Raw genomic sequence first — 72,089 nt, 5'->3', positions numbered from 1 at the left:
AAAATCCGCTGGTAAAAATACCCCTCCAGATGAAGTTTGGGGTAAGTCACAGGGCAATGCAAGCTCAATACGATTGGCTGATTGGATCAGCCAATCGGATTGAACTTCAATCTGATTGGCTGATTGCATCAGCCAATCAGATTTTTTCTACCTTAATTCCGATTGGCTGATAGAATCCAATCAGCCAATCGGAATTGAAGGGATGCCATCTTGGATGACGTCCCTTAAAGGAACCTTCATTTGTCGGGAAGTCGTCGGTTGAAAAGGATGGCTCCGCGTCAGCTCCTTTGAAGATGGCTCCGCTCCGCTCCGGATGGATGAAGATTGAAGATGCCGCCTGGATGAACACTTCTACCAGATGGAGGACCTCTTCTTGTCCCGCTTGGATGAAGACTTCTACAGGATGAAGGACCTCCTCTGCACACCTTGGATGAAGAATTCGGCTCGGCTGGGTGAAGACAACTCAAGGTAGGATGATCCTCAGGGGGTTAGCGATAGGTTTTTTTAAGGGGGGTTTGGGTGGGTTAGAGTAGGGGTATGTGGGTGGTGGGTTGTAATGTTGGGGGGGGTATTGTATTTTTATTTTCAGGTAAAAGAGCTGATTACTTTGGGGCAATGCCCCGCAAAAAGCCCTTTTAAGGGCTGGTAAAAGAGCTGATTACTTTGGTAGTTTAGAATAGGGTAGGGCATTTTTTATTTTTGGGGGATTTTTTATTTTATTAGGGGGCTTAGATTAGGTGTAATTAGTTTAAACATCTTGTAATTCTTTTTTATTTTTTGTAATTTAGTGTTTGTTTGTTTTTTGTATTATAGAATAGTTTATTTTATTGTATGTTAAGTTAGCTAATTGTAGTTAATTTATTTAATTAATTTAATGATAGTGTAGTGTTAGGTGTATTTGTAACTTAGGTTAGGATTTATTTTACAGGTAATTTTGTACTTATTTTAACTAGGTAGCTATTAAATAGTTATTAACTGTTTAATAGCTATTGTACCTAGTTAAAATAAATACAAAGTTGCCTGTAAAATAAATATAAATCCTAAAATAGCTACAATGTACAGTAAATATTAATTATATTGTAGCTATATTAGGGTTTATTTTCTAGGTAAGTATTTAGTTTTAAATAGGATTATTTTAGTTAATTTTAGGAATATTATTTCGTTTAATTTAAATTATATTTATGTTAGGGGGTGTTAGGGTTAGGGTTAGAGTTAGGTTTAGGGGTTAATAATTTTATTAGAGTAGCGGCGATGTTGCGGGCGGGAGATTAGGGGTTAATAATTGTAGGTAGGTGGCGGCGATGTTAGGGAGGACAGATTAGGGGTTAATACTATTTATTCTAGTGTTTGCGAGGCGGGAGTACGGCGGTTTAGGGGTTAATACATTTATTATAGTGGCGGCGAGGTCCGGTCGGCAGATTAGGGGTTAATAAGTGTAGGTAAGGTGGCGGCGACGTTGGGGGGCAGATTACGGGTTAATAAATATAATATAGCGGTCGGCGATGTTAGGGACAGCAGATTAGGGGTTCATAGGGATAATGTAGGTTGCGGCAGTGTACGGAGCGGCAGATTAGGGGTTAATAATATACAGCAGGTGTCAGCGATAGCAGGGGCGGGAGATTAGGGGTTAATAAGTGTAAGGTTAGGGGTGTTTAGACTCGGGGTTCATGTTAGGGTGTTAGGTGCAGACTTAGAGAGTGTTTCCCCATAGGAAACAATGGGGTTGTGTTGGGAGCTGAACTCTGCTTTTTTGCAGGTGTTAGGTTTTTTTCAACCCAAACTGCCCCATTGTTTCCTATGGGGATATCGTGCACGAGCACGTTTTTCCAGCTTACCGCTACCATAAGCAACGCTTGTATTGAGGGTTGAAGTGGAGCTAAATTAGGCTCAACGCACCCTTTTCTGAGCCTAACGCAGCCCCTCAGACAACTCTAAATACCAGCGTTGGCTTAAGGATGTGCTGGGAAAAAAAGCAGCGCTAGCTACGTGGGTCTTTACTGACAAAACTCTAAATCTAGCCGATAGTAAATAATAGCTGACAAGAATTTTTGAAATCCTTAAACTGGCTCCTATCCCCATAAAACTTCTCTGGTAGGGAAACTACTGGCTCATTCAGAGAATCTATTGTGACTTGTTTGGGAGATGCTGTTTCTTTAATTATGTCACATAGGGTCTGGTTTTCCACTTGTAGCTCCCTTAACCCCTGTGAGAGTTGGTCTTAGGTCTACCCTTTGTAATAAATTCTATACATGGGTGGTTATATCTGCTTTATCCAATTTGTAGGCTTGTAAATATGTTATGACATGTCGAGTTTATTAAAATTTGTTGAATGGTGTTTGTTGCAGACTCCTCCGTACCGAGTTGCTGAGTGTTTGACCGCGAAGTTGCGATGTCTGGCAGGGGCGGTCCAAAGGCTGCTGTTAGACAGCTGATTCGATCAGGAATCCGAAGTTACACTCAAGTAACAAAACTAAGAACAGCGCTAGAGAGGCTAGAGGGCAAGGGAGGCTCTTTCGCCTATGCTCAGGGAAGTTCCAAATTTACAAGCAGGGAGCAATGGATAAGAGCGCTTTATAAAAGAATAGATCATCCCATAATTAAAGGGATAGTACCTCAATGTAGAAACAGATATGACAATAAGGAAACATGACATGTCCCCCACACAAGGACAATCTCCAGGTTGTCAGGGAGATGGGCGATCTGGATGACGTTGATGGTATAAGGATACCAAACGTGGTGCGGACAGGTTCGATGCTGGTTCCCACGAATCTTCCTCATGAGGGAATCCTTTCCAATGTATAAGATATTGGAGGTTCCCACAATGGAATCTGGAGTCAAGAACCTCGGATACCTCATATTCCACATCCGGTTGAAATTGAGTGGGAGGTACTGGAGTTTGAGTTGGTTACACTCCTATATGGTTTAATCAACGATACATGGAATGAAGAGTGTATACGGTAGTTATCAGGTAGTTGGAGAACTACTGCAATAGCGTTAATGATCTTAGTAATAGGGAAAGGCCCATTGAACAACTGGATAAACTTTCTAGTTGATGCTTGTATCTTTAAATTACGAGTAGATAGCCAAACTAAGTCGCCTATCTTGTACTTAGGCGCAGGTCTATGCCGGAGGTTATAATAGAATTGCTGCTTAGTTTGTGCTAATTTTATGTTATCCTGTAAGGATTTAAAGTTATGAGATATGGTGTTTATGAGATCGTTGACTATTGGGCAGGGGGCATGCATGTTGGGTAAAAACTGATAATCTCGATGGAAATCGTAATTAGAAAAGAAAGGTGTGTTTTGAGTGGTACTATTTTTGCTGTTATTGTAGGCAAACTCTGCAGTGGCCAAGTATTCGACCCATTTATCTTGCTGTTGGGAACAATAGATTCTTAGATATTGTTCTAGTGTTTGATTGGTCCTCTCGCATTGGCCGTTGGTTTGTGGATGGTAGGATGTTGTTAACCTTCTGTTGATGTTCAGTCTTTTGCATAATGATTCCCAAAACTTGGAGGTGAACTGACTTCCTCTGTCAGTGAGTATAGATGAAGGTAATCCATGAAGTTTGACTATGTTAGTAAGGAATAACTAGCAGTTTGGGAGGCAGTAGGTAGGGATTGAGTGGGTAGGAAATGAGCCATTTTTTTAAACAAATCTATTACTACTAGGATAGTTGTGAAAGACGAGGATTTTGGTAAGTCTACTATGAAATCCATTGCAATTTCTTTCCAGGGGCGACCTGGTATAGGTAAAGACATCAAGTAGCCAAAAGGTTTTCCATGATCCTTTTTAAGTTGTGTACAGGTAATGCAGGAATCTACATAAGTCTTAATCGAATCCAACATTTTCGGCCACCAATAAGATCTCTTTAATAGGTGGTATGTATTTTGGATTCCGGGATGCCCGTTAAGTAAGGAATCATGGGAGTTTTGTAAAACAGTTTCTTGTAATATTGGAGGTATATATATATATGTTTCCCATAATAGTATAGTCCATCAGGTTCTTGGGTTAAATTGTATTTATGAAGATTAGGGTCATTTTCTTGTGCCGTTTTAATGTCTTGAGTGAGAGATGAAGTACTGGATATGAAGTGTTCTGGTGATATCACAGTACTCGGATGTCTAGTGGAAAATGGTGGAGTAAGTTTTCTTGATAGTGCATCTGCTTTTCCATTGCGGGAACCAGGCCGATATTGTATGTGATAATTGAACCTAGAAAAATATAAGCTCCACCTTAGTTGTCTTGAGGAGAGCATACGATTGGTTTGTAGATATTCCAGATTCTTGTGATCTGTATAGATCAGTATTGGTATTTGAGTTCCTTCTAGAAAATGCCTCCAATGTTCCAGAGCTGCTTTAATTTATAGAAGCTCTTTTTCTCCTATGGGATAGTTGACCTTGGGATGTGTTAAAGAACAAGTGAAGAAGGCTATAGGATGTATTGGCTCACTCATACATCTGCGCTAAGAGAGAATGGCACCAACTGCATATTCGGAAGCATCAACTTCCAAGATGTATTGTAGAGATGGATTTGGGTAATGAAGAATAGGGGCTGTGGTGAATTTTAACTTCAGTAGATCAAAGGATTGTTGTGCTTCGGTTGTCCAGATAAATTGCTTAGTTTTCCTTGTGAGTCTTGTGAGGGGTTTCACGATTGCTGAGAAATTCTTTATGAATTTCCGGTAGAAATTTGAAAATCCAAGGAAACTTTGGAGTTCTTTTGTGTTCCTTGGTTTTGGCCAGTTGGTGATTGTAGAGATCTTGGTGTCTTCCATGTAAATTCCATGTGGAGTGATTCTGTAGCCAAGGAAGGATAGTTCTTGAGTATGAAATATACACTTTTCTAGCTTGGCATAGAGTTGATTCTCCCTTAGTCTGGATAGGACGCTGGTAACATCTCTTATTTGCTGATCATAGAAAATATAAGGATATCATCCAAGTAAATGATAACATTTATATCTAGTAGGTCTTGGAAAACTTCATTTATGAAGTTCTGGAATGTGGCGGGCGCATTACAGAGTCCGAATAGCATCACTGTGTATTCATAAAGTCCGTATCTGGTACGGAACGCAGTGAGCCATTCATCTCCTTTCCTAATGCGCATGAGGTTGTAAGCCCCCCTAAGGTTGAGTTTAGTGTATATGGTGGCCTTGCTTAATTGTTCGATTAATTCTGTAATAAGGGGTAGTGGGTATCGGTTTTTAATGGTTATTTTTTTGAGTTGTCTGTAATCGACTATTGGTCTCAGGGTATTGTCTTTGTTACACACAAAAAAAATCCCTGCAGCAGCTGGTGATGTGGACGGTCTGATAAAGCATTTTTCAGATTTTCATCTAGGCATTGTCTTAAGTGTAGTAACTCAGGTTGTGATAAGGGATATATATGGCCGTATGGAATAGGTGAGCCTGGTAAGAGATCAATGGGACAATCAAATGATCTATGTGGAGGTAGTGATTCTGCTTCTTTTTTATCAGACATCTTGAAATTGTGCATATTGAGGGGGTATTGAACTACAGGTATCATCTGTTATTGAAGAAATATGTGGAGTATATTTGCTTGAAAGACAGGAATCTCTACAATATTGTGATGTGAATTGTGTTTTGAAAGATTGCCAATGTATAGTTGGCTGATGTAATTGCAACCATTTTAATCCCAGAATAACGGGAAATAATGGTGAGGGAGTGACATCGAAACTAATGTATTCTCTATGACCCTACCCAGTTACTGCTAGAATAGGTGTTGTGTGTGTTGCTAGCTGTGTATCATCAAACACACGTAACACGTAGGGGTTTGGTTTTTTTATAATAGGTATTTTATTTTCACACACAATATTAGTATCAATGAAGTTACTAGATGCTCCTGAATCAATGAGTGCCTTCAAAGTAATCTCCTTTGTACCCCACTGTAGAGAAAGAAGCAGGTGACAATAAGTAGCAGCATGAGAAGTATTACAATATTGAGTTTGTACATTAATGGTCTTACCTTTTTTGTTTCTGGTAAGATTAGGGCAGTCTTTCACCTCATGTCCTTTTGCTGCACAGTAGAGACAGAGGTTGTTATCTCTTCTTCTCTGTTTCTCTTGTGGGTTCAGAGGACCCCTGATAACTCTTATCTCCATGGCTTCTTCTGTTTGTTTTGGGGTATGATAATTTGTGGTTGTTACTCTCTTAGGTATGGTGTCTGTTGTAAATTTTTCTATCAAGTCTATCAATATTTATAGACAGGGACATTAAATTGTCTAAACTTTCTGGTATATCTAACCTTGAGAGTTCATCCTTTAGTGCTTCTGATAGCCCCAATCTAAATTGGTTCCTGAGTGAAATATTGTTCCACTGGGAATCCTTTGATACTCTTTTAAATTCAGCTATATAGTCCTCTACAGGCCTTTTCCCTTGCTTTAATGCTCTCATCAATGTCTCTGAGGTAAGCTGTTTGCAGGGATCATCATAAAGTAAGGCCATGGCATGGAAAAATGCTTCTAAGGAATCTAATATTGGATAATTTTGTTCAAAATATGAATTTGCCCAGGTTCTGGGTTCTGCTCTTAGGAAGGATATAACTGTAAGGACTTTTTGTTTTTCTGTGTTATATGTCTTAGGTTTCATAGAAAATAATAGCTGACAGGAATTTTTGAAATCCCTAAACTGGATCCTGTCCCCACAAAACTTCTCTGGTAGGGAAACTACTGGCTCATTCAGAGAATCTATTGTGACTTGTTTGGGAGATGCTGTTTCTTTAATTATGTCATGTAGGGTCTGGTTTTCCACTTGTAGCTCCCTTAACCCCTGTGAGAGTTGGTCTACCCTTTGTGATAAATTATATACATGGGTGGTTATATTTGCTTTATCCATTTTGTAGGCTTGTAAATATGTTATGATATGTTGAGTTTATTAAAATTTGTTGAATGGTGTTTGTTGCAGACTCCTCCGTACCGAGTTGCTGAGTGTTTGACCGCGAAGTTGCGATGTCTGGCAGGGGCGGTCCAAAGGCTGCTGTTAGACAGCTGATTCGATCAGGAATCTAAAGTTATGCTCAAGTAACAAAACTAAGAACAACGCTAGAGAGGCTAGAGGGCAAGGGAGGTTCTTTCCGCTATGCTCAGGGAAGTTCCAAATTTACAAGCAGGGAGAAATGGATAAGAGCGCTTTATAAAGGAATAGATCATCCCATAATTAAATGGATAGTACCTCAATGTAGAAACAGATATGATAATAAGGAAATAAGGAAACATGACAATATCAGTTTTAAATAAGCAGTGACATATTATTTATCTTGTTTTTCTTTAGCCAATGTACAATTCTCATTGTGTAGAAAAGACCAGCATCTCCCTTGAATGCAATGTCCAAACAGGGAGTGATAAAATAACTTAAATAGGATAGAAATTTATTAAATGCATTTCTCATTTTGTCAATGGATTCTATAATTATCCATAAGGGATTCTGCTGCACTATTGATGGCTAATAATAATTTTTGTTTGTTTTGCTAGTTACAAGCATTTTATTAAAGGAACACACAGGAAAAGGTTATCACTTTGCTCCTACTTCATGAAAGATAAACTGACTCTGTCAGATATGCTCTTTGGTAAAGGTAATCCCGTTGAGGTACCAAAACAGTAAAGGAGGCAAAAAAAATGAGAAACAAAACTCACCGACAGTATGGTAATTAAAATTACAAGCTTTATTTAAAGATTATAAATGTTTACATTACAATTTGTTAACCAATGATGTTGCACAAAAAGTGTATACAAAAAGTCTACACTCATGATTCTCAAAATCAAGCTGTTAGCCTCACACTACTTTCTCGTCAATAAGTCTTTGCTTTGTTGTACGGATGTGACAACATATTGGCTTACTGACAACAACCTATATATTTTTTTTTTTATTTTCCCCCAAAAAATCTTAAAATGTAGAAGTGATCATTACCTGTAAAGTGCTAAATCTGGAAAGTATTTTAAATCATCCCTATAACTTTTTAATTAATTAAAATAAAACAACAGAGGATGCAGCACCTCAGTCATATCTAAGCATGGTACAATTTTAAGTACCTTGCAACATTCTACTTAGTGATTGCTTAGATTACAAAACAAGCTATTTTATGTCTTTACCTAATTAGACACAGGAAAAAAGATCAAGTATATAAATTCCACTAGGCTTTACAAAGGGCATATCCCTGAACTGCTCTTGAGTTATAAAACCTTGCAAACCATACTAATTAAACAACAGAAGGGGTATGTTCAAAACAATTAGGAAATGTTATCAAACAATTTATCTATATACATTTTCAGATATTAATGGTGAATTTTGTAGAAAAAAAAAGTCGGAAAAACTTGTAAAGAATGGGTAATCCCAGGATTTTTGTTATTGGATCGGAAAAGCTGCTAACTTTAATACCATATACTAATCCTTCATAAAACCTTTTTCAAATGTGTTTTTGTTGTTGTTGTTATTAATTATTGTTAGTAATTTTAATTTAATTAGTTTAATAAAAGGTTAATGTTTAAATCACACTTTTACATAATGTTTGTAACATGTTTGTATTTAAATTAAATATGATAATTACAATATTAATTTGTAATCAATTTAAAGTCAATTATAAAATTACCCATCATGAATTATTATTATTGGCTAATTAAAAAAGAAACCTGTCTACATTTGTTTTCTCAAAAGGTCTGTGAAAATCCATGTGAAAACGATATATTTGAAAAGCCCAGACACAACTGTGTTTTTATTTTTTTAAATGTATTTATTGATTTATTTTTTTCAGCTATAAATAATTCAGTCTATGAACAAGGTATACCTTTTGATGTTTGTTTTTATTAATGAATTTCAATAATTATATTTCAAAGTTCTCTTTTAAACTACCTTGATCAACTTAACCAAATTATTATTTTTCCATTCATTTATGTGTGTGTGTGTGTTCTTTATACATTTTATTATTGTTTTAATTTTTTTTCATTAATTCCAGCATAAATACTGATGGATTGAATTCAAAGCCATAATCATTATTTAAAAACGTGTTTGGCTAGACTTTAAAGGGACACTGAACCCAATTTTTTCCTTTTGTGATTCAGATAGAGCATGCAAGTTTAAGCAACTTTCTAATTTACTCCTATTATCAAATTTTCTTCATTCTCTTTGTATCTTTATTTGAAAAGCAAGAATATAAGTTTAGATGCTGTCCCATTTTTGGTGAACAACCTGGGTTGTTCTTGCTGATTGGATGATACATTCACCCACCAATAAACAAATGCTGTCCAGGGTCTGAACCAAAAAATAGCTTAGATACCTTCAACTTCAAATAAAGATAGCAAGAGAATGAAGAAAAAATGATAATATGAGTAAATTAGAAAGTTGCTTACAATTGCTTGCTCTGTCTGAATCACGAAAGAAAAAAATTGGGTTCACTGTCCCTTTAAAGGAATTGTTGTACCATATACTTTAATATCTTACTCCATATTCCTTATTCTTAAAATGTTTATGAATTTTTTTATATATATACATACAGAATTAAAAATGAAATATTTTTTGCATGAAAATAAATTATTAAACTATAAAGAGTTAAACATTAAATATTTTTTTTGCAAATCCAAGTCTATTATTTTAAATGAAAAAAAGTAATGCAACAGACTGTATGTAGAATAAATAGAATAGCTAAGTAACATCAATTATTGCCAGAGACTTAAAAGGTTAACATATATTATGTTTTGGGCTACTTAAATATGCACTTCTGCTTGTATGGTTATATTGTATGGTTATTAATCTATATGCATATTTTATATTATGCCAATTTAATGGGACCTTGGTAAGACCCTGTTGTATATAATTCTCTAAAGTATGTGTTTAAAAAGTTCAAGGATGAAACAGAAATATTTTAAATATCCGACCATGACATTGTAATCCGATTGATCAAAAAGATTACAGGAAGACGTCTTTAAAATGCAACTATACACATGAGGTTAATAGAATGGCAGGGCTAATGTTATAGTAGTAGTAGAAAAAAACCCTTTGTTTTATAAACACACATCAAGAGTACATATGAATGAAATTCACAATAGATTACGTTTCAGGTATGCTGTACTATAGTTATATATTTATATAAGCTACTATAATATTTGAAAATATTATCTTTTGAAAACCAAGTCATGCCACTATACCTAACGAAAAACAAAAAGAGAAAAAAATCTGCTTGCTGTAAGCTAATGCCAGATGTTTAGTACCCAAAAATAACTAAATATTATCTTTGCTCTCATTAAGGCAATAAAGAATTTGAATATTATTTTCCATGACAATCCAGTAGACACTCAATTAAATATTGAATCTGTCTTCTTCGTTCCACCATGTTTTTAATTAAGTTGCCAGTATTCATTTTAACCTGTCAAATATAATAATAGTAGATATAATTTAAAAAAATTAAATAACTGCATTTCTTTGTTAAAGTAACAAAACTACATAATTGGGTAAATATTTGAACTCTTAGATCATGACACAGTAGGCTGGATGCAACACAGAAGGAAAATGTTCAATTGTTTAATCACTTGACATTTACAACCTCACTTTGATACTACCGATATAAAGAAAACAAAAAGGTGTAACTAATTTATTTGAAATACTTACTGACTATTTCTGAAGATTCACAATGGTTTTTCAGAACTGTGTGGAATAGATGTTGAGCTAAAAGGAAAAGCAGTAATTATGATATATTGCATGTGTGCTTGCATGTTAACAATCTTCATTTATTTTTTGTTGAGACTTACAAAGTATTTATTCTTTAAGATTATAATAACAATCCTGATGTCCTTCAAAACTGAATGTAGGTATTTTGATTGAATTATCTAGTTCAAGGTAAATATTCCTAAGAATGAGTCATTGAAACCTGCTTTTATATATAATCGTGGCTTTCTGTTCATGCCGCATTTCTTTTAAACATGAGAATATGGTTTAATTCTATTTTTCTGAATTTAATTAGCTGTAGAACACTTACTGAACTTACCTCCACAAAAAAATGAATAAATACAATTGTAATTTAGTTTAACACTATGGGAAAACTGTTTTACTCAGACAGGGGACATTTACAAAGATCAGACAGGTGAGAGCAATTCCTTGGGCTATTAAAGGGACACTGTACCCATATTTTTTCTTTCATGATTCAGAGAGAGCATGCCATTTTAAGCATCTTTCTAATTTACTCCTATTGTCAAATTTTCCTTATTCACTTGGTATTTTCATTTGAAAAGCAAGAATTTAAGTTTAGATGCCGGCCCATTTTTGGTGAACAACCTGGGTTGTCCTTGCTGATTGGACAGCAGCAATAAACAAGTGCTGTCCATGGTTCTGAACCACAAATTGGCTGGCTCCTTAGCTTAGATGTCTTCTCTTTTAAATAAAGAAAGCAAGAGAACAAAGAAAAATTGATAAAAGGAGTAAATTAGAAAGTTGCTTAAAATTGCTTGCTCTATATGAATCACAAAAGAAAAAAATTGGGTTCAGTGTCCCTTTAACTAAAATCTGCTTTCTTTGGGAATAACTGTTACAAGCCTAGGCCATCTGGCAGTTTACAAACTATCTTTTTGTTTTGTGCTCTTCAAATTATGGCAGAACAATAATTTGCACCCAGTTTTCGTGGTGTCAATAACAGACGTTAGCAATGTCATATTCTATTGTTAATGAACATGAGTTTTTGGTTTCCTCTACTAGGTGTTAAAGGGACACTGAACCCAATTTTTTTATTTCATGATTCAGATACAGCATGCAATTTTAAGCAACTTTCTAATTTACTCCTATTATCAATTTTTCTTTGTTCTCTTGCTATCTTTATTTGAAAAAGAAGGCATCTAAGCTAAGACAGCCCATTTTTGGTTCAAAACTCTGGACAGCACTTGTTTATTGGTGGGTAAATTTATCCACCAATCAGCAAGAACAACCCAGGTTGTTCACCATCTAAACTTTCATTTTTGATTTTCAAATAAAGATACCAAGAGAATGAAAAACAATTGATAATTGGATTAAATTAGAAAGCTGCTTAAAATTGCATGCTCTATCCGAATCACTAAAGAAACATTTTGGGTTCAGTGTCCCTTTAAGGGGTCAGAATGTACTTTACATCTAGTGATACAAATTTTAAAGCATTTTTGAACATGTAAAATAAATTTATATTAAATAAAACCATATAAATGTTTAAGAATTAGGATATTTTGCTGTACCTTGTATAAGCGCTTGTTAATGTTATGAATTCTAGCTAAATAGTTCGATTTGCAGAGAGAGTTGCTGGTTACTAAAAATAAGTAATTTTTTCAAACACATGAATTTTACACACACAAATACAAGGAGTGCAGAATTATTAGGCAAGTTGTATTTTTGAGGATTAATTTTATTATTGAACAACAACCATGTTCTCAATGAACCCAAAAAACTCATTAATATCAAAGCTGAATAGTTTTGGAAGTAGTTTTTAGTTTGTTTTTAGTTATAGCTATTTTAGGGGGATATCTGTGTGTGCAGGTGACTATTACTGTGCATAATTATTAGGCAACTTAACAAAAAAACATAATTTATGTAAGAACTTACCTGATAAATTCATTTCTTTCATATTAGCAAGAGTCCATGAGCTAGTGACGTATGGGATATACATTCCTACCAGGAGGGGCAAAGTTTCCCAAACCTCAAAATGCCTATAAATACACCCCTCACCACACCCACAAATCAGTTTAACGAATAGCCAAGAAGTGGGGTGATAAGAAAAAAGTGCGAAGCATAAATATAAGGAATTGGAATAATTGTGCTTTATACAAAAAAATCATACCCACCACAAAAAAGGGTGGGCCTCATGGACTCTTGCTAATATGAAAGAAATGAATTTATCAGGTAAGTTCTTACATAAATTATGTTTTCTTTCATGTAATTAGCAAGAGTCCATGAGCTAGTGACGTATGGGATAATGACTACCCAAGATGTGGATCTTCCACGCAAGAGTCACTAGAGAGGGAGGGATAAAATAAAGACAGCCAATTCCGCTGAAAATAATCCACACCCAAACAAAGTTTAAAACTTATAATGAAAAAAACTGAAATTATAAGCAGAAGAAACAAACTGAAACAGCTGCCTGAAGTACTTTTCTACCAAAAACTGCTTCAGAAGAAGAAAACACATCAAAATGGTAGAATTTAGTAAAAGTATGCAAAGAAGACCAAGTTGCTGCTTTGCAAATCTGAACAACCGAAGCTTCATTCCTAAACGCCCAGGAAGTAGAAACTGACCTAGTAGAATGAGCTGTAATCCTTTGAGGCGGAGTTTTACCCGACTCGACATAAGCATGATGAATTAAAGATTTCAACCAAGATGCCAAAGAAATGGCAGAAACCTTCTGACCTTTCCTAGAACCGGAAAAGATAACAAATAGACTAGAAGTCTTTCGGAAATTCTTAGTAGCTTCAACATAATATTTCAAAGCTCTAACTACATCCAAAGAAAGCAATGATTTCTCCTTAGAATTCTTAGGATTAGGACATAATGAAGGAACCACAATTTCTCTACAAATGTTGTTAGAATTCACAACCTTAGGTAAAAATTTAAAAGAAGTTCGCAACACCGCCTTATCCTGATGAAAAATCAGAAAAGGAGACTCACAAGAAAGAGCAGTTAATTCAGAAACTCTTCTGGCAGAAGAGATGGCCAAAAGGAACAAAACTTTTCAAGAAAGTAATTTAATGTCCAAAGAATGCATAGGTTCAAACGGAGGAGCTTGAAGAGCCCCCAGAACCAAATTCAAACTCCAAGGAGGAGAAATTGACTTAATGACAGGTTTTATACGAACCAAAGCTTGTACAAAACAATGAATATCAGGAAGATTAACAATCTTTCTGTGAAAAAGAACAGAAAGAGCAGAGATTTGTCTTTTCAAGGAACTTGCAGACAAACCTTTATCCAAACCATCCTGAAGAAACTGTAAAATTCTCGGAATTCTAAAAGAATGCCAGGAAAAATTATGAGAAAGACACCAAGAAATATAAGTCTTCCAGACTCTATAATATATCTCCCTAGATACGGATTTACGAGCCTGTAACATAGTATTAATCACAGAGTCAGAGAAACCTCTTTGACTAAGAATCAAGCGTTCAATCTCCATACCTTTAAATTTAAGGATTTGAGATCCTGATGGAAAAAAAGGACCTTGTGACAGAAGGTCTGGTCTTAACGGAAGAGTCCACGGTTGGCAAGAGGCAATCCGGACAGGATCCGCATACCAAAAACCTGAGAGGCCATGCTGGAGCCACCAGCAGAACAAATGAGCATTCCTTCAGAATCTTGGAGATTACTCTTGGAAGAAGAACTAGAGGCGGAAAGATATAGGCAGGATGATACTTCCAAAGAAGTGACAACGCATCCACTGCTTCCGCTTGAGGATCCCTGGATCTGGACAGATACCTGGGAAGTTTCTTGTTTAGATGAGAAGCCATCAGATCTATATCTGGAAGACCCCATATTAGAACAATCTGAAGAAATACCTCTGGGAGAAGAGACCATTCGCCCTGATGAAACGTGTGGCGACTGATATAATACACTTCCCAATTGTCTATACCTGGGATATGAACTGCAGAAACTAGACAGGAGCTGGATTCCGCCCATACCAGAATTCGAGATACTTCTTTCATAGCCAGAGGACTGTGAGTCCCTCCTTGATGATTGATGTATGCCACAGTTGTGACATTGTCTGTCTGAAAACAAATGAACGATTCTCTCTTTAGAAGAGGCCAAGACTGAAGAGCTCTGAAAATTGCACAGAGTTCCAAAATATTGATCTGTAATATCCCTCCTGAGATTCCCAAACCCCTTGTGCTGTCAGAGACCCCCACACAGCTCCCCAACCTGTAGGACTTGCATCTGTTGAAATTACAGTCCAGGTCGGAAGAACAAAAGAAGCCCCCTGAACTAAACGATGGTGATCTGTCCACCACGTCAGATAGTGTTGTACAAACGGTTTTAAAGATATTAATTGAGATATCTTTGTGTAATCCCTGCACCACTGGTTCAGCATACAGAGCTGAAGAGGCCGCATGTGAAAACGAGCAAAGGGGATTGCGTCCGATGCCGCAGTCATAAGACCTAGAATTTCCATGCATAAGGCTACTGAAGGGAAAGATTGTGACTGAAGGTTTCGACAAGCTGATATCAACTTTAGACGTCTCATGTCTATCAAAGATAGAGTCATGGATACTGAATCTATCTGAAAACCTAAAAAGGTTACCTAAGTCTGAGGAATCAATGAACTTTTTGGTAAATTGATCCTCCAACCATGATGTTGAAGAAACAACACAAGTCGATTCGAATGAGATTCTGCTAAATGTGAAGACTGAGCAAGTACCAAGATATTGTCCAAATAAGGAATACCACAATACCCTGTTCTCTGATTACAGACAGAAGGGCACCGAGAACCTTCGTAAAAAAATCTTGGAGCTGTAGCTAGGCCAAACGGCAGAGCCACAAACTGGTAATGCTTGTCTAGGAAAGAGAATCTCAGAAACTGAAAGTGATCTGGATGAATCGGAATATGCAGATATGCATCCTGTAAATCTATAGTAGACATATAATGCCCTTGTTGAACAAAAGGCAGGATAGTCCTTACAGTTACCATTTTGAATGTTGGTATCCTTACATAACGATTCAATATTTTTAGATCCAGAACTGGTCTGAAGGAATTTTCCTTCTTTGGTACAATGAAGAGATTTGAATAAAACCCCAGTCCCTGTTCCAGAACTGGAACTGGCAAAATTACTCCAGTCAACTCTAGATCTGAAACACATTTCAGAAATGCTTCAGCCTTCGCTGGGTTTACTGGGACACGGGAAAGAAAAAAAAAATCTCTTTGCAGGAGGCCTTATCTTGAAGCCAATTCTGTACCCTTCTGAAACAATGTTCTGAAACCAAAGATTGTGAACGGAATTGATCCAAATTTCTTAGAAAAAACGTAATCTGCCCCCTACCAGCTGAGCTGGAATGAGGGCCGCACCTTCATGTGGACTTAGGAGCTGGCTTTGATTTTCTAAAAGGCTTGGATTTATTCCAGATTGGAGATGGTTTCCAAACTGATACCGCTCCTGAGGATGAAAGATCAGGTTTTTGTTCCTTGTTGTGACAAAAGGAACGAAAACGATTATTACCCTGGAAAGAAAGGGAAAGCATAGTAGACTTAGAAGACATAACAGCATTCCAAGTCTTAAGCTATAAAGCTCTTCTAGCTAAAATAGCTAGAGACATATACCTGACATCAACTCTAATGATATCAAAGATTGCATTACAAATAAAATTATTAGCATGTTGAAGAAAAAAATGCTATGAGAATTATGATCTGTTACTTGTTGCGCTAAAGCTTCTAACCAAAAGATGAAGCTGCAGCAACATCCGCTAAAGATATAGCAGGTCTAAGAAGATTACCTGAACACAAGTAAGCTTTTCTTAGAAAGGATTCAATTTTCCTATCTAAAGGATCCTTAAGGAAGTACCATCTGCCGTAGGAATAGTAGTACGCTTAACAAGAGTAGAGACAGCCCCATCAACTTTAGGGATTTTGTCCCAAAACTCTAATCTGTCAGATGGCACAGGATATAATTGCTTAAAACGTTTAGAAGGAGTAAATGAATTACCCAAATTATTCCATTCCCTGGAAATTACTTCAGAAATAGCACTAGGGACAGGAAAAACTTCTGGAATAACTACAGGAGATTTAAAAACCTTATCTAAACGTTTAGATTTATTATCAAGAGGACCAGAATCCTCAATTTCTAATGCAATTAGGACTTCTTTAAATAAAGAACGAATACATTTCATTTTAAATAAATATGAAGATTTATCAGCATCAACCTCTGAGACAGAATCCTCTGAACCAGAAGAACCATTATCAGAATCAGAATGATGATGTTCGTTTAAAAATTCATCTGAAAAATGAGAAGTTTTAAAAGACTTTTTACGTTTACTAGAAGGAGGAATAACAGACATAGCCTTCTTAATGGATTTTGAAACAAAATCTCTTATGTTATCAGGAACACTCTGAGTATTAGATGTTGACAGAACAGCAACAGGTAATGTAACAGTACTAAAGGAAATATTATCTGCATTAACAGTTTGTCATGACAAAACAGTACAAACAACAGCTGGAGGAACAGATACCATAAGTTTACAGTAGATACACTTAGCTTTGGTAGCTCCAGCCCCAGGTAGCGATTTTCCAGAAGTATCTTCTGACTCAGTTTCAACGTGGGACATCTTGCAATATGTAATAGAAAAAACAACATATAAAGCAAAATTGATCAAATTTCTTAAATGACAGTTTCAGGAATGGGAAAAAAATGCCAGTGAACAAGCTTCTAGCAACCAGAAGCATTAAAAAATGAGACTTAAATAATGTGGAGACAATAGCGACGCCCATATTTTTTAGCGCCAAAAATGACGCCCACATTATTTGGCGCAAAAAATGACGCCACATCCAGAACGCCGACACTTTTGGCGCAAAAGAACGTCAAAAATGACGCAACTTCCGGCAACACATATGACGCCGGAAACAGAAAAAAAAAATTTTGCGCCAAAAAAGTCAGCGCCAATAATGATGCAATAAAATGAAGCATTTTCAGCCCCCGCGAGCCTAACAGCCTACAGGGAAAAAGTCAAATTTTTAAGGTAAGAAAAAAATTGATTGATTCATATGCATTATCCCAAATATTAAACTGACTGTCTGAAATAAGGAATGTTGAACATCCTGAGTCAAGGCAAATAAATGTTTGAATACATATATTTAGAACTTTTATAAAAAAGTGCCCAACCATAGCTTAGAGCGTCACAGAAAATAAGATTTACTTACCCCAGGACACTCATCTACATGTTGTAGAAAGCCAAACCAGTACTGAAACGAAAATCAGCAGAGGTAATGGTATATAAATAAGAGTATATCGTCGATCTGAAAAGGGAGGTAAGAGATGAATCTCTACGACCGATAACAGAGAACCTATGAAATAGACCCCGTAGAAGGAGATCATTGAATTCAAATAGGCAATACTCTCCTCACATCTCTCTGATATTCACTGCACACTGAGAGGAAAACCGGGCTCCAACCTGCTGCGGAGCGCATATCAACGTAGAATCTAGCACAAACTTACTTCACCACCTCCATAGGAGGCAAAGTTTGTAAAACTGATTTGTGGGTGTGGTGAGGGGTGTATTTATAGGCATTTTGAGGTTTGGGAGACTTTGCCCCTCCTGGTAGGAATGTATATCCCATACGTAACTAGCTCATGGACTCTTGCTAATTACATGAAAGAAACAAATATATACCCATTTCAATTATTTATTTTTACCAGTGAAACCAATATAACATCTCAACATTCACAAATATACATTTCTGACATTCAAAAACAAAACAAAAACAAATCAGTGACCAATATAGCCACCTTTCTTTGCAAGGACACTCAAAAGCCTGCCATCCATGGATTCTGTCAGTGTTTTGATCTGTTCACCATCAACATTGCGTGCCGCAGCAACCACAGCCTCCCAGACACTGTTCAGAGAGGTGTACTGTTTTCCCTCCTTGTAAATCTCACATTTGATGATGGACCACAGGTTCTCAATGGGGTTCAGATCAGGTGAACAAGGAGGCCATGTCATTAGATTTTCTTCTTTTATACCCTTTCTTGCCAGCCACGCTGTGGAGTACTTGGATGCGTGTGATGGAGCATTGTCCTGCATGAAAATCATGTTTTTCTTGAAGGATGCAGACTTCTTCCTGTACCACTGCTTGAAGAAGGTGTCTTCCAGAAACTGGCAGTAGGACTGGGAGTTGAGCTTGACTCCATCCTCAACCCAAAAAGGCCCCACAAGCTCATCTTTGATGATACCAGCCCAAACCAGTACTCCACCTCCACCTTGCTGGTGTCTGAGTCAGACTGGAGCTCTCTGCCCTTTACCAATCCAGCCACGGGCCCATCCATCTGGCCCATCAAGACTCACTCTCATTTCATCAGTCCATAAAACCTTAGAAAAATCAGTCTTGAGATATTTCTTGGCCCAGTCTTGACGTTTCAGCTTGTGTGTCTTGTTCAGTGGTGGTCGTCTTTCAGCCTTTCTTACCTTGGCCATGTCTCTGAGTATTGCACACCTTGTGCTTTTGGGCACTCCAGTGATGTTGCAGCTCTGAAATATGGCCAAACTGGTGTCAAGTGGCATCTTGGCAGCTGCACGCTTGACTTTTCTCAGTTCATGGGCAGTTATTTTGCGCCTTGGTTTTTCCACACGCTTCTTGCGACCCTGTTGACTATTTTGAATGAAACGCTTGATTGTTCGATGATCACGCTTCAGAAGCTTTGCAATTTTGAGAGTGCTGCATCCCTCTGCAAGATATCTCACTATTTTTGACTTTTCTGAGCCTGTCAAGTCCTTCTTTTGACCCATTTTGCCAAAGGAAAGGAAGTTGCCTAATAATTATGCACACCTGATATAGGGTGTTGATGTCATTAGACCACACCCCTTCTCATTACAGAGATGCACATCACCTAATATGCTTAATTGGTAGTAGGCTTTCGAGCCTATACAGCTTGGAGTAAGACAACATGCATAAAGAGGATGATGTGGTCAAAATACTCATTTGCCTAATAATTCTGCACTCCCTGTAAATACATACACACATACAGACACCTGCATAATACAAAGCACATATACATATGCACTCACACATAAATATATGTACCCTTCTGACATTGTTTACTATACATGAGATTGCAAAGTGGGAGTGTGAAGTGAAGGGAAAGGGTGAGTAAGACGGACATTGAGGTGAGTGAAAGGATATGAGATGGGCAATGAGGGTGGAAGGAATAGAAAGTGAGAAGGTGAGAAAGAGTCTGGGAGACAGGAATAGAGTGAGAGAGGGAGTATGATAAATGGAGAGATGAGAGAGTGACAGAAGGAGAAACAGAGAGAAGAAATGAGAGGGCATTGAGAGATGAGTGAGGAGTAAAAAATGTGAAATGTAAAAATAAATAAAGTAAAGAGTTTGAGGGCTGAAAATAGCAGTGTGGGTGAACCGCCCTCCTAAAAACTAAAAAAAAAGAAAGATAATAAAAAATGGTTCCACAGGGTCAAGAGAAATGAGCATCCAGAACTAATTGGAAAGTCATTGTTCTGTTACTCCCCCAAACAGAATTAACTATGATCAAAACATATGCAACATATGTAGCAGAGAGTACTATCAAGCAACCAAAGTTTATGCAGAACCTGGGGTGACTGTTAGCAGTGGAATCAATTTAGAAATGTTATAGTTTCTGTCATCTTAAAAAATATCCAATATGGATCAAATAAAGATTTTTTAGGATTATAAACCTTCTGATTAAAGAAATGCATCTTGTTAAGTATTGCATTACTGATGTAATTGCTTATCGTGATTGTACTGTTTAGTACCAGGCTGATTGTTGCAATGAAAGAGATCACTCAACAGCCCATTTTCTACATGGCATATACTTGTGGCTATAGTTTCTACATACCTTGGAAAATGATTAACCACTGTTGACCCAATAACCAATTCTAATGCTTAAAAACAAAACTTATGTTTACTTGATAAATTCATTTTTTACATGTGGGAAATTACCCTCCTGGCCACTAGGGGAGACAAACACTGCCCAACATACCAGAGCTTTAAATCCCTCCCACTATCCTAAATCCTTAGTCATACATATAGTCAATGGAGGAAGCAGAAAACGGCAGAAATTAAATGGGGCTAAACAAGTCCCACAAGTCATCATATATGGGAATCTAGCAGTGAAGTCTATGAGATGACATTAAAGTAAGAGAGACAATCAGATAAGGGAGGTACATTATTGCTCAGGCACCACTACCTACAGACCTTTCCTGCAAAAAACAACGTCATTAGAAGCAAAAAAATCAAAGTGATAAAACTTTGAAAAAGTATGCAGAGAGGAGCAAGTAGCTGCCTTACAAATCTGATCAAAAGAAGCATCATTACAAAAGGCATTTAAAACTTTATAGTACAGTTTGTACCTTGAACAGATGGAGGGATCGCTGGAGCCTCCCACCTTCCAGCTCCTATCTGCTTCTCCTCCACTCCAAGCTCACCAATGTGAATTTCCACAGGGAACACACAACCCTGCAAACTCTGCCAATTCAGTAACTCCAATCCTGCTTTACATCTTTGGATCAAGTGGCCATAATGCTAAACACAAAGCAGCTACACAGGAGCACACAGTAGAATAAAATTGATCCTTTTTTTAACAAACATTAAAATGGAACAAACTTCAGAAGCTGACAGCACCACCAATCTAACACATCTCACACCCCTTTCTTGGGGCTTTCTCAAAGATAACATCCATTAGTAGGAGCTAACTATTTAACAACATCATTCTCCTACCATGGAGGTGGGCTGTCTATATTTAATGTAGTTTACTGGTATTCTCCACATGTCAACATTTATATAAGGTGGTAAAGATTTAATAACAAAATTATTGTTCTTTTAACCATGCAAAATCATGCAGGGATAGATCCTTATTATTTAAAATGTTCAGTGTACTACACACTTAAACTTACAAATTTGAACTTATAAATTAAAAACATTAACAAAATTAAAAACAACTGAAAAGTTTAGATTAGATTAGATTAGATAATTTTACCTTACAAAATAAATTGAGTATTATCAAAGGATTTTATCTTGTATTAAAAATCCATATTTTTAAATTTCACCTTTGATATCAATTTTAAAATTAATTTTAGAAAAATACGGCTAGATTACGAGTTGTGCATTATGGTAAAAAAGCAGCGTTAAGAGGTCCTAACGCTGTTTTTTTACGCCCGCTGGTATTACAAGTCTTGCAGGTTTAGGGGCACCGCACACTTCTTTGGCCTTACCGCAAAACGACTTACGTAAACTTTGTAAAGTCTTTTTTCTATGGGACTTCCATAGCGCTGATATTACGAGTCTCTCCCGGGAGGCCAAAAAGTGAGTGGTACACCCTACCCCGTCAAGAGTCCTAACGCATTTAAAAGTCAGTAGTTAAGAGTTTTATGGTACAACGCCATAGCATAAAACTCATAACTAAAGTGCTAAAAAGTACACTAACACCCATAAACTACCTATTAACCAAGGCCCTCCCACATCGCAAACACTATAATAACAATTTTAACCCCTAATCTGCCACTCCGGATACCGCCGCCACCTACATTATACTTATGAACCCCTAATCTGCTGGCCCCAACATCGCTGACACCTACACTATATTTATTAACCCCTAATCTGCCGCCCCCAATGTCGCTGCAACCTACCTACACTTATTAACCCCTAATATGCTGCCCCAACGTCACCGCCACTATGATAAACATATTAACCCCTAATCTGCCGTCCCTAACATCACCGACCTACATTTATTAACCCCTAATCTGCCACCCCAACGTCGCCACCACTATACTAAATATATTAACCCCTAAACCTAAGTCTAACCCTAACCCTAACACCCCCTAACTTAAATATAATTACAATAAATCTAACTAAAAATTCCTATCATTAACTAAATAATTCCTATTTAAAACTAAATACTTACCTATAAAATAAACCCTAAGCTAGCTACAATATAACTAATAGTTACATTGTAGCTATTTTAGGGTTTATTTTTATTTTACAGGCAAGTTTGTATTTATTTTAACTAGGTAGAATAGTTATTAAATAGCTATAAACTATTTAATAACTACCTAGCTAAAATAAATACAAAAGTACCTGTAAAATAAAACCTAACCTAAGTTACAATAACACCTAACACTACACTATAATTAAATAAATTAACTACATTAAATACAATTACCTAAATTAAATTAAATTAGCTAAAGTAGAAAAAACCCCCACTAAATTACAGAAAATAATAAACAAATTACAAGATATTTAAACTAATTACACCTAATCTAATAGCCCTATCAAAAAAGCCCCCCCAAAATAAAAAAAAACCCTAGCCTAAACTAAACTATCAATAGCCCTTAAAAGGGCCTTTTGCCGGGCATTGCCCCAAAGTAATCAGTTCTTTTACCTGTAAAAAAAAAAAATACAACCAACCCCCCCAATAGTAAAAGCCACCACCAACACAAACAACCCCCCAAATAAAATACTATCTGAAAAAAACCTAAGCTCCCCATTGCCCTGAAAAGGGCATTTGGATGGGCATTGCCCTTAAAAGGGTAGTTAGCGCTTTTGCAGCCCAAACCCTAATCTAAAAAATAAAACCCACCCAATACACCCTTAAAGAAACCTAACACTAACCCCCTGAAGATTGACTTACAGTTCTGAAGACCGGACATCCATCCTCAAGGAAGCGGCAGAAGTCTTCATCCAACCAGGTCTAAGTCCTCAACGAAGCCGGGAGAAGTCTTCATCCAAGCCAGGCGAAGTGGTCCTCCAGACGGGCAGAAGTCTTCATCCAGACGGCATCTTCTATCTTCATCCATCCGACGTGGAGCGGCTCCATCTTCAAGACATCCGACGCGGAGCATCCTCTTCATCCGGAGTCTTCTTACTGAATGACGGTACCTTTAAGTGACGTCATCCAAGATGGTGTCCCTTAGATTCTGATTGGCTGATAGAATTCTATCAGCCAATCGGAATTAAGGTAGAAAAAATACTATTGGCTGATGCAATCAGCCAATAGGATTGAAGTTCAATGCTATTGGCTGATCCAATCAGCCAATAGGATTGAGCTCACATTCTATTGGCTGTTCCAATCAGCCAATAGAATGCAAACTCAATCCTATTGGCTGATTGGATCAGCCAATAGTATTTTTTCTACCTTAATTCCGATTGGCTGATAGAATTCTATCAGCCAATCGGAATCTAAGGGACGCCATCTTGGATGACTTCACTTAAAGGTACCGTCATTCAGTAAGAAGACTCCGGATGAAGAGGATGCTCCGCATCGGATGTCTTGAAGATGGAGCCGCTCCGCGTCGGATGGATGAAGATAGAAGACACCATCTGGATGAAGACTTCTGCCTGTCTGGAGGACCACTTCACCCGGCTTGGATGAAGACTTCTCCCGGCTTCGTTGAGGACTTCGGCCCAGTTGGATGAAGACTTCTGCCGCTTCCTTGAGGATGGATGTCCGGTCTTCAGAACTGTAAGTCGATCTTCAGGGGGTTAGTGTTAGGTTTTTTAAAGGGTGTATTGGGTGGGTTTTATTTTTTAGATTAGGGTTTGGGCCGCAAAAGAGCTAACTGCCCTTTTAAGGGTAATGCCCATCCAAATGCTGTTTTCAGGGCAATGGGGAGCTTAGGTTTTTTTAGATAGTATTTTATTTGGGGGGTTGGTTGTGTGGGTGGTGGGTTTTACTGTTGGGGGGTTGTTTGTATTTTTTTACAGGTAAAAGAGCTGATTACTTTGGGGCAATGCCCTGCAAAAGGCCCTTTTAAGGGCTATTGATAGTTTAGTTTAGGCTAGGGTTTTTTTTATTTTGGGTTGTTTTTTTTTTATAATTTTGATAGGGCTATTAGATTAGGTGTAATTAGTTGAAATATCTTGTAATTTGTTTATTATTTTCTGTAATTTAGTCTTTGTTTGTTTTTGTACTTTAGCTAATTTAATTTAATTTAATTGTTGTTAATTTAGTTAATTTATTTAATTATAGTGTAGTGTTAGGTGTTATTGTAACTTAGGTTAGGTTTTATTTTACAGGTACTTTTGTATTTATTTTAGCTAGGTAGTTATTAAATAGTTAATAGCTATTTAGTAATTATTCTACTTAGTAAAAATAAATAAAAACTTGCCTGTAAAATAAAAATAACCCCTAAGCTAGCTACAATGTAACTATTAGTTATATTGTAGCTAGCTTAGGGTTTATTTTATAGGTAAGTATTTCATTTTAAATAGGAATTATTTAGTTAATGATAGGAATTTTTAGTTAGATTTATTGTAATTATATTTAAGTTAGGGGGTGTTAGGGTTAGACTTAGGTTTAGGGGTTAATACATTTAGTATAGTGGCTGTGACGTTGGGGGCGGCAGATTAGGGGTTAATAGATGTAGGTAGGTTGCGGCGATGTTAGGGACGGCAGATTAGGGGTTAATAATATTTAACTAATGTTTGCGAGGCGGGAGTGCGGCGGTTTAGGGGTTAATATGTTTATTATAGTGGCGGCGATGTTGGGGGCAGCATATTAGGGGTTAATAAGTGTAGGTAGGTTGCGGCGACATTGGGGGCGGCAGATTAGGGGTAAATAAATATAATGTAGGTGTTGGCGATGTTGGGGCCAGCAGATTAGGGGTTCATAAGTATAATGTAGGTGGCGGCAGTGTCCGGAGCAGCAGATTAGGGGTTAATAAGTGTAAGATTAGGGGTGTTTAGACTCGGGGTTCATGTTAGGGTGTTAGGTGTAGACATAAATTTAATTTCCCCATAGGAATCAATGGGGCTGCTTTACTGAGTTTTACGCTGCTTTTTTGCAGGTGTTAGACTTTTTCTCAGCCGGCTCTCCCCGTTGATTCCTATGGGGAAATCGTGCATGAGCACGTACGACCAGCTCACCGCTGACTTAAGCAGCGCTGGTATTGGAGTGCGTTAAGGAGCAAAATTTTGCTCAACGCTCGCTTCTCGCCTTTTAACGCCGGGCTTGTAAAAACCCGTAATAGCAGCGCTGTAGGTAAGTGAGTGGTGAGTGAAAACTGCTTGTTAGCACCGCAATGCCTCTAACGCAAAACTCGTAATCTGGCCATTAGATAGCAAACAGTGACTTTTCAGAAAAGGGGCTTCTTCGCTAATTTCTTGTACTATTTCTCTATTTTATTATTTGGCTATTAGACGCCCTGTATAAGGTTGGCAACTTTTCTTAAAAAAAAATAAGAGCGCTTTAGGAATCGACAAAATGTTATGCAGGATATTTCCAAATGATACAGTAGTTGGTAGTATGTGTGTGTGTATTTTTTGCATATCTGTGTGTATGTGTAGGTGTATATGTGTGTGTAGTTGTAAATGTGTGTGTAGGTGTATATGTGTGTGTAGGTGTATGTGTGTGTGTGTGTGTGTGTGTGTAGGTGTAAATGTGTCTGTAGGTGTAAAATATGTGTGTAGGTGTATATGTGTGTGTAGGTGTATATCTGTGTGTAGGTGTATGTAGATGTAAATGTGTGTGTAGGTGTATATGTGTGTGTAGGTGTATGTGTGTGTAGGTGTATATCTGTGTGTAGGTGTAAATGCGTGTGTAGGTGTATATCTATATGTAGGTGTATGTGTGTGTGTATTTTTAAATGTGTGTGTAGGTGTATATATGTGTGTAGGTGTATATGTGTGTAGGTGTATGTAGATGTAAATGTGTGTGTAGGTGTATATGTGTGTGTAGGTGTATATGTGTGTGTAAGTGTATGTGTGTGTAGGTGTATATCTGTGTGTAGGTGTAAATGCATGTGTAGGTGTATATCTATGTGTAGGTGTATGTGTGTGTGTATTTGTAAATGTGTGTGTAGGTGTATATATGTGTGTAGGTGTATATATGTGTGTAGGTGTATATGTGTGTAGGTGTAAATGTGTGTATAGGTGTATTTGTGTGTGTAGGTGTAAATATGTGTGTAGGTGTAAATGTGTGTGTAGGTGTGTGTGTAGGTATAAATGTGTGTGTAGGAGTAAATGTGTGTAGGTGAATATGTGTATGTAGGTGTAAATGTGTGTGTGTAGGTGTATTTGAATGTGTGTAGGTGTATGTGTGTGTAGGTGTACAATCCAAGCATACATTTTCAAGAAACTTCTTACCTTACTCCTTCCCTTCTAATGGCTAATGCTTCCCCCACTCAGCCCAGCACTCAGAATCCCATCGGAGCTCACTTACTCCAGCACTGAAAAATTCTGCAGCAGTCATCCAGATCCGGTCCACATCAAACTTCTCTCCTCTTTTCCTAGCTGCAGCACTGGAAGTCATGCACTCTGTATTTAGAGTGGGTACCAAGGTCAGGGGGCCTTAACAAAAATGCTGCTATTTAAATAAAAGAACTAAGACCAATTGTTGGACTTTTTTATTGCAGGTTTTTTTGGGGGGGGGGTTTAGTATGAGAAAAAATTAGAACATTTTTCTCTTTATATGGGAGCTGGGAGACAATGATTTGGTCATTTACGGGAGAACCTGGCAAATACGGGATGGTTGGAAACCCTGACATAGATCACCATTCCAAATAGTCATACATCCAAAGCACTCCAGCCACCAGACGAAATCTTTGTTTAAAAGACCTTTATTTTCATTAGTTGGGACCAAAAGTTTACAGGAACAACGTTTCGAACCTACAATAAGCTCTTAGTCATGTACATGGTACATGACTAAGAGCCTATTGTAGGCTTGAAACGTTTTTCCTGTAAACTTTTGGATCCAACTAATGAAAATAAAGTTTTTTTAAACAAAGATTTTTTTCTGGTGGCTGGAGTGCTTTGGATGTATGACTATTAAGATTGACAAGATTTGGCAAATCTTACTCCGTGCCCCACAAAAAGGTGTGCTGTTCTCCTTCCCTTTTGATTTTCAATAGATCACCATCCCACCTTTTGAGGAGAGAAAACACTGGTGTGGATGCACCCCCTCCAAAAAGTAGTAAGCAAAATAATAAAAAAATGAAATAAAATTGTATTGAAAAAGGGCACCACAAGGTTAGGACAGATGAGCATCCAGAACTAATGCAGTTTGAAAGTTATAATTATATTACTCGCCACAAACAGGATTAACTATGATCAAATATATGCAACATATGTAGTAGAGAGTACTATCAAAAATTTAAAAAATTATTTGCGGAACCTGAGGTGAGGGTGGAATCAATTTAAAGATTATATAGTTTGAGTCATCTTAGAAAAAGATCTTATAAATATCAAATCAAGTTTTTTCGGATTATAAAGCTTAAGCCACTGATGAAAGAAAACTGTATCTTGTAAAGTATACCATAACTGATGTAATTGCTTCTGGTGACTGTAATGTTTAGTGTCTGGCTGAGTAGTGCAAACTGTCCTGAGTTCAAATTACAAATACTGGCAAAGAAAGAGATCACTCAACAGGTACTTTTTTACCTGACATATTCTCGTGGCTACAATTGTTATATACCTTGAGAAATGATTAGCCACTGTTAACCCAATAACTAATTCTAATGCTTAAAAACAAAATTTATGTTTACCAGGTCATTAAAATAACCTTTCTTACCACTAGGAGAAGGCAAACACACCCCAACATACCAGAGCTTTAAATCCTTGCCACTATACTGAATTCTTAGTCATACATATGACCAAGTAGATGGAGGATGCAGAAAAACAGTAAAAAAATAAAGTGGGTCTAAAAAAGTGCAAAACAAGTACTGCCACAATTTGAACAGAAAAAATAACACCCTTATGAAAGGGGGAACCTGCATTGAAACTTCAGTGTGCTGCGGGGACAGCATGAAGAAGGATCGTGTGGAAGAAAAGAAGAAGATGCCAGAGAGGACCGCTCAAGAGGACTGCTGGAGAAGAAGACCACCACCATGGAGAAGAAGAAAAATCCTCAGTTTAAAGGTATATGAAACCCAAAATTTTTCTTTCATGATTCAAATAGAGCAAGAGATTTTAAAAACTTTCTAATTTACTCCTATTATAATTTTTTTTCTTTTCTTTTAGTATGTTTTCTTGAAAAGCAGGGGCTCATGCTTATGAGCTGGCCCATTTCTGGAGCACTATATGGCAGCAATTTTGAAAGAATATTATCCATTTGTAAGAGCACTATATGGTAGCACTATTTCTTGCCATGTAGTGCACCAGATGCCTACCTAGGTATTTCTTCAACACATAATATAATGGGAACAAAGAAAATTTGTTAATAGAAGTAAATTGGATTTTTTTGTTTTTTTAAATTGCGTGCTCTGTCTGAAACAAAACATTTTTGGAGGGTTTCATATCCCTTTAGAATATAATCAGAATGTCTAATTACAGGAGTGCTTCCCCAATTAAAAAAAAATATATATTAAAATTATGCAACATTATATAAAATGTTTTAATAGCATATGTCATGAATTGATAGTATTTCAATAAAAAAAATATCTATAAATATGTCTGCAAATCATCACTCTAATGGTTTTAGTGTCAAGATTAGGTCAATATTTATCTAATCTTTCAAAGAATGGACATACTGTAGTACTGCTCAATAATATGAATTCTCCTACAAAGTTTATCATGTACTTACAGTTCTCATAAAGTGACCATGACCTTTGTAACAAATAAAAGATGATGAGTAATAGATATATCTATTCAGCATATACAAAAGATACTTCTTAAGTGTACACAGAACTCATCCAGACTAAAGTGATGTTAAGAATAACCTCTCCATACCTAATGATGAAGTCACTAAAGGCCATTAACTCAATAATCTGCAAAGCAATTGGGAAAATAATTTTTGAGTGTCACTTTAAACTATTTTGCCCTTAGTTTTGTAATATGAAACTGTTTAAAGACCAGGGATAAAGATCTGTTCAATACTTCAGTGGAAATATGCTATAATCATATGGCCACCATAGCAGTAAAGAATATATCTAGAGGTCATTTTATATAACAAGACTTGTAAGCAGGGCCGCCATCAGGGGGGTTAAAAAATAAAGTGGGTCTAAAAAAGTGCAAAACAAGTACTGCCACAATTTGAACAGAAAAAATAACACCCTTATGAAAGGGGGAACCTGCATTGAAACTTCAGTGTGCTGCGGGGACAGCATGAAGAAGGATCGTGTGGAAAAAAAGAAGAAGATGCCAGAGAGGACCACTCAAGAGGACTGCTGGAGAAGAAGACCACCACCATGGAGAAGAGGAAAATCCTCAGTTCAAATGTAAATAAAACTAATAATTTCCTGGTTAAATACATTTTTTTTAAAAAAAAATCACATTTAAAGGTATATGAAACCCCAAATTTTTCTTTCATGATTCAGATAGAGCAAGCGATTTTAACCCCTTAATGACCGCAGCACTTTTCCATTTTCTGTCTGTTTAGGACCAAGGCTATTTTTACATTTCTGCGGTTCTTTGCTTTTTGTGCAAGTTATAGGGCCATAAATACAAGTAGCACTTTGCTATTTCCAAACCCCTTTTTTTCAAAATTAGCGCTAGTTACATTGGAACACTGATATCTTTCAGGAATCCCTGAATATCCCTTGACATGTATATATTTTTTTTTAGAAGACATCCCAAAGTATTGATCTAGGCCCATTTTGGTATATTTCATGCCACCATTTCACCGCCAAATGCAATCAAATAAAAAAAATCACTCACTTTTTCACAATTTTTTTCACAAACTTTAGGTTTCTCACTGAAATTATTTACAAACAACTTGTGCAATTACGGCATAAATGGTTGTAAATTCTTCTCTGTGATCCCCTTTGTTCATAAATAGCAGACATGTATGGCTTTTGTTGTTGCTTTTTGGTAATTAGAAGGGCGCTAAATGCCACTGTGCACCACACGTGTATTATGCCCAGCAGTGAAGGGGTTAATTAGGGAGCATGTAGGGAGCTTCTAGGGTTAATTTTAGCTTTAGTGTAGTGTAGTAGACAACCCAAAGTATTAATCTATTCCCATTTTGGTATATTTCATGCCACCATTTCACCGCCAAATGCGATCAAATTGAAAGAAAACTTAAATTTTTCACAATTTTAGGTTTCTCACTGAAATCATTTACAAGCAGCTTGTGCAATTATGGCACAAATGGTTGTAAATGCTTCTCTTGGATCCCCTTTGTTCAGAAATAGCAGATATATATGGCTTTGGTGTTGCTGTTTGATAATTAGAAGGTCGCTAAATGCCGCTGCGCAACACACGTGTATTATGCCCAGCAGTGAAGGGGTTAATTAAGGAGCTTGTAGGCAGTTTGTAGGGTTAATTTTAGCTTTAGTGTAGTGTAGTAGACATCCCAAAGTATTGATCTAGGCACATTTTGGTATATTTCATGCCACCATTTCACCGCAAAATGCAATCAAATAAAAAAAATCGTTCACTTTTTCACAATTTTTTTCACAAACTTTAGGTTTCTCACTGAAATTATTTACAAACAGCTTGTGCAATTATGTCACAAATGGTTTTAAATGCTTCTCTGGGATCCCCTTTGTTCAGAAATAGCAGACATATATGTCTTTGGCGTTGCTTTCTGGTAATTAGAAGGCCGCTAAATGCCGCTGTGCATCACACGTGTATTATGTCTAGCAGTGAAGGGGTTAATTAGGGAGCATGTAGGGAGCTTGCAGGGTTAATTTTAGCTTTAGTGTAGAAATCAGCCTCCCACCTGACACATCACACCCCCTGATCCCTCCCAAACAGCTCCCTTCCCTCCCCCACCCCACAATTGTCCCCGCCATCTTAAGTACTGGCAGAAAGTCTGCCAGTACAAAAATAAAGGGAATCTTAGTTTTTTTTAAAAAAATTGTATAGCATATTTACATATGCTGCTGTGTAGGATCCCCCCCCAACCTCCCTGATCCCCCCCAAACATCTCTCTAACTGTCCCCCTCTGCCTTTTTGGGGTCCATCTTGGGTACTGGCAGCTATCTGTACCCAGTTTGCAGAAAAAAATGTTTTTTTTTAATTTTTTCCCAGTTTTTTTTCTGTAGTGTAGCTTCCCTCCCACATACCAACCCAACACCCCCTGATTTAGCTTTTTATTTGTATTTTTATTAGATTTTATAAACCCTGATTACCAAATCCTATGGTGCATATTTTCTGTAGTGTAGCGGTTCCCACCCTCTCCCTCCCCGTGCACGCGCCCGCCCCCGCCCTATTGTGCACGCGTGCGCATCCGTGCGTGCCCCCGGTCATCCCCGCCCATGATCCTGCACCCCCCTGCTGGCAGCCGATTGGCCTCGAGTCAGCAGGGGACGGCATTGCACCAGCAGCTCTTGTGAGGGTTAGAGCAGGGGGGTTTTAGTAATAGAAGTTGTAATTTGCTAGGGGCTTACGGAAGAGGGGTTGTGGATATTAGGGCTAAATAGAGGGAAAGGATTCTGATTTATCCATCTGCCACACTTGTCAAGCTTTCATGTCATGCCTATTCTAGTGTAGCTGAATCTTTTTATGGCCTGCTGATTCATGAGCCCAAGATGCCATCATTAACAAAACAGGGTCAACTGGATCTCATGGGGCCGATTTATTAACAGTCGGACGGAAATTTTCCGCTGTAGCGGATCATGTCCGCCTGACATTTCTGAATGCCGACGGCAAACACTATTGGCATTTAACATTGCACAAGCAGTTCTGGTGAATTGCTTGTGCAATGCAGCCCGCTGGACATTCACGGCCAATCAACCGCTAGCAGAGGGTGTCAATCAACCCGATCGAATGAGATCGGGCGGATTGATTTCCGCAGCCTCAGAGGCAGCGGACGAGTTAAGGAGCAGCAGTCTTATGACCGTGGCTTCTTAACTCCTGTTTCTGGCGACCTTGAAGGCTCGCAAGGAAACAGGTGCATTAGGCACCATTCGGGGCATGTTAAATCGGCCCCCATGTCTTTGTTGTTTTTACTCTTGTTAGTTCATCAGCTGTGTTTTTTGTTTTTTTAATTATATTTATTAATGAGATATATAAACAAAAGAAAGCAAACAAGCATGAAAATAGTTTACAAACATTACATGGTTTGCCAGATAAACATAAGAACAGGGATATTCAAGGTGTCCGTACATGGACACTGGCATCTGTGACTAGCCCTTGCAGTCTCCGCCGCCTGTTTTATGGTGGAGAGGGAGGATTAGGACAGATGAATGCTGGTCCTGACTCCTTCATGATGCACGTGCCCTCACCCCCCCCCCCTGTTTTTTTCAGTGACTCTGAGTGAGACTGATAGAGGGATGATTCAAGAAGCAAGCTGCAACTGTGTCTTTGGAGCTTTATATGCAAAGGTAAAGCACTTTAACAGGCACCTGAGGTTTATTATTAAGTACTACATATTTTCCCTTTCCTATTATTTAATTAGAAAGAAAAGATATACTAAGGTTGTGATTCACAACCATAGTATATCTTTTCTTTATGATTAAATAATAAGAATGGGAAAATATGTAGTATGAATTAAGTTAATGGCTTGTCAAGAGAATGCTAGCGATTTGGGTGATAAGTTATGGAATAAATAAAGCCTGAGTGAAATACTGGATGTGTATGTGCATCTGTATAATAACACCCAGCACTATACAAAGACTCAGTAGTGACACTGGCACATGAGTATAGCCAGAGGAGGGCTGGTTATACGATCAGTGGTATCTGCATCAGTAAATAACACCCAGAACTATATAATGGTGTTTTAAATTTGAAATGTATCTTGGTGTTTGTCACTAAAGTCTGTACTTTGGATAATGTTCGCCACAGCCTTCGTCCGTGCCTATCCCTGCATAAGAATACAAACAAAATCCCCATTTTTGTCCCTGTATGAGCTAACCAGACCACTCGTATTATATTATAAGGAGTAAGTCCTTTAAAGACATCATTAGACTCAGAACTGCAAGAGTAACATTCAGACAGGTATTTAATAAAGGATAACTATTAGTTAAATGCCAAAACTACATTATTAATTAGTATTCAGAAATTGCAACACCACCTTATCTTCAAAAAATCTTCATAAAATAAATTCTCCAACTAGTTCAAATATTATGTTACGTATTCTTAAATAGATTTTTCTGTATATTAACCTAGTGGGTCAGAAGGGATATCAAATCTTAATTAAAGAGTTTTGCAAAATCCTCAGAAGGAAAAATATAACAGGTATGCGAACCGAAGACACTTCATAAATAGTCATGTACTAGCCTGGAAGTGAGAATTTAACTTTTTTAAAGGATGTCTATATCATAGCAGGACATTTGTGGGGATTGTGAACTATTAAACTATTGGCACCTTAAACATAACAATTAAATGTTTATCTCTCTCGCAGCCTCGGCCTCTGACCACTAGATAAGAACCTAGATGTAAAGTTGTATGAGCCATGTGGGAATGTAGTACTACTATGGTATAGGGGTACTTACCGGATCGTGCGATATCTTGAGTGTGTTCAGCCAATATATTCATGTTAGTTTTGCTGGCCAAAAATCTGGTGTCATACATTAGTGGGAGATGGGGATTTTGATCTATTTGCTGGGGTGAAAATATTTAGAAAATAATCTGTTAGTGCTCTATCAAGTAGAGAATGCATAATGCGTTCAAGATTTTTTTAGCATTGATCTTCATTTTGTAAATTTGCTCCTTCCATGACCGCCATTTCCAGTGTTGTCATTAGAGAGACCTAAGTTTGACAGGATTTGGTAGCTATGTTGTGTTCAGTGATGCAGTCTTAATTCTTTCTTACTGTGCTGCTTTTTCTTAAAATATCATTGAGAAACTTGTATTTCTTCAGAACAGAGCTTTGCTTAAGTGGTGGTGTTACTAAATGTGGTAGATTAGCATCCAGCTAAGGCCAGGGACCTCGGTATGCCGAGTGGAGTAGCGTTGCCTGTAGTGAGCCACCACTCCAGCCCTTAATCGTCTATTTTTGAGTTCAGGATTAAAAAATACAGCTGCAAAAATAACGATTAGCTCCGTATAGGGCCAAGGAGTGATATACTGATCAAATTCAATATGGTAGCTGTAGGATGGTGCCTATTATTGGCGAATTAAAGACTGATCAGCTGGAGCTCCTAAAAATGCGACCGTTCTTGAAGCCCTCATTCATCAGCAGTTTTATTTGTTTTTCTACTCAGTTTCAGTTATAATGGCATTAACATGTCCAATATGAGTTAGACTTTTCTTCTCCCATACCTCCCTTTACTGGTTTACTATGTATAAGCCAGTGCCACCTGGTGGTCTTCCATGTAAGCATCCAAGTTGTGTATGTCTTACATAGTGCCCAGCTGTCTGTGTAAATGTAGAATTCTTGATCTGTTGTTTTTTATGTCTATCAATATGGCTATGGCAGTCAATTCAGCAAACTGGGTAAATCTGTGTTTTCTTTTTTCTTGATGGATAATCTGATTTAGTTGATTGTATGCTACAGTAGTCCATTTCCCCCCTTTTTGTTTCATAATTGCAGACCCATCAGTAAATCAGACATTCTTCTTCTGTTCCTCAGACTTGATTGGAGAAGGCTGTATGGCTGATACTTCTTGTACATTGGGAGTTGGCATAGTTTCATAATTCACTAACGGCTAGATTACGAGTTGTGCATTAGGGTTAAAAAGCAGCGTTGAGAGGTCCCAACTCTGCTTTTTAACACCCGCTGGTATTACGAGTCTTGAAATGACAGGCTCACCTCTCACTTTTTTGGTCAGACTCGAAAATACCGCAAATCCACTTACGTTAATTGCGTATCCTATATTTTCAATGGGACTTGCATAACGCCGATATTACAAGTCTAACCAAAAGTGAGCGGTACAGCCTCTCCTGTCAAGACTGATACCGCATTTAAAAGTCAGTAGTTAAGAGTTTTACACTACAACGCCGTAGCATAAAACTCTTAACTAAAGTGCTAAAAAGTTCACTAACACCCATAAACTACCTATTAACCCCTAAACCAAGGCCCTCCCCACATCGCAAACACTAAAAAAAATGTTTAACCCCTAATCTGCCGAACCGGACATCGCAGCAACTATAAAAAATACATTAACCCCTAAATCGCCACCCTCCCTCATCGCAAACACTAGTTAAATTTTATTAACCCCTAATCTGCCGTCCCTAACATCGCTGCAACTATATTAAATGTATTAACTCCTAAATCTAAGTCTAACCCTAACCCTAACACCCCCTAAATTAAATATAATTTAAATAAATCTAAATAAAATTACTACAATTCACTAAATTATTCCTATTTAAAACTAAATACTTAACTATAAAATAAACCATAAGCTAGCTACAATATAACTAATAGTTACATTGTGGCTAGCTTAGGGTTTAATTTTACTTTACAGTCAACTTTGTATTTATTTTAACTAGGTACAATAGTTATTAAATAGTTATTAACTATTTAATAACTACCTAGTTAAAATAAAGACAAATTTACCTGTAAAATAAATCCTAACCTAAGTTATAATTACACCTAACACTACACTATAATTAAATTAATTACCTAAACTAAATACAATTTAAAAAAAATTATCTAAAGTATGCCCCAAAGTAATCATCTATTTTACCTATTTTACCTAGCTAAAATAAATACAAAGTTGCCTGTAAAATAAAAATAAACCCTAAGCTAGCTACAATTTTAACTATTAGTTATATTGTAGCTATCTTAGGGTTTATTTTATAGGTAAGTATTTAGTTTTAAATAGGAATAATTTAGTTAATTTTAGTTATTTTATTTAGATTTATTTAAATTATATTTAAGTTAGGGGGTATTAGGGTTAGGGTTAGGAACTTTATTATAGTGGTGGTGACGTTGGGGGCAGCAGATTAGCAGTTAATAAGTGTAGGTAGGTGGCGGTGACATTTGGGGGCAGCAGATTAGGCGTTAATAAATATAATGTGTCGGCGATGTTGGGGGCAGCAGATTAGGGGTTAATAAGTATAATGTAGGTGGTGGCGGTGTCCGGAGCAGCAGATTAGGAGTTACTAATATTATGCAGGTGTCGGTGATGTCGGGGGATTAATAAGTGTAAGATTAGGGGTGTTTAGACTCTGGGTTCATGTTAGGGTGTTAGGTGTAGACATAAAATGTGTTTCCCCATAGGAATCATTGGGGCTGCATTAGGAGCTTTACGCTGCTTTTTTACCGGTGTTAGGTTTTTTTTCAGCCGGCTCTCCCCCATTGATTCCTATGGGGAAATCGTGCACGAGCACATTTTGCCAGCTCACTGCTACAGTCAGCAGCGCTGGTATTGAGGTGAGATGTGGAGCAAAATTTTGCTCTCCGCTCACTTTTCTGAGGCTAACACCGGGTTTCTAAAAACCCGTAATACCAGCGTTGTCTGTAGGTGAAAACTGCTCGTTAGCACTGCACCCCTGTTAACGCAAAACTCGTAATCTAGGTGTAAATAAGTAATGAGTTTTGTCAAATCTTTTACTTTGCCAGCTTCTTCTTCTCCCATTCTTATAGACATTTACATTGCATCAGTGTCTGGTTATGAGCAACTTATGTCTTCAAAGGTAACCCCTTATCTGGAACCCAGTCTATGATAGGAAAATCAGTTTTCACAGACACTGAAGTCTTTCATAAAGAAACAGAAAAAAAGGGCACGCAATAGCAAGCTGCTAAATAGAGGTCCAGAAAACTCTAATAAAAGATAAACAAAATATTAAATATATTAAAACAGTAAATTTATTAAAAAACAATCAATAAAACCACCAGTGGTATAATAACAATAAATCCTAAATGGCCATGTAACTAGTATTAAAAGATATATGTGGCTTAATCCACAGTGGATAGGAAAATCTTCATATAAACAATCCTACGCTTGCTGGTGAGGTTAAAAAAACCAAAGTGATAATCACTGATGGATGTGGGTATAGGAACAACAGTGGACCACAAAACAAAGTTCTCAGAAAAACTCCTCAGCTGCAAGTCACTCACCCGGAATATGAAACCTCTTCTTTGAGATTTCTCTGCTTCCTATAGGCTCCAGCTTGTAACATGTTTAGATGCTCCAGTTAGTTTTACAGGTATTGGCGTCTACCACGGACCATGCCGTGGTTAGTTCCGGGTCACGTAATGTATTTTTGTCTAATCAGGAAGCCGGATTACCGGAGAATGTGAGTATAGACCTTGTGTTGTATTCAGAGGATACAAATGGATACAATATTGCAGAAACTTAATGCGTGTCCACTGAAAATGACTCAAAAGATCTTACAGAGTGCTCTGTGTTCGTGAAACTAACTTCAACACTACTTAAAACATTCCATTGACGCGTTTCAGCTGGTGCAGCCTTTAACAAGATGTGCCTGTGTTGCCCATTCACCCTCTTTTTATTTAAATCACTCTGATTGATTGTCCTCCCACTTTTGAAAATTAAAGGGACAGATATTGTCCAATCTTCAATTTTACTTGTTAAAAGTATACAATCTAAAATGAATAAACATCCCTAATATTGACAGACATCTAAGTTCACTTAACCCCTTAAGGACCGGGCATTTTAGACAAAAACTACCCCAAAAGACCAGAGCATTTTTAGCATTGTTGCCATCAATACATTTAAACAGAAATAGTATAATTTATGTAAGAACTTACATGATAAATTCATTTATTTCATAGTGGCAAGAGTCCATGAGCTAGTGACATATGGGATATAACATTCCTACCAGGAGGGGGCAAAGTTTTCCCAAACCTCAAAATGCCTATAAATACACCTCCTACCACACACATACCTCAGTTTTAACGTATAGCCAAGTAGTGAGGTATTAAAAGGAGTAAAAAAGTATACAAAAAGAGGAACTGGAAAAAGATAAATAAATAATCTGCTTTTATACAAAAAATCATAACCACCAAAAAAAGGGTGTCATGGACTCTTGCCACTATGAAAGAAATGAATTTATCAGGTAAGTTCTTACATAAATGATGTTTTCTTTTATGTAAGTGGCAAGAGTCCATGAGCTGGTGACGTATGGGATATAATACCCAAGATGTGGAAATCCACAGAGTCACTAGAGAGGGAGGGATAAAATAAAAACAGCTATTCCTGCTGAAAAAAATTAAATCCAAATAATAATTAAGTTTTCTTAAATTGCAAAAAAACTCAAATCATAGGCAAAAAGAATCAAACAGACAGCTGCCTGACAAACTTTTCTACCAAAAACTGCTTCAGAAGAAGCAAATGCATCAAAATGGTAACATTTAGTAAATGTATGCACAGAAGACCAAGTTGCTGCTTTGCAAATCTGATTAACTGAAGCTCCATTCTTGAAAGCCCAAGAAGTTGCAACTGATCTAGTAGAATGAGTTGTAATTCTCTGCGGCGGAGACTGCCCTGACTCCAAATAAGCCTTGTGAATCAAAAGTTTCAACCAAGAAATGGCAGAGGCTTTCTGACCTTTCCTGGAACCAGAGAAAATAACAAATAGATTAGAAGTCTTTCTGAAACCCTTAGTAGCTTGAACATAGTAATTCAAAGCTCTTACCACATCCAAAGAATGTAAAGATCTCTCTAGAGAATTTCTAGCATTAGGACACAAGGAAGGAACAACAATTTCCCTACTAATGTTGTTAGAATTCACAACCTTAGGCTGAAATTTAAATGAAGTCCGTAAAACCGTTTATCTTGATGAAATATCAGATAAGGAGACTCACAAGAGAGAGCCAACAACTCAGAAACTCTTCTAGCAGAAGAGATAGCCAAAAGAAATAACACTTTCCAAGAAAGTAGTTTAATATCCAAATAATGCATAGGCTCAAAAGGAGCCTGCAAAATTATTAAAACCAAATTAAGACTCCAAGGAGGAGAAATAGACGTAATAACAGGTTTGATACGAACCAAGCCTGAACAAAACAGTGAATATCAGGAAGCTTGGCAATCTTTCTATGAAATAAGACAGAAAGAGCAGAGATTTGTCCCTTCAAAGTATTTGCAGACAAACCCTTATCCAAACCATCCTGAAGAAACTGTCAAATCTAAAGAATTCTAAAAGAATGCTAAGAACAATTATGAGAGGAGCACCATGAAATAGGTTTTCCAAACCTGATAATAAATCTTCCTCAAAACAGACTTACAAGCCTGTAGCATAGTGTTCATTACTGAGTCAGAGAAACCTGACTAAGAACTAAGCATTCAATTTCCATACCTTCAAATTTAGAGATTTGAGATCCTGATGGAAAAAACTGCCCTTGAGACAGAAGGTCTGGCCTTAAAGGAAGTGGCCAAGGCTGGCAACTGGACATCTGCACAAGATCCGCATACCACAACCTGTGAGGCCATGCAGGTGCTAACAGAAACACATGAGATTGTTCCATTATGATCTTGGAAATCACCCTTGGGAGACGTACTAGAGGTGGTAAAATGTAAGCAGGTTGGTAAAACCAAGGAACTGCTAAAGCATCCACCCTCTCTGCCTGAGGATCCTTGGATCTGTAAAGATATCTGGGAAGTTTCTTGTTCAAATGAGAAGCCATCAGATCTATTTCTGGATTACAATCTGATTTAACACATCTGGATGGAGAGACCAGTCCCCTGGATGCAAAGTCTGATGACTGAGATAATCCGCTTCCCAATTGTCTACACCTGTGACCTGGAATATGAATCGCAGAAATTAGACAAGAGTTGGACTCCGCCCAAGAAAAACTAAAGAACTGCAAGTCCCTCCCTGATGATTGACATATGCCACTCTTGTGATATTGTCTGAAAACAAATTAAAAGTTCTCTATTTAATAGAGGAAAAACCTAAAGAGCTCTGAAGATAGCACGGAGTTCTAAAATGTTGATTGGTAACCTCGCCTCTTGAGGTTTCCAAACCCCTAGGACTGTCAGAGACCCCCCAGACAGCTCCCCAACCTGTAAGACTTGCATCTGTTGAGATCACAGTCCAGGAAGGATGAACAAAAGAGGCCCCTTGAATAATCTGATGATGGTTCAACCATCAAGACAGAGAGAATTGAATGTTGGGATTTAAGTATATCAGTTGTGATATTCGAGTATAATCCTTGCACCATTGATTCAGCATGCAAAGCTGCAGAGGTCTCATATGAAAATGAGCAAAGGGGATGGCATCCAATGCTGCAGTCATAAGACCTAAAACTTCCATGCACATAGCCACTGAAGGGAATGATCGAGACTGAAGGTTTAGACAAGCTAAAACCAATTTCATTCGCCTCTTGTCTGTTAAAGACAGAGTCATGAACACTGAATCTATCTGGAAACCTAAAAAGGTCAAAAGGCCAAATGGAAGAGGGACAAATAGGTAATACTGAAACAGTGTACAGTCACATATATTTACTAGCGCTTATTAAAGGCTGAATATACAATAATACACATCTTTGCAAGTAAATATTTATAACTATTTAGCGTTAACCAGAATACAGGTAGCCCTCAGTTTACGCCGGGGTTAGGTTCCAGATGGAATGGTTGTAAATCGAAACCGTTGTAAATTGAAACCCAGTTTATAATGTAAGTCAATGGGAAGTGAGGGAGATAGGTTCCAGGCCCCTCTCAAAATTGTCATAAGTAACACCTAATACATTATTTTCAAAGATTTGAAATGAAGACTTTAAGTGCTAAACAGCATTATAAACCTAATAAAATAATCACACAACACAGAATTTATAATTAAACTAAGTTAAATGAACAAAAACATTTGCTAAACAGCATTATAAACCTAATAAAATAATCACACAACACAGAATTTATAATTAAACTAAGTTAAATGAACAAAAACATTTGCTAAACAGCATTATAAACCTAATAAAATAATCACAACACAGACTTCACTTGTATTTGTCTGCAAACAGTTCTTTCTATGCATTCCAATCTGGACTGATTTATAGACAGGAAGATCGTGTTCCTTTGAAATCTGCTCAATAGCTCAGGTCTGGTTAAACTGATTAATTTCAGCTTGCTTGGCTTTGCTGCAACACAAGCGGACAGCTCCACCTATTGGCTATTTTAATAAATGTACTGCTTCTCAATGCTTTTCAATAGCAGTCACATGACTGGAAAAAAAGGTTGTTATTCTGAAACGGTGTAAATTGAACCGTTGTAAAATGAGGCCATCTGTTCTATCTTATCATATTTATTAAATCACTATTAGTAAATTATATATCACACAGTGAGCATAATCAACCGTTGTAATGCTGAAACAATCTATGTTGATATATACATATCGGTGTGTACACTAACAAGATACCTAAATAAAGACAGAGTGCCTAAAAAAATCTATATATTAAAGTGAAGAAGTGGACCAGTAACTGCAGACAATAATAGCTCACTAAAACACTATTATATCACTTTTGTATATAAGTCATAAAATAGTTATTGGCCAAAGATATATTATATAGTGGGCAGAACCTATCAGGTGTTAAACACTGAAATAGAAAGCGACATATACCTACTAGCTCTTACTAAAGGCAGAATACACAAGAATACACATATTTTTGCAAGTGAATATCACAATATCCAGTGGACAGCATATCAATCCAAACATAAATTAAATAAAAAACATACTTACATAGAACAACTGAACACAAATTATATATCTTAATTGATACCACCAAATACTCAATGTTACTGTATCAGACACAATAATTAATTTTCTGTATATAGAATCAGTTTAATAATTAGAGATACATTTGCCTCTTAGGCAATACTTGAAAGCATTCTTACAATCATTTTCAGAGAACTGCATGTAATAGACGCTACTATAAACAACAAGATGACCACATACTGATATCAAAATCCATGAGAAAACGGTTTAAAGACTTACTTAGAAAATCTGTTTAGCTTTGTTGAAAAGTTAGCTTGAAAGCCCATTCCAAGTGGGAAATAAGAAAATCTCCCTTCCTTTGCATATGAAAAGACCCTTTACACAAACAGGAGCAAGCTGGAGAATTTAGCTGATGCTACTCACATCAAACTTTGAGGCTTGGTTAGGAGTCAGAAAATCACTGCAATGTTATTTAAACATAAGCAAAACTAGACATTGATTATAATAAAAAGGACTATACAGGGAGTTCAGAATTATTAGGCAAGTTGTATTTTTGAGGATTAATTTTATTATTGAACAACAACCATGTTCTCAATGAACCCAAAAAACTAATTAATATCAAAGCTGAATATTTTTGGAAGTAGTTTTTAGTTTGTTTTTAGTTTTAGCTATTTTAGGGGGATATCTGTGTGTGCAGGTGACTATTACTGTGCATAATTATTAGGCAACTTAACAAAAAACAAATATATACCCATTTCAATTATTTATTTTTACCAGTGAAAAAAATATAACATCTCAACATTCACAAATATACATTTCTGACATTCAAAAACAAAACAAAAACAAATCAGTGACCAATATAGCCACCTTTCTTTGCAAGGATACTCAAAAGCCTGCCATCCAGAGATTCTGTCAGTGTTTTGAACTGTTCACCATCAACATTGCGTGCAGCAGCAACCACAGCCTCCCAGACACTGTTCAGAGAGGTGTACTGTTTTCCCTCCTTGTAAATCTCACATTTGATGATGGACCACAGGTTCTCAATGGGGTTCAGATCAGGTGAACAAGGAGGCCATGTCATTAGATTTTCTTCTTTTATACCCTTTCTTGCCAGCCACGCTGTGGAGTACTTGGACGCGTGTGATGGAGCATTGTCCTGCATGAAAATCATGTTTTTCTTGAAGGATACAGACTTCTTCCTGTACCACTGCTTGAAGAAGGTGTCTTCCAGAAACTGGCAGTAGGACTGGGAGTTGAGCTTGACTCCATCCTCAACCTGAAAAGGCCCCACAAGCTCATCTTTGATGATACCAGCAAAAACCAGTACTCCACCTCCACCTTGCTGGCGTCTGAGTCGGACTGGAGCTCTCTGCCCTTTACCAATCCAGCCACGGGCCCATCCATCTGGCCCATCAAGACTCACTCTCATTTCATCAGTCCATAAAACCTTAGAAAAATCAGTCTTGAGATATTTCTTGGCCCAGTCTTGACGTTTCAGCTTGTGTGTCTTGTTCAGTGGTGGTCGTCTTTCAGCCTTTCTTACCTTGGCCATGTCTCTGAGTATTGCACACCTTGTGCTTTTGGGCACTCCAGTGATGTTGCAGCTCTGAAATATGGCCAAACTGGTGGCAAGTGGCATCTTGGCAGCTGCACGCTTGACTTTTCTCAGTTCATGGGCAGTTATTTTGCGCCTTGGTTTTTCCACACGCTTCTTGTGACCCTGTTGACTATTTTGAATGAAACGCTTGATTGTTCGATGATCACGCTTCAGAAGCTTTGCAATTTTAAGAGTGCTGCATCCCTCTGCAAGATATCTCACTATTTTTGACTTTTCTGAGCCTGTCAAGTCCTTCTTTTGACCCATTTTGCCAAAGGAAAGGAAGTTGCCTACTAATTATGCACACCTGATATAGGGTGTTGATGTCATTAGACCACACCCCTTCTCATTACAGAGATGCACATCACCTAATATGCTTAATTGGTAGTAGGCTTTCGAGCCTATACAGCTTGGAGTAAGACAACATGCATAAAGAGGATGATGTGGTCAAAATACTCATTTGCCTAAAAATTCTGCACTCCCTGTGTTGAAAGAATCAGTGTATAATGTCCCTTTAATTAAAAAATAACACAACATGACATCTAGAATAAGTAGGCATTTCATATATTTAGCATATGTTAAAGGTCAATGCATATTGCTTACTTTATTCAAATACAATAGCGCATCTTTAGGAATTAGATATGTAGAAAATTCAACACAACACAGTCATTATTTATAAAAAGGAAAATATTGTTGATAAATATATTAAACAAGATGGACTATATTCATGGATTTGCACTTGCCTCAAAATATCTTATGCAGGAAAACATATTGCTTTAATTTGTTTATTCAACGAGACAGCCATCAAAAGAGATTTTTGTGTTCTTTATCATCTATGGTTCAACAATGTACATGATTCACACAATCCATACTCGACATGGTTTTAAACTTGTCTTCTCATTCACAAACCTGGGTTACGTGCAAATTCAAATATTGCGGGACTACGTTATCCAATCAGACGGATTTAACACCTTGGCATGTGACGTCTTAAATAACATGACGCATCGTTGATCGCGTAAAAACGCCATCCAATCTATGACGCATCCTTGATCGCATAAAAATGCCATCCAATTTATGATGCATCCTTGATCGCGTAAAAACGCCATCCAATCTATGGAGCATCCTTGATCGCGTAAAAACGCCATCCAATCAATGGTGCATCCTTGATTGCGTAAAAACGTCAGCCAATACAAGGACTCATTTGACAGCTTGGCAGGTGATGTCTTAAGCAACATGGCGCATCCGAGATCGCGTAAAAATGTCAGCCGATACAAGGACTCATTTGACAGCTTGGCATGTCAATAAGAAACGTATTTAGATTTTATAAACTAGTATGTGCTATATTGGTAGCTAGCAAAGTCCCGCTAGATAACTTAATACTGTGATATATGAAATAGAATCCATTGTTGAAACTAAGGATATATTTCATTAGAAGCAGAGGATTATTAACTATTTAGCAAGCAGCAGGGTTTAAATAGACCTGAAAACAACATTTTATGTTACACGATTATGTAGGACATTGCAATTCGAAATACATTTTCACATTGAATTTTAATCTTTGGATTATTGTGTTTCATTTCTCTTTAAATGTGAAATAATGCTAGGAGATACATTATGAAAATAGGAATTGTTTAGACATTATATGCTACCAATAGCTATGGTGTCCATCTTTACCATTTAAAAAGAGTCACATGAGAAATACATATGTCAGGGATGTTTTAATATATGTTAAGATTTATTTGGAATAACAATAATGACACATGTATTGATCAAACGTGTCACTTATTCAAGTTGAAATATGGTCAGCCTACCCATAGCAATATATCGTAGGATAATTAAAGAGAAAAAAGAATAAGAGAAAGATATTAATCCTCTAAAATATGTGCATTACACACAGTGGTTGATTTTGGTACACTACTACAATAAGATATAAGTGAAATTGGAATACATGTGCTGTCAACATTCAAATAAGCTTGTTTTTATAAATATTATATGTCCATGTTGATGGAAAAAGGACACAAATACATTAGAAATGCATATCCATTCCTTAAGAATTGTGGTCAGCATCACTTAAAGGGACATGAAATACAAGCAATTAAGTTTCTGGATTCACAGAGAGGATACTATTTACATCAAATTTTCAATTTACATAGATTATATCATTATATCAATCTTGGGATCATTTGTTAAAGGTGCATCAATTCATGAATAGTTTAGAAATGAACACATGGATGTGCAAAAAAAAGAAAATATAGATATATACAACCAGCAATATATATAGATAACTTCAGTCCTATGCTAATCATAATCTTGCAAAGATAAACCTTTATGAAAACTATATCAAGAAAATGACTCAAATTCAATTTGAGATGTAAATATTAAATTTATTAACAATAGTATTATATTTATGAATCATGAAAGACCATTATTTTGTTTCATGCCCCTTTAAGGATTAACCCCATAAACTATAGATTTCAATCAATGACATGAATAAAGAGGACAAATAATATTGGAATGACATGTATTTTATTATTATGTCATAAAACATAAAGAAATAAGATAACATTACAAAAAAAACATATTTAAAAATCTGCCCCATTGGAGCCATTTGACAAGGTAAAAGAGTGCATCACAGTCCTTGGAGGGAGTTGACAAGGGCCAACAAAGGCCAACACAGCCGCATTGGAGCCATTTGACAAGGTAAAAGAGTGCATCACAGTCCTTGGAGGGAGTTGACAAGGGCCAACACAGCCCTATTGGAGCCATTTGGCAAGGTAAAAGAGTGCATCACAGTCCTTGGAGGGAGTTGACAAGTGCCAACAAAGGCCAACACAGCCACAATGGAGCCATTTGACAAGGTAAAAGAGTGCATCACAGTCCTTGGAGGGAGTTGACAAGGACCAACACAGCCCCATTGGAGCCATTTGACAAGGTAAAAAGAGTGCATCACAGTTCTTGGAGGGAGTTGACAAGGGCCAACATAGGCCAACACAGCCCCATTGGAGCCATTTGACAAGGTAAAAGAGTGCACCACAGTCCTTGGAGGGAGTTGACAAGGGCCAACACAGCCCCATTGGAGCCATTTGATAAAGTAAAAGAGTGCATCACAGTCCTTGGAGGTAGTTGACAAGGGCCAACACAGCCCCATTGGAGCCATTTGACAAGGTAAAAGAGTGCATCATAGTCCTTGGAGGGAGTTGACAAGGGCCAACACAGGCCCATTGGAGCCATTTGACAAGGTAAAAGAGTGCATCATAGTCCTAGGAGGGAGTTGACAAGGGCCAACAAAGGCCAACATAGCCCCATTGGAGCCATTTGACAAGGTAAAAGAGTGCATCACAGTCCTTGGAGGGAGTTGACAAGGGCCAACACAGCCCCATTGGAGCCATTTGACAAGGTAAAAGAGTGTATCACAGTCCTTGGAGGGAGTTGACAAGGGCCAACAAAGGCCAACACAGCCCCATTGGAGCCATTTGACAAGGTAAAAGAGTGCATCACAGTCCTTGGAGGGAGTTGACAAGGGCCAACACAGCCCCATTGGAGCCATTTGAAAAGGTAAAAGAGTGCAACAGGCACAACAACAAAAAACCAAAATGGCCAAATGGCAACAGCAACAACTGTAAATATGGTAACATGTGGACGGAAGGTTAGTATCTGCGCCCTCTGAGCATCTCCGGATCCTCCACTTATGGGTCATCAGCATCACCCTCATCGTCCTGTGCATGTCCAGCTACAGATTCAAGCATTGACTCTACACGCATCATATGTCGTAGAGTCAATTGCTCAACCTGTAGCTGGGCATGCATGGTGTCATATATCCTTCCCAGGAACAGACTGTTCCTCAGCAGGGCCTGCTCTATATGTGCTAGAGTCTCTAGCATCAGCCATGCTGAGTCACAACCTAAAATAAAGCAAACAAAGAATATTAATGATAATTACATGACATAATAAAAAGAGAGCAAAGATACATTGTAATAATAAAGACAAATCATTATTATAATTAAATATTCTATCTTGAAGATTTACACATTAAATATGTTCTTCACACATAAACCATTAAAGGGACAGTTTACTCAAACATGTTCTCCCCTTTAATTGGTACACAATGATCCAATTTACTAGCTTGAGTGTATTAAATTGTTTAAAATTATTTCCATTGTCCTTACATTGGCATTTGAAAAAGTTGAGTTAGCCTGTGGTATCCACACCTATCCTTAAACCTTTTGACCTCGAGGCCAAGCTGAGTAAACATAGCAAGCAGAACAAATTAAACTCCCAGTGGGTTATAGAAGAGATAAGGTACTAAAAAAAAAGTTATTTTTCTATTGTTCTATCCAAGTAGTGGTGATTGGTATATGGAGTGATATGAGATCAAATATGTTATAATGTAGATTTAGAATGATACTTACAACTGTGCCTGGGAAGGATAATCCGACACCCAGGACAATGAAGGTGGGGACTGGGGGGAGGGATGGGATTGGGATGGGGATGGAAGGGGGAGTGTTGGGATTGGGCTGGGGAGGTAAGGGGGGAGGGATGGGATTGGGCTAGGGAGGGATGGCCTGCCGCTCTGGGTTAGCCCATACAGCTGGGGAGTCAGGGGCCTGGTGAATTGTGGGCTGGTCAGGTGGGGGAGCTGTATGGGCCAATATACGGGGAGAGTGGCGAGTGGGGGCAAAGGGGCGATTTTTGGGAGGGACAGGAGGAATGGGAAGGTCTGGGAGGGGCTTCTCTCTGGGGAGGGACTTCTACCTTGGGAGGGGACTGGGTAGGGTTGGGAAGCTGATGCCCACGAGAGGAAAGTCCATCTGAAATAGATAATAAAAATATATTAACATATCATACATCATGAAATTAAATCAAGGCATTTAAACATGATTATGTTTTATGTATACTTAGAAGTGCTTTTGAATTTCTAAACAATGATGACATAAGGATATGGTCTGCATATAGGCACTCAGATGAATAGCAATGATTGTCTGTACAATCAGAAGATGATTATTGTGGTTTGGCATGGAATATGCATGTGACATCATGATGTCATTAATGACAAATCATACATAAATGAAAGAAAAATACAAACATATGTTCATGCTACATGATATAAAAAGGGGGGCAGTAGTGTTTTCTAAAAATAATGGAATAATAATTTTTAAAGTGCCAAAGCTGTAGACTTTGATTTTCTTCCAGAGAATGTTTTCAAACAATAATACGTTAGATACATGTTATATATAATTGACATACCAACAGACTCCAAGGGAGCCTCTTCATCCTCCATCTCACATGTTACATCAATCTCTGTAAAACATAACATGTTGTGTACACGATAATTTTAGATATTATAACATATGATACTGTTGCTCAAGGACACACATCAATGTTGCATTAAAGATATACTGAGTCAAAGTTATGATTTACATCATTTTGATGGAGCATACAAATGACATTAGATGTGTTATTCTCGATGAGTAATAATGTCATTTTAGTGTCTGTATTTTTACAATTATCTCAAAAGCAGAGTACGTGGAACATTTAAGAGTTCTCATGTGTGTATCACTTCATGATTGCTGTCTAAATTTATACTAAAAAGAAACATATGCTATCCATGTTCTGAAGAACAAAGGTGTAGACTTTGAGCTCTTAATCTTTCCAGATTAAAAATAAATAGATATATAATCAGAGGAGTAAATTATCTGATTCAAATGTAATGCTTCATCAGAATCATGATCATAATATTTATTAAAAATACACCTTCCATGACATATGCATGAGTCAATAAACTTACCCCAATCCTGCAAAGGCCTCTCATCATTGGTGCCGGATCCCTCTGGGCTCCCCACAGCAACTATATGTATTAATGATATAGATATATATTAGTGAACACAGTTTGGACATCACTAAATCCCATCAGTATCGAATTTTCAAAAGAATATGCTTAGAAATGTGATGAATAGACCACTAATATGAACAATAAATGCATGAGTTAATCAAGTTGATTATAAAGAAAATTATGTCTTTAACATATGTTTAATTTCTTAATAAATTAGACAGACTATTCATGTCATATGATTTTATTGCATATCTAAATATACCTATTGATAGTTGTTTTTTAAATAATACACACAAACAACACTTTGAATAACAACTGGTGAAAAATCAAACCAAAGCCATGTGGCACATAGATCCATTTGTGCAATGTACATTAATATTTTTTTGGACACAACACATATTGATCACAATGCAAAACTGAAGTTATTATGAAAAATATGTCATCATGACATCATGTGATATGATTTTATAATAAGGATAAGAATAGACTGAAGCAATTTAGATAATCAAATCCAATTTAAAATTATTGTAAAATCACATGTGTCTAAATCCTAAAAGTGAAATGTTTGTTTTCATGTCCCTTTAATGATAAGAATAAACAAAAAAACCTATGAAATGTATATTTTTAGATTCTGCACTTTTTCAAAAATGTGTTAGTGTTGTCTAAATGTATCCAAAAAATCGCAAGAACTACATAGGGGCAAATTATAACATGGACAGGAACCTAAGCTTACATTAAAATGAAGATATCAAGAATAGAAGGGATATCCTCAAATACTCATAATTTTCGATTCGTATTACAATGTAATCGCAACTTTGATTCGTGATTCTTATTTTAATATAACCAGAAAAGATAATAAGAGTATCCATATACATATCTATCAATGTGAATGTATTATGTAATGTTATGTCCAGGTTTGTAAGACAAAGGTTAATTAATATGAGACATACCATGCTGTGACAAACCCTGGCTTGAGGTTCCAGCACCAACATCACGATCTGTAAAATATTCATTGAGGATTGGATATCATTAATACAAATCAGGTCATGGAGACAAACAATCTGATTTTTCAATTCTAATTGACAAAGTACAAATTCATTGTTTCCTCAATTAATGTCTAAATAAAGAGATCCTGTATTCTTATTTTCAATCTTTTATGTTGTTGACTGTAGCTTCAATTCATATTGTGTCTTCTTGCCTTCTCAACAATTGATAGAGATAGTTCATTGTTTATGTTTATCTTGCTAGTATAGCTTTTATAATGTAGAAGATTGTAAATAAGGATACTGTATTCTTCCCATATATACTAATTAACATATATATTTGACCAACATGTCTAAAGTGATGCCAGTTACAGCAAACACATGTTCACGTGTGTGCGCAATACTATCTTTCGTAATCATTGCACAATGATTCCAAGCGGAATTGCGCATCTGTGATTTGACCAACATGTCTAAGCGATGCCAGTTACAGCAAACACATGTTCACGTGTGTGCGCAATTCTATATTTCGTGATCATGGTGCAATGATTCCAAGCGGAATTACGCAACCGTGATTCAGAATTGTTTTGAATATAGTAGTGTGATAATTATCATTTATAAAGACTTCAAATATATTGTCAATTGGGTGTATTACGAGACTAAAATCGGATATTTGTTAATATTGAACAGTAACAAATAATATTTTGAACTGTGTTATGATTCGACAGTCAATGTATGAAATGGCAGACGATAGGGATTTCACATATGCGCAATTCCTTTTTCGCTCTGTGATGCATATTCTGTAGTGTGCAAGAAACATCACTCCTATTTCATGTGTGACAAATCTAAAATCAGATATCTGAACATCATATTTAGCGTATGTTGTGAGATCTATATAGGTTGAATATATGACTATATACACATTTCTTTAAAAGTCTACTCAAATATTAATATATTATATGAAGTTGGATATTTACCTGGTTCAGATTCCCTTTTTTCTTCTCCCAGGCCACCAGATGGAGAAGCAGCTGCACTGGCCCCTGGGTCAGGACTTTCTGATCCAGCAGCTGGGGGGGAAGAAGAAGAGGCAGAGGAGTGAGAGGATGTAAATCTGCGGGGGACCCGGAGATTGAGGAGGTCGCATAAAGTCACCTCATAAGGGAGTAGGTAGAGTTTCCATTGGGTATGTTTTGTGAAAGGAAAGACTTTCTAGCGCTCAAAGCTAATACCCCATAAGGAAAGAGTCAAGATGTAATGAGTGGTTTGTAATATCAAAATGTATTCAACTGTGAAGCAGTATAATTAAGTGACAATAATATAATGTGTTTCTGTAAAAACCTTATTAAAAGTCGGTTGGCCAACCTTATAAAATTTGTGTCATAAATGACAGAAATAAAACAACAGTCATAAAATAAATTCAATTGATTAACTGCATAAAATTCTGAGTTACAACTTACTTAGCTTAGCTTAGTTCTTGGCGTTTTTGTACATAAATAATAAAATGTCTGAAAAATTAATTAATCAATCACTTAGTTTTAATGTTTCTGCAGTTATAAGGATTGTGAATATGATCGTTGCAGTTTATATAACTTGCTGATAATACAGTGAGTTGTAACGACTTGGTTATAAATACTTGATACAATTGTTATAGTGTGAATAACTTGCTAAAAATACATAAAGGGAAACAATGCGCACTTTCTTTAGAAAGAAATCTGTAATCAGCTCCTATAGAGTGAAATATACATGCATGCTATTATGGATGCTATGTTAATCCAAACACTTTCTTGCTTCAAGTGTACAGCGGAATACATATGTGCTATTTCTATAAATGGAAATGTTTGTGCGCACTATGTACAAAAAAAGGGGATCACTAAAAAGTCACAGTATCTATGTAAACGATGTATACTTGTAGTCCCAACTCAGCGTTTGTGATAGAGTTCTCAATGTGTTGCAAGTGCACTTGAAAATAAATTCTAACCTTTTTTTTCCTTTTTCCTTTAAGTCTTCAGACAGTTTCAATTCCGTCCTTTCAAACCAGATCTCGGGTCCTGGAGCTTCCTGCCAGCAGTGAGCCCAGGTCACGCCGCTTTCTCCACGGCTAATTCAAAATCATGCACCTTGTCCACAGGCTGTCCATGATTGGTCCTTGGGAAATGTTTGTTAAGCTCTGCACGCTGGTGGTCGAATTTTTTCAAGCTCTATCGGTAGATCTGTATAGATGTGATGGGTGATGTTACTGTGTTAGCCCGCAGGGGGTTAAACGATGTATTGAGTAAATCTTTGGTTGTGATGATCCACTCTCCTGTGGATTTCTGATAGCTGGTCGTAGGAGGATTTGCAACGCGTTTCAGCTGAGTGCCCAAGCATGCTAAATTTATGGACTTACTGTGAACTATTGACATTGCTCTATTAAATGTATTTATAATGCACATCAAGTGTGTGCTAGTGCGTGACATTCAAATTGAATTTTTCAAGATGCGAATCTCGTGTTGCAAGATACGTTTCCCACGCGAGATTTCTGAAATGCGTAATTTCTGGTTATAATGTCCGTTATAAATGTTAAACTACACATTTGTTTATTAGTAAATAAACATCGAGTTTGTATTTGTCTGAACTGCTCAGATCTGTTATTATGTTACAACCAAATATTTTCTTAAAATGATCCGGAGAGAGAATACATTTTTATACTTTAAAATGAAACTATTTAGATTAATCTTTAGATATCCTTAACAGAAGAAATTGCAATGCACATGGTTGAGCCAATCACATAAGGCATCTCTGTGCATCCACCAATCTTCAGCTACTGAGCATATCTAGATATGTTTGTAAAGGAAATAATCTAAAAATACTTATTTAAAAAAGATGATAGAATTAAATGTTAATAATTAAATTTTATTTATGATTCCAGAAAGAAACACTTTTTAATTACCGTCCCTTTCATGAGCTAATATGCAATCTTGAACTTGATCTAAATACATCTGTCTAAACATTGTAAATATGCATTGTTGGCCAGCCACAATTAAATAGATATTTCCCAGTAATGCTTTGCTGATCATAAACCTTTGCACCTCCCTTTCTAAAATTTAGTATAACATGAGAATCAATCATATTTGTATTACCTTCTGTATTGTTTGCCCCACTGTGAATGAAATATCTTCTAATGGCTGTATACAGCTTTACCTTAAAATGACATTAAGCTATATGTTCTATACTGATTTAGATGGATAATACAATGTTAAAACAACGTCACATTTAGTTTCATTCTATCATTATTTTTTTTTCCATTTATATTCTTGACTGAAAACCATATCTAGATAGGCTCTTTTGCTGCTGATTGTTGGTTGCACATAGATGCCTTATGTCATTGTCTAACCCATGTGCATTGCTTTTTCTTTAACAAAGGATATTTAAAGACTGAATATAATTAGATAATAATAGTACATTTAAATGGTGTTTAACTAAAATGTGTATTGTCTATAATTCACTAAATTAAATATTTTTGGAATGTCCCTTTAAGGACCAAACCATTAGGAATATGTGGAGTTAACATTGTATAAAGAAACTAAAGGGGAGAGAAAATACATCTAGTTATGTGCTATCTATCCAAGAGGTAAGGAGAATAATTGCTATGTTATCTTTTGATCTATCTATAGTTAAATGACCCTTCAAATGACTCCAGTAGAACTGAAAAGTAATCAATATGACATACAATAATGAGCTTGGTCTAAATATGAAATTAACTTACTTTTCATTTACAGATACTTTCTAACATATTACCTTTAAGAAAATTAAAGATGAATAACCTATATTTATTGTAATAATGTTTTTGGATACCTAAGGAAAATCCAAGATATTATTATGTAAATCTAACATTCAACTACACTGTCACTTTAATGTAAGTTAAACACTTTCCTTTCTTAAAAGTGAAATGAACAATGTTGTTTAGTATAATTTAGACTACATATCCTTGTCATAAACATTTTATGATTTTAACATCTATAAATCACACAATAAAAGCATAGATGTATTTAAGTCCAAATTAAATTGCTGAAAGATACTTGACTTTAACATTATCTGAATAAGCTGTGTTGATATTTTACATTCAATAAATTAACCAAAATTATTTGATTTTATATCTGGCATGTGCTTGTCAAATAGATGACTAACAGTCATGGGAGTAATATTTGGTTTACTTGTCAGATTAGATGGATATATTTCTTCTTATCTTAGTGTGATATAGATATGTCTATAAGAATATGTATTTAAATACAAAAAATAGAAGATATAGTATGAAAATAAATTTATTGACAAGAAAATAAATAAAAGGTAATTCATCACAGATGAAACTCTGAAAAAGAAAGAAAAATATTATAAACATTAGTTATTTCATGAACACGTCTTAAAATATTAATTCAATCGAATAATTGTTAAATCATCTTGAGTCTATGCTCTAACATGTTTTTTTTTTGGTCTTGATATTAAAAAAAAGGTTCAGGCATGAAATCTATATATATATTATATACCATTATATTGTCTAATCAATCTTAGAATTAAACATTACCATTTTAAATTGGACAAAATAATGCATATCACATTATAAAAATCTATTGATATTGTATGCTGAACATAATTGAATGTAATATTTCATGTCCCTTCAAATAATATACCTCTATATCAACTATAGAATGTATTCCTTTGTCTGATTGGCAGAATGTGAGTCATCTCTAGCACAAAGTAGGGGTAATGTATGTAAAATAAAGATATTCTAATATAGGACATGTATCTATTCTTAATTCTTTTAACATTCTTCCTCCTGTGATTCTTAACTAGCATGCATTGTGCAAACTAACCTGGATGTATGGTCTTTGAAAGGCAATTATCTTCAAAATATCAGTTTATCTTCATTAGGTGTCTTATTCATCATTTTCAAAATAGAGGATTGTGAAATACCATCTAAAAGAAAAATAATCTAAGTGTCTCCAATAGGATGCATCCACAGCCTTAGTCCATAAAATTGTTGCCACTTACCATGTGAACATGTTTTTGTATGGTTTTCAAGGTCAGCACATTTGAAAGACAATGCCAGACATGATTACATTGGTATTCACTTTCAATCTGGGATTCTTCACTTTCAGTCTGGGATTCTTCACTTTCAGTCTGGGATACTTTACTTTCAGATGAAGTCATCTCCCTAATGGCAGAAAAAGTGAAAATAAAAATATTAATAGAAGTGTGTGAATTAGTTCTGCACACACACACACACATTTCAGAAACTATTTCTATCACTAGCTTACTAAGCATGTGTAGAATCTTGTGTTATTTTCTAGCAATCAAGTGTGAAGATGAGTCATACATTGTGCAGACCTAACCTCTGATGTGTGACTTTGAATATAAATTTGAAGCATATAGTCTTGCTAGAGGATCCCTTTATGAGTATCCAAATTTCTAGTAATGTGTAAACTAAATACTACTTTGTAAAATGTATGCCATATGATGGGTGATTGTGCCAAATTCCTGCCAGCCACAGTCCATACATTATTTATACTTACCAGCTGATGTCTTTAAAAACCAGGTGGCAAAGTCGTTACAGGACCCAATGCCAGGAGCATCACCTATAATAATCAAAATAAATTTTTATAATCATTTGATGAACAATCATAACATGCTTGAACAATTCTCTACTTCTCATTTCCCTAGAATTCACACATATTCACAATACTCCAATCTAACTTCTATTATTTACCATCTGAAATGGCGGTTGATGATGTCTGCTCTGACATTGAGCCCCTTGTCCCGGAATGGCCACTCTAGAACAGGGTCGTCCTCCTCATCTTGGAGGAGGCCTTGGGGCGCCTGGACGGTCTGCAGCATCCCAGCCCGCTGTGCAATGTTATCCAGGACGCTGCAGGCTATAACGATCTTCGCCACCTTACTAGGGCTGTATTGGAGGGCTCCTCCAGACCTGTCCAGGCATCTTAGTCTCATTTTGAGGAGCCCAAACATCCTCTCCATTACAGCCCTAGTCCGCTTGTGTGCCCTATTATAGCGCTCCTGGGCCTCGTCAGTGGGGTTACGTATAGGCGTAATGAGCCAAGGCCGGCTCATGTAACCAGAATCACCTATAATTAATGAACATAACAAAATGGCAAATATTAATAATTTATTTATAATTATTATATTAAAATGCTTTTCATTTGTGTACATGAAAACCCCTAAAATAAACATTTTCCTTAAAAAATAATTATATGTTTAAATTGCATTCTCTTTCTGCCCATTTAAGCTAAGACATGCTACATATGCGTATTTCACATAAACCAAACATTTGCTAAAAGAGAAAGAAATGGTTAAATTGCATCCTAGAGCTGCCCATTTAAGCTAAGACATGCTACATATCTGTTTGGAGCTAAAACTAGACATTTGTGGAAAGAGACAATGACATGGTTAAATTGCATTCTCTATCTGCCCATTTAAGCTAAGAAATGCTACATATGCGTATTTCGCATAAACCAAACATTTGCTAAAAGAGAAAGAAATAGTTAAATTGCATCATAGAGCTGCCCATTTAAGCTAAGACATGCTACATATCTGTTTGGAGCTAAAACTAGACATTTGCGTAAAGAGACAATGACATGGTTAAATTGCATTCTCTATCTGGCCATTTAAGCTAAGACATGCTACCTATGCGTATTTCGCATAAAGCAGACATTTGCTAGAATAAAAACAAAATGGTTAAATTGCATTCTCTATCTGCCCATTTAAGCTAAGACATGCTACATATCTGTTTGGAGCTAAAACTAGACATTTGCGGAAAGACAATTAAATGGTTAAATTGCATCCTAGAGCTGCACATTTTGCACATTACACAAACATAACTGGTTTTGAAGACTACAGTGGAAATTGTCTAAATAATTAACCATGTTGTGCACAAGTACTCACCAAAGAGCCACCCAGGTGGAAACTCTCTGTCCTCAAAATGCCGCCACAGGGATGACTGTCTGAGGATGCGGGCATCATGACAAGCGCCACCGAAATTCGCACACACCTGCATCATCCACATACGTGCATCACAAACAAACTGCATGTTCAGACTATAGAAGTGTTTGCGATTTCGGAAGGGTTCATCATGTTGTGGAGCACGCAGCGCAATGTGGGTGCAATCTTTTGCTCCCAAGACATTGGGCATTCGAGCGATAGCAAAGAATTCCCTCTTCAGGCGCCTCCAATCACCATCATTCTGAGGGAATCCTATGTAACGCTTACTGACTCGTACCAGGGCGTCCAGAAAGTTATCAAAAACCACAGAGAAGGTACCCTGAGCCAGCCGGTGCATGTACCCCTCTCCAGATTGAAAACTCCCGGAGGCCAGGACGTGTATGCAACTTAACTGCAGTCTGCATACGTCTAAGTGGCTCCATATGAGGTCTAAGAACATCGTAAAGGCCAATGAGCTGTTCGCGATTGAGCCTATACTTGTCATAAACCTCAAAGTCACTCATGTTGTCCAATGTGGGTCTCACCCTATGAACACGAGGACCTTGAGCCAAGCGAGCCCTTTGTCTCTCTTGGAGCCGCCAAGCCCGTCCTGATTCTATTGAACGCTACTTGTGCAGCAGCACTAGCAGCATCTAACTGAGCATCATCCATATTTGCCAAGCTAAGCAGCACAAAGCCAAACAGCAGAGCAAACGCACAAGGAGTAACAAGGTATGCAAAAACACAAAAGCGATTTGATACAATGTCGATCACAAGGGACGCTTTGGCCATGTTGTTTGGGGGATTTATAGTGCAATTAGTCCAATGGTAGTGAGTTTGTGATGATTGCTGATTGTATACACTTGTTTGTATGTGAGCGGCGCGAATGCTTTCAAAGTGGGCATTTTTTTAGGTGTTTGCTGAAATTTTGTTTTTTCCCAATGAATCGCAATGTGAATGTGTAAAATGTAACATATACAGTGCATCTTCGTAATGTTTGTTCATATGCGTAATAAATACTTAATAAACGCAATCTTATAGTAAAAAGCACACGTCCAGGCTAACATGAATGAAAGTGCATACTTGTGTATAATGGCATAGAATCTGATCGATCAATGTTGCTGCAATATTGTTTGTAAACGATAAAGTAACAGCTGACATCTATAATATTGCATATATAAGTGATTGGCGAGAAGTCAATATTGTACGCGTCCCTTTAAAATCGCAATAATAATGAAGATCTTCCGGCTGACATCTCTAGTACTGTATATATAAGTGATTTGCGAGATGTCAATATTAATGATAATAATGATAATAATAATGATGTTCCAAACTCTCGTTTACGTATATGTAGTATTGAGTGCTAAACTTCTGAAAGGGGCGGTACAGTCCTAAAGCTGTAATGTGTATGGTTAAAGCTTCTAATGACGTTGTCATATTATCAACCTGCCTGTCTAGTTATCAAATCCTCATTGTGTTGTTGTATTTTACTACATTGTTATTGTGTGATGATTCAAATATAAATGTGTGCTTTGTGGTTGCGTGATGAGTGTTATGTACATATACGTATATATTGTGATTCTCTCCCACATATGCTGACTTCTATAAAGCAGTATAGCATTGTTGTTCCTTCCCAAAAAGTGACAGCTGTAATCTGTTCTAATGATGTTGTTATTGTACGTAATTACTAATGGTATATTCTGAGTGAATAGTGATGTTAAAGGGACAGTAAAATCCCTATTTTATGTTTCCTGATTCATAGAGAGAATCTAATGTGTTTTCCCCCATAATATCAATGCACATGTATGAGTGAATGATAAAAGTAATGTATGTGCATCCATTAAGATCATGTGTTAAGCCTATGTAGATATGCTGTTCATGCAAGCATATGAGTTGAATAAATGAAATGCTATAATAGAGGTAAATGAGAGGTGTTTACAATTGTCTACTGTTTGTGAGTAATGAAATGTTCAAATTATTTTTCTGTCCGTTTAAATCTAATGTAATTTATTAAATATAGTTTGTATTGTTGATGGTGATTTGTAGTTGATGTAATGTAAATGTATAAAACAATTTGATGTTGTAGTGAATTTCACAGAAGTAAAAGCCATAACTCCATAGAGAACTAGCCATTTCTCAATCTATTTGTCATAGCGGAACTAACGCAAGAATGCATGAGTTCGTTTCACAATTCTAACTCTGGCATTATGAGTTTTCTTGTCTACGCTTTTTCCGTTCGTTAGATAAATCTGGCTGTCGCGTGCACGAGCATGTCTTCCCCATAGAAGTCAATGGAGGAGACAAATGTGTGTAGAAATAAAATCCAAGACTTGTTTTGAGCGTAAAGTGAGTGACTTCATGGTCTTGTGTGAAAAAGTAGCTAAATCGTGTTTATTTCCTAATAAAAATCTTATTTGTGTATGTAATGTGGTGTATATTGTTTGTATGTATCGATTAGTGTATTTATGTGATAATATTTGTAGTTAGATGTAGCTATATGAGCGTCTGTTCCCATCTGTCTATGTAAGTCAACGGAGAATGGTTTTCTGTGGCTTTTTTTTTTAAACACCCGAGATCTCGTAACTTTGATCCGTTCTATTTTGACATGAAAATATGAAATCTTAAAATAAATATAGTGTAGTGTTTGTATGAGTGTAAGTGTAGTTTGTGTAATGTTTTTTTTGTGATTCGTGGATGTTTTTTTTCGCGGTATATGTTAACTACTGGGTCTGGGTTGACGTAAATGATTTCTGAGGAGACGGATATTTTTGTGGCGTTAGAGAAACTCGTAATACCAGCGGGCATTAAAAAGCAGCGTTACGACACCTTAACGCTGCTTTTTTACCCTAACGCCAAACTCGTAATCTAGCCGTGTGTATTTATACCTAACAAACAAAATTAAACCTGTTTACTACACCAATAGTTATACTCGCAGCTTCATTGAAGTTTATAATGCACAATTATATACAACCTCAATTAAGACAGTAAGGAAAATGCAAAACAACAAACAAAAAGAGTCATTTATAAATTTATTTACTTTGTGAATTCCATGTTCTGTTTTTTTTTAAATATAAACTCATTTCAAATCTGATGACTGCAACACACTCCAAAAAAGTTGGGACAGTCGACTGTTTTCCATTGTGTAACATCACTTTTTCCTTTAATAACACTTATTAAGCATTTGGGCACAGAAGCCACCAGTTGGTTAAGTTTAGCAAGCAGAATTTCCCCCCATCCATCCATTATGCATGTCTTCAGCTGCGCAACTTATGGGGCCTTTGTTGCCTTATTTTCTGCTTCTTAATGCGCCACATATTCTCAGTCGGACAGAACGTGGTTTGTTCTGCTGGAAAATGCAGGGATGTCCCTGGAAAAGACAATGTCTGGATGGCAGCATATTTTGCTCCAAAATTTAAACATATCTTTCTGTTATAAGGCTGCCCTCACAGATGTGCAAGTTACCCATGCCATGGGCCCTGACACACCCCTATAACATGACAGGCACTGGCTTTTGGCCTGGAGAAAACTGTGTTTTTTCCCAAAAAAGATGAGACCGAGTCCAGAGAGGTCGGCAGCGCTTCTGGTCAGTGTTGATGTATGACTTCTGCTTTACATATTAAAGCCTTAACTTTATCTGTCGATGCAGCGATGAATAGTGTTGACTGACAAAGGTTTACCAAAGTATTTCAGAGCCCATGCCAGAATATCCATTACAGACTGATGACATTTTTTGAGACAGTGACGTCTGAGGGATCGGAGATCACGTGCATTCAGAAGTCATTTTTGGCCTTGCCCTTTACGCATTGAGATTTGACCGGATTCATTCAATCTTTTAATTACATTGTGCACTGTAGAAGATGAAATGCCCAAAATCCTACCGTTTTGTCTTTGGGGTATGTTGTTCTCAAAGTGTTGGATTATTCGCTGATGCATCTATTGGCAGTCTGGCAGATTGGTGAGCATCGACCCATCCTTGCTCTGACTAGGCCTTTTTTGGAGGCTCCTTATATTGCCTCACCTGTTTCACATCTCCTACTTGTCACATTGCTATTAGTCCTAAATTGACCCCTGTCCCGGCTTTTTTGGAACATGTTGCAGTCATCAGATTTGAAATGAGTGTATATTTTCAAAAATACATTAAATTCACAAATTAAAACATCAAATAATGTGTTAATAATGTGATTGACAGGGTGAATTGAATTTTTGTTTGTTTTTTGCATTTTCTATACTGTCCCAAATTTTTCGGAATTTGGGTTGTAAAATAAAATTTATATTCATACGTGTATCTGCATATAAGTGTATCTTGATAAACCTATTAATATACAATATACACAGATATATGTTTTAAGTATTTCAACCAGTTGTATAGAAAATAGTTACTGAATGAAACATGCATACTTTGAATAAATAATTATATGGATTTAACCAACAAATCAAACAGTGATTTATGTAAAAAGGTAAATATTTTTTCTTAGCTGCAGATAGATGTTTCTCAGCTTCCAGAAAGGTGCATGTAACATAACAAGGCCCATTGAAAGTGAGCCCCTGCAGTCATGACAACACCTTGAAGATCAGTTCTGCTTTCCTGGCATTCACTTGGAATACAAGGTGAGGCTCCCTGATCCGCATTCTAATATAGCAACTGAGTTTGCCCATAATAACTACATACTCCCTTGGGGTGTCACCTGGCTATTAATAAATAACCTTATTGTGAGGTGCCTAACTGAGGAGTGTGAGTTATTGCTAGGCAACTCTAGACTTATGGGAGAAACCCATCTATCCTGAGTGTCCTGTGATGATCAATCCTTTCAGTTGTGGGGTCTGCCATTCTGCTCAATGTTGCCTTGTATTCTCTAACCCAGGGTTCTTCAAACCACAAGTTGGGACCCATTTACGGGGTCATGACTTGTCTTTGTGTTGTAGGAGTGTGTGTTGTAGGAGAGCATGTCTGGTGTGTGTCTTATATGAGTGTTTGTGGTGTGTGTGTGTTGTATGAGAGTATTCGGTGTGTGTGCTATATGTGAGTGTGTGTGGTATGATTATTATATGAGAGTGTGTTGTGTGTGTTGTATGACAGTGTGTGGTGTGTGTGTGTGTTGTATGAGAATGTGTGATGTGTGTGTGTCATACAAGAGTGAGTGGCATGTTTGTGTGTTGTATGAAAGTGTGTGATGTGTGTGTGTCTGTGTTGTATGAGTGTGTGTGTGTGTGTGTGTGTATGTGGTGTGTGTGTTATTAAAGTTTACAACACTTTTAAGTATGACTACAATCAGAAATAAAGTATGAAGAAATTTTCAGAAGAAGCATTAAAATTCATCACTACCTTTGTCTTTTCATCAACAGACTGAAAATATTGTATTTGACTCCTAATTAACTAACTGGTTAATACTACTGTTAAACATAGACATGCTATATGTCAGCTATTGTGTATATTGTGTTTTTTGACGTCAGTCACTAAGGGCAAAAAGTTCTTTATAGAAATCATGTAAGCTAAAAAAAAAAATATGTTCACATGTTTGTTGTTTGATTTTTACACCTTCTTATGGAAGTATACAAATTAATATATCCTGTATTGTTTATCCATCGTTGAATGTTTTCATGCATAACAGTTTCCTTATTTGTTAAATTGCAATTTAGAATGAAATACACTTATGGGCAAAAGTATGTGGACACCCCTACTAATTAGTGAATTAAGATGTTTCAGCCACACCCATTGCTAACATGTGCATAAAATCAAAGCACATAGCCAAGAAATCTCCACAGACAAACATTGAAAGTTTAATGGGTCATACTGAAGAGCTCAGTTATACTGAGGGATTAATATAGCATAGGGGTTTATTGTAATGGGATTGTGTCAGTAAGAGTTAATAACATATGGGGTTATTGTGAAGGTGGTTGCAATGTTTTAGTGATTAATAGCATAGGGTTTTTGCTATGGGGTGTGTGTAGGCTTGGGGTTAACAGGGCAGAGTTTTTGCCATGGGGTTGTGTTGATTTAGGGATTAATATACCATACGGGTTTATCGTGTTAAAGGTTGTGGTGGTTTTGGGATTTAATACAATAGAGGTTAAGGGACACTCGATCAAAATTATTGTCATTATTCAGATAGAGCATGCAATTTTAAACAACTTTCCAATTTACTTCCATTAACAAAATTTGCACAGTCTTTTTATATTTAAACTTTTTGAGTCACCAGCTCCTACTGAGCATGTGCAAGAATAAGTGTGTATGCATTTGTGAATGGCTGATTGCTGTCACATGGTACGTGTATGCATTTGTGATTGGCTGATGGCTGTCACATGGTACAGGGGGAGTGGAAACAGACATAGCTTAAAATCTACTACTCATTTGAAGTTAAGACTAAGTGCTATTGCATTGTCTTGTTATCTTGCATTTGTTAATTATGCAAATCTACAGTGTTGACTGGTCCTTTAGTGTATTGTGATGGGGTTGTTGTGGTTCAGGGGTTAATAGAATAGTGGTTGGTTTATTGTGATGGGGTTTGTGGTGGTTTAGGGGTTAATAGCATAGGAGTTGGTTTATTGCGAAGGGGTTGTGGCTGGGGTTTAGGGGATTTTTTGCCATGAGGGTTGTGGTGGTTCAGGGGTTAATATAGTATATGAGTTTATTGTGTTGGGATGTTGTGGCAGTTTTAAGATTTAATACCATAATTGTGGCGGGTGTTAGGTTGTTATTATAGTAAGTTTAACAGTTAGGTTTAGTGGGTTGGGGGGCTGCAGGGCATTTTATTTGTTTTTAACGAAATTTGTTAATCAAAAAAATTTTGCTATGGAATTTCATCTAAAACAAATTAAGTGCCTAACAAGATTTAGGTATACTGAATTTCTTAAAAATTTAAGAACTAATTATTCATCTGAAACAAATTATTCGCTCATGCACATGTCTAATACATACTGGCAAAGTTAAATTTTGGTGGAGGAGGGATGGGACTGTTTTTCTGGGTTTGGGCTAGGCCTCTTCTAGTGAAGAGTTATCTTAATGCTACAGGATACAAAGACATTTGAGACAATTGGGTGCAATCTTTGTGGCAACAGTTTGGGGAAGGCCATTTCCCAGACATCCCAACTCTCCCAGAAGTTCCAGGAGTCTCCCCCATTGAAATAGTCTTTCCCTGATGCCCGCAAACTAACCATAATATCCCAGAAAATCATGGTTAGTGAGCTTGGCCTGTCTGGAGGGGGCTTGCTTTTACACACTGGCGCCTGTTGGCTGAGTGGCCACAGGATAATACCCACTCATTCGTATACTGCAGCCTGCCCGGGGTATCTGAAAATCCTATTGATCAGGGGTACAGACCCTCCACCTTGTATGATTGGCTTCAGGGTTTGTCATTCAGTCTTACTAATGAAAATTATTGTCAACCTTGAGACGAGTTTTCTGGTTTCTCATTGGATGTGCTGTTTATTATTTTCTGCTGATTGACTCCATTGGTCTGGTAATACCAACTTGGTAGTTCTCTTTGCAGCTGCGTGGATATAAGAGTGTGAGCGGAAGAACACCTGCACAATGAATATACAGAAAGCATGGGTAACCGGGACCAGTGGTTATGACAGGGAGGGGATAGACAATTATTGTGGTAGTGAAGGCAAATTTATTAAAACCCCTTTCATGTTATGTACTAGTGCAAGTAAGGCAATCACTCCCATAATGCACCAAACTAATGAATGAGTGTATGGTTGAGACTCCCATTAAGCACTAGTGTTATAGAGCAGAGTATGATTGCCCCTACTGTAATGCTTCAGTGTAATGTAACATAAAACTGACCTTACAGCAATGCTGCTGTTATGCACCACTGTCATGTAGTTGGGTAAAGCTACCTTTACAATGAATACACTGTATCAGTGCTTAACTTTACAAATGCTCTTTTGGCCAAATGGGCAATGCCCACAGACAAACTCTTGTGGAAAGCTCTACCAAAAGAGCTGCAGCTGTTATAGCAGCACAAGTGGAGCCAACTCCATTTTAATGTCTATGGTTTTAGAAAATAATGTCCATCAAGCTCATATAGGTGTGATGGTCAGGTGTCCACATAGAAGGGTATTATAGCTACCCTTCACTATAGTAAAATTAAAAACTTTTATTAGGTCATAACACATTTTTCATCATTTGATGCCAGATATAGATTAGGGGGCCTATTTATCATTGCATCAATCTCGACGCATTCACTGGAGTCAATACGCTCGCCAGACATCGCTGCCGCATATCTACATACAACAACCGTATTTATTAAAAAGTCTGTCAAAAACACGCGCGTCAAGTACGGAGCGATGAGCACCGGACTGTTGATAAATAAGAGTCATCGATGTCTCTGATATTCTGTTTTTTTCCAACTTTATACCATTTCATTACTGTCCATGAACCAGCACATTTCTCTAAAGCTAATCTTTTATTTTTCATCTGTTAATGTCCACAAAATAGCTAGATTTATACCTGAACAAACAATAATATCTCATAGAAAGTTATTTTCTATGTATTTGTTATACAAAAAACTGATATATGATATTTCTGCATAAATTAATGTTTATTTGTATTTTTTAGAAATCATGATATGCCTATCTCATGTTTTTTGTTGTTTTTTAAAATGATTATTAATGCTAGAATTTTGACATATATCTTTGCACATACTTACATACATACTTTCCTTTTTTTTTTTGTTCTAAACAATGTTGTATTTCATATCTCTGTGTTTATTTATACCACTATATGTATATAGTGTAAATTTATTATTATTCTGAGCAGGAATAATTGCAAATATAACATGTAATCGGGGTATCATATGTATTTATTTACAATCAATGGATATTTTAAGAGATGGGTAAGTTTTCTCTCTGTACCTGTGTAACTCCTCCTGATTGCAGTCTAGTTTTAAACACCACCCCTACACAGGTGTTATAAAATGGGCTGGTATATAAGATGAAAATTAAATTCAAGAGAAGGAAGAAAAACACTGAAAATAGCATGACAGTAAAGAGGTGATTTTAATTTCTGCTGTATCTGAATCATAACAGTTTAGTGTTAGGTAAGCTATCCCTTTGAGCTATCATTTTAAGATTATATTGAATCAAACATCATTCAAATTTTAAAATCATTGTCTAAAATATTACACTGTAATAATGTCATCATCAATGTTTAACTTTAAAGGGACAGTCTACCATAGAATTGTTATTGTTTTAAAAGATAGATAATCCCTTTATTACCCATTCCCCAGTTTTGCATAACCAACACAGTTATATTAATATACTTTTTACCTCTGTGATTACCTTGTATCTAGGAACCTTCTTCCAGCCCCCTGATCACATGACTGTGACTGTTTATTATCTATTGTCTTAAATTTAGCATTGCTTTGTGCTAAATCTTAAATAACCCCCTGTGCCTGAACACAGTGTAAGCTATATGGCCCACGTGTACTTTCTGTCTCTTTGTGTTGAAAAGGAATTTAAAAAGCATGTGATAAGAGGCAGCCCTCAAAGGCTTAGAAATTAGCATATGAGCCTACCTATGTTTAGTTTAAAGAGACAGTATACTGAAAAATAGTTTTTCGCTTAATGTTGCTTTTTTACCAACTGCAGAGAAAAAAAATGTATGAAAAAATAGCTTTTTATGTTTTTTTGTGTATATTAAAGCTCTGATTTTGTGTTTTGAAGCCACAACCTAATAAAATGGGTTGAGCTTGTAGATATAATCAGATCTCATTACTGTATCACATTGTATACATATACCTGCTTCTTTATCTTATATCTGTCCATAAAACAATCACCAGTACTTGGAGAGAACAATGGAAAATCAACATTGTATTACCTTATCTCTTCTATAACCCACTGGAAGTGTAATTTCTTCTGCTGGCTGTGTTTACAAAGCTTATCTATAGCTGGGACCTGCGGCCACAAACTTTCAGAATAGGTGGGGATACCACATGCTAAATCAACTATTTCAAATGCCAATATAAGGGGAAAGGAGCTACTTGTAAAAAATTTAATACACTCCAGCAGGTAAAGTGAATCATTGGGAACAAATTAAAGGGGAGAAATTTTTTGAGTAAACTGTACCTTTAAACTAAGAACACCAAGAGAAAAAAAGCAAATTTGATGATAAAAGTAAATTGGAAAGTTGATTAAAATAAAAAGTTCTATCTGAATAATGAAAGTTTAATTTATACTAGACTGTCCATTTAATACTAATTTCACATATACATACTTTCAAAGTAAAATACAAAATGTAACAAATGGCACTTATAAGTTCTAATGAGTGATCAATGATCAAGTATCGAGCAGTTTGATTCGTTAGCGATAGTACAAAATGTATATTTAAATCAGATTGACTGGTCATAAATCATGTGATTATGCAATTCCCAATCAAAAGTGGTGGAAAATTTCACTAGTTTGTGGGTTGGTTAGAACTATTGCGTCAAATTTGGTGGGAAAAGTGTTGTATCAAATTTAGTGCGAAAAGTGTTGCGTCAAATTGGGTGCGAAAAATGTTGCATCAAATTTGGTACGAAGTGGAGAGTGGGACTTGTATTACATGCTTTAAACATGGTGCAAATAGATTTATCAACAAAAAAAAAGAAAGAAAAAAGGAAGTTAGCTATATTATGTTATTTTTTATTTCATTTTTATCTCTATATCTACTAGTGCACCGAGTTTGGAGCAATACTTCACTCCAAATTAGGAGCAATAATATTGTCCCCTTGCTTTGTAATGAGAGACAAAGATGTAACATAATCCATAAGTAGTAATGTTTTTCATTTGTATCCCTATATCTACTAGTGCACCAAATTTGGAGCAATACTTTGCACCAAATTTGGAGCAATAATATTGTTTGATTTAGAAAGAGTATACAATTTTCATAAAGTTTCTAATTTACTTTTATTATCTAATATGCTTCATTGTCTTGCAGCATCAAACATAACCTTCCTGTGTTTTCAGACTCCCATTGATTTCTATGGCAACTGCCTCAAGGGTGGCAGTTTGATCGATAGGTACGCTGCGTCAGAATTGATGCAAGCATACCTGTTAAATGTTTGATAAATTGGGAAGAGGGTCAAATAGAGTCGAATTTGAATTTCAAAACATCTGGAATGATGCAAGCATTGATCTGCGTTGGATTGAAATCGCGGGAGCGTTTATTACGACACACATTTCAACATTTGAAGATCATGACGCTTTGCTAACTACGGCGGATCAATCTTGCATCGAATTTGACGCAGTATTCCAGCGTATTGTCAGTTGAAGCTTTAATAAATCTATCCATTAGTGTGTTTTTGCTAAATGATGTAACCTATAGCACTGTGACAGCAAAGCATAGATAAATACTGTTCCATAGGAAAAGAAAATCCGTTCTACATATACACATGTTCAAAACCAAATGATAATATCTTAAGTGTATATGGCAAAGGGGTTAAAATATGTGTCTTAAAACTTTATTGATTTCTTTGTTTGTTCAGAATGGCTGTTTATTATTTCACAGACAGAGGGGTACTTGATAGTAAGTTTGTGGCATACGTGGATTATCTACTTTACACTGAACATATCAGAAGAACTGTATTCTCATCAGGAGTTTGGAGCACTCAAGCATCATCAGTATCTACTAACAATGGATTAACACCATTCCTGTGGATTTGTAAATTTATTGAGAATCAGTCGTTTACAGATCCTGTTTCCTTATCAGTCTTCCTTTCAAGGCCCATTTTTGTTTTGATCCCAATTAAATTTGTGTTTAACATCCTCCATCATCTTGCTTTTACCATTGCTGCACTTATGTTGACATATTGACCAGGGGTGGTGAACAATAATTTGCATTTATTAAGCATGTCATTTTTAACATTTATCAGGTTCATGTTTTGGCAGATTTTTAGACCAGTTCAAGTATTTCATCATTTGTTTTTCATGATGAAGTAGTACTTCCTAACCTACCCACATGCTCATTAAACGAAAATACATATGGATCTCAGAGTTTTGATCAAATTGCTCCTTAACACCTTGTGCCATTAAGACGTAGATTTACGTCATGCGGTAAATAGCCCATTGTACCTGATAACGTACAGTAGATCTATGTCCAACATACTGAAGCCCAAGCAATCTTGGTTGTCAAGAGACAACTGAGACAAGCTGCTTGTGGGCTTCCAGCATTTGTCTTTATATGTAAAAGAAGGTATAAGAGAGGATCAGGGAAAATTGAATGATCATTGGAAGGTGGGGGGTCTCCCTTACACTACAGAAAAAATATATAAAAAATGTTTTTGTTTTTTATTTTACATGTTATAAACTAAGTACTGGCAGACAGCTGCCTGTACATAAGATGGCAGAGGCCATTGGGAGGGGGAGGGTTAGCAAGCTCTTTTTGAGGGATCAGGGGGGAGTGGGAGGATAAGAGGGGTATCCTACACTGCAGAAAATAAAAAATAAAATGAATTAATTAAAAAAAAAAGTCCTAAAAATTGATACTGGCAGACTGTCTGCCAGTACTTAATATGGTGGTGAGAAATGTACGGCTAGATTACGAGTTGTGTGTTAGGCTTAAAAAACAGCGTTGGCCGGTCCCAACGCTGCTTTTTAACGCCTGCTGGTATTACGAACCTTGAAGGTACAGGTGTACCGCTCATTTTTTTGGCCAGACTTGTAAATACCGCAAATCCACTTACGTCAACTGCGTATCCTATATTTTCAATGGGACTTGCATAGCGCCGGTATTACGAGTATGCCAAAAAGTGAGCGGTAGGCCCTCTCCTGTCAAGACTGGTACCGCATTTTAAAGTCAGTAGTTAAGAGTTTTACACTACATCGCCGTAGCATAAAACTCTTAACTAAAGTGCTAAAAAGTACACTAACACCCATAAACTACCTATTAACCCCTAAACCGAGGCCCCCCACATTGTAAAAAATAAAATAAAATTTTTAACCCCTAATCTGCCGAACCGGACATCGCCCCCACCATAATAAATATATTAACCCCTAAACAGCCGCACTCCCGCATCGCAAACATTAGTTAAATATTATTAACCCTTAATCTGCCTCCCCCAACGTCGCCGCCACTATATTAAAGTTATTAACCCCTAAACCTAAGTCTAACCCTAACACCCCCTAACTTAAATATAATTAAAATAAATATAAATAAAATTACTATAATTAACTAAATAATTCCTATTTAAAACTAAATACTTACCTATAAAATAAACCCTAAGCTAGCTATAATATAACTAATAGTTACATTGTATCTAGCTTAGGTTTTATTTTTATTTTACAGGCAAGTATGTATTTATTTTAACTAGGTACAATAGTTATTAAATAGCTACAATTACACCTAACACTACACTACTAATTTCCCTAAATTAAATACAATTAAATTAAATTATCTAAAGTACAAAAAAAACAAACACTAAATTACAGAAAATAATAAAATTACAAGATTTTTAAACTAATTACACCTAATCTAATCCCCCTAACAAAATAAAAAAGCCCTACCCTACACTAAATTACAAATAGCCCTTAAAATAGCCTTTTGCGGGGCATTGCTCCAAAGTAATCAGCTCTTTTACCTGTAAAAAAAATTACAAATCCACCCCAACATTAAAACCCACCACCCACACAAACAACACTACTCTAAAACCCACCCAATACCCCCTTAAAAAAACCTAGCACTAACCCCTTGAAGATCACCTTACCGGGAGAAGTCTTCACCCAACCGGGCCGAAGTCCTCAACAAATCCGGCAGAAGTGGTCCTCCAGACGGGCAGAAGTGGTCCTCCAGACTGGCAGAAGTCTTCATCCAGCCAGCATCTTCTATCTTCATCCATCCGGCGCGGAGCAGGTCCATCTTCAAGACATCTGATGTGGAACATCCTCTTCTTTCCATGGCGACTGAAGAATGAAGGTACCTTTAAGTGACATCATCCAAGATGGCGTCCCTTCAATTCCAATTGGCTGATAGAATTCTATCAGCCAATCGGAATTAAGGTAGAAAAAATCCTATTGGCTGATGCAATCAGCCAATGTGATTGAGCTGGCGTTCTATTGGCTGATTTGAACAGCCAATAGAATGCCAGCTCAATCCTATTGGCTGATTGCATCAGCCAATAGGATTTTTCCTACCTTAATTCCGATTGGCTGATAGAATTCTATCAGCCAATCGGAATCTAAAGGACGCCATCTTGGATGACGTCACTTAAAGGAACCTTCATTCTTCAGACGCCGTGGAAATAAGAGGATGCTCTGCGTCGGATGGATGAAGATAGAAGATGCCGTCTGGATGAAGACTTCTGCCCGACTGGAGGACCACTTCTGCTGGATTCGTTGAGGACTTCGACCCGGTTGGGTGAAGACTTCTCCCGGTAAGGTGATCTTCAAGGGAATAGTGTTAGGTTTCTTTAAGGGTGTATTGGGTGGGTTTTAGAGTAGGGTTGGTTGTGTGGGTGGTGGGTTTTAATGTTGGGGGGATTTGTTATTTTTTTACAGGTAAAAGAGCTGATTACTTTGGGGCAATGCCCCCCAAAAGGCCCTTTTAAGGGCTATTTGTAATTTAGTGTAGGGTAGGGCTTTTTTTATTTTGGGGGGGCTTTTTTATTTTGTTAGGGGGATTAGATTAGGTGTAATTAGTATAAAAATCTTGTAATTTGTTTATAATTTTCTGTAATGTAGTGT

This window comes from Bombina bombina, chromosome 4 (assembly GCF_027579735.1).
Source record: "Bombina bombina isolate aBomBom1 chromosome 4, aBomBom1.pri, whole genome shotgun sequence".
In the NCBI taxonomy this organism is placed as follows: Eukaryota; Metazoa; Chordata; class Amphibia; order Anura; family Bombinatoridae; genus Bombina; species Bombina bombina.
The sequence above is the reverse complement of the archived record's forward strand: the minus strand, read 5'-3'. Positions refer to the sequence as shown.